Source organism: Callospermophilus lateralis, chromosome 16 (assembly GCF_048772815.1).
Source record: "Callospermophilus lateralis isolate mCalLat2 chromosome 16, mCalLat2.hap1, whole genome shotgun sequence".
NCBI classification, from domain to species: domain Eukaryota; kingdom Metazoa; phylum Chordata; class Mammalia; order Rodentia; family Sciuridae; genus Callospermophilus; species Callospermophilus lateralis.
In genome coordinates this window covers 52007006-52079094 of record NC_135320.1, presented here as the reverse complement: position 1 = coordinate 52079094, position 72089 = coordinate 52007006, and the positions used below count along the sequence as shown (strand labels likewise).

The 72089-nt window shown below is 40.4% G+C and overlaps 1 protein-coding gene and 1 non-coding gene across 3 annotated transcripts; both read left to right on the top strand.

The window, feature by feature from the left end:
• The first annotated feature begins 19832 nt into the window (after positions 1–19832).
• Trnas-aga (transfer RNA serine (anticodon AGA)) lies at positions 19833–19914 on the top strand. Its single transcript has one exon. It is a non-coding gene; the product is annotated as a tRNA-Ser (tRNA).
• Positions 19915–20371: 457 nt separating this feature from the next.
• Positions 20372–42016, top strand: Cfap418 (cilia and flagella associated protein 418). Of its 2 annotated transcripts, none has more exons than XM_076835847.1 (6): positions 20372–20547; positions 24502–24589; positions 27489–27553; positions 28097–28162; positions 35778–35873; positions 40624–42016. In XM_076835847.1, the coding sequence occupies exons 1-6, from the start codon at positions 20396–20398 to the stop codon at positions 40775–40777; spliced, it is 621 nt and encodes a 206-aa protein (XP_076691962.1). In that variant the 5' UTR covers positions 20372–20395; the 3' UTR covers positions 40778–42016. The 2 variants fall into 2 exon arrangements, with proteins under 2 accessions (XP_076691962.1, XP_076691963.1); XM_076835848.1 differs by lacking the exon at positions 40624–42016 and adding an exon at positions 36471–36579 and having other exon boundaries at positions 20390–20547.
• The last annotated feature ends 30073 nt before the right edge of the window (positions 42017–72089 follow it).

Sequence of the window (72089 nt, the reverse complement as noted above, 5' to 3'; positions counted from 1 at the left end):
TTAGAATGAAAAAATATATGGAAAAAAGACTCTAGGAATATGGCTGAATAGGAAACACTAGGAATCTCTCTCCCCGCCTAGACTATAATTGCACTGGCAGACTCTGCCTAATATAACCACATGGAAATTGGCATCTATTGAAGTATGGCAACTTCCAGCCGAAGGAAGGCTTGTAACATTGTAAGTGGGGTTCATTTTGGTCAAGTTCAGCTATTAACACAGGAATAGCAACTCCTATCCCAGACCCCCAATCTCATGGAAGGCAGCTGTGCACCTGTTCCTGGAGCAACCTGTACACAGCTTCCTGGAGTCAGTGTAAAAAAAGGACTGTTTTGCAACTATTGGGAATCTGTGCTCTGGTTGCTCATTACTGTCTTTGGCCACAGAAGTACAAAGAATCAGGTGGCTATTGTTGTTGCACCCTCCCTGCATTGTTACAAGTCCCACTTTCTTTAGCAGAAGTGAATTCCAGGGAATTTTTACAAGAGTGCCCTTTTTCCTTTCTTCTTCTTATTTTTTTTCTTTTTCCCCTTTGGTAGCTGGACATTAAAGACCAGGACATTCAAAAACAACTGCATATACAGAGAAAATTAGATAGCAACCACACATGCCCAGGGAAATGTGCAGGCTCAGAAAAAATAAGAAAATACATTAAGTTTACAACTTAGGATAATTCTTGGCACAGAGATGATCTATGAATAAAAGTAATAAATAAAAACTTTTTTTAAACACAGCAAACTCTGGGGAAGGGAGAGACTTTGAGTTCCTGTGTTACCACATTAGACTCAAATATCCAGTTTTCAACAACAAAAAATAAATTATGAGGTGTATAAAGAAATAGGAAATAATAGCACTTTCAAAAAAAATAAATCATCAAAAACTGTCCTGAAAAAATTCTGATGGAAAATCTACTAGATAAAATCTTTTAAAAAATTATTTTAAAGATGCTCAAAGAATTAAAGAAACATAAGAAAGCTTTTTTAAAAATGATGCATGAGCAAAATTGAAATATTAATAAAGAGAAAGAAAACCTAAAAATAAAAAAAGAAATTCTAGAGCTGAATATATAATAACAGGAATAAAAATATGACTAGAGGAATTCAAAGGCATGTTAGAGCAGGCAGAAAGAAATCAGCAAACTTGAATATAGGATAATGAAAATTATCAAGTCTGAGGAAGAGAAGAAAAAAGATTAAAGAAAAATCAATAAAGTCAAAGGGACATGTGGTATATGGTCAAGTGAATGATCATATGTGTTATAGAAGTCCAGATAGAAGAGAGAGAGTGGGGGGAAGAAAGAATATTTGAATAAATAATGACCAAAAATGTCCCAAATTTGATAAAAGACCTGAATATAAACATCCAAAAGGTTCAATTAACTCCAGTAAGATGAATTCAAAGGTACCACACCAAGACACATATAATCCAACTTTCAAAAGACAAAGAACCTTGAAAGCATCAAACAATGAGTAACACGTCATATGCAAGGAATCCTCAATAAAATTATCAGATTTTTCACAAGAAATTGACAGCCAGAAAGCAACCCAATCAAAAAACGGGCAAAGAATTTGAATAGATGTTTCTAAAGTATTCATACAAATGGCCAATGAACATATGAAAAGATGCTCAGCAGCACTAATCATTAGGGAAATACAAACCAAAACTATTTCCCGCCTCACCTACCATACAACCCCACAACTATTAGGATGTGTACATCAAAAAATAAAATAACAAGCCAGGCATGGTGGTGCACACCTGTAATTCCAACAGCTAGGGAGGCTGAGGAAGAAGGAATGGGAGTTCAAAGACAGCCTCAGCAAAAGTGAGGCACTAAGCAATTTAGTGAGACCCTGTCTCTAAATAAAATACAAAACAGGGCTGAGGATGTGGCTCAGTGGTCGAATACCCCTGAGTTCAATCGCAGTACCCAAAAAAACTAAAATAAAATAAAATAACACATGTTGATGAGGGTGTGGAAAAATTATATTCTGTTGGCAGTAGTATAAAATGATATGGTTGCTTTAGAAACAGCATAGCAACTCCAAAAATACTTAAAAATAGAATGAACATAATAACCCAACAATTCCACTTCTGGATATATATCCAACAATTAGTGCCCTTCTAATCTTTGGGTATATACCCAGAAGTGCCTTTTAGAAAGGCACTAATACTATTCCTGAGGATGGAGCCCTCATGACTTCATCACTTCCCAAAGCCCCCCACCTCTTACTACTATCACACTGGCTCTTAGTTTCCAAAATATGAATTTGGAGGACACCAACATTCTGACCATGACAATCATCTAACCTATTGTTTTTGCTAGGAATTGGGGAGAATGCCCAGTGATAGAATATACTTGAAATGAACCTGTTCTCCATCATCATAGATCTCATATTCTTGTAAGGGACATTAGAAATAACTATAAATGGCAATAATGATAAGTGCAAAAATGTGGTTATAGGGCTATAGATACTAAATGGAGGAATGAAAGCATCTCATTGATCAATAAAGTGAGACTTCAAGGTAGTGGTACATTTTAGCTGAGTCCCCAAAAGGCAGTAAGGTCAAGGAATAATGGAATGAACAAATACACAGATGCAGGAAGGCACCAAATGCTTCTAGAGAAGAGCCAATAGTGGAGTAGGTAAGGAACTGGAGCATGTATGGAGTAGAACCTCACTTCTGATGGCTGTCATGTAAGTAAGTACTAAGTGCACACTCATCTGACCCCATAAAACTGCCCAGTGAGGTGAGCACCATTATTCCCTTTTCCAAGTGAAGATACAGGGATATAAAAAAAAATTAAGTTAACTTTCCCAAGTCCACAGTCCTGGGAAGTGCCAAAGACCAGTTCAGTTCTGGCCCATATTATTGCAAAACTTCAGCTACAATCTTCTGTCTCCTGCCAGTGGTAATAGGAATGAATCTGAAGGGCCACCATGAGCTTTCCAGGCAAGGAATTTGGACTTTAGATGAAAAGCAATGTGAGGCCATGTGTATTTGGTACAAGACTAAAGATATAATTAGAACAATGCCTTAGGAAGAGAATACTTCAAACTGTGGGCCACTTCTGACTAGTGGATCATGGATTCTGTTTAACGACCAGCACTTTTCCTCCAAATAAAAGGATAGAACTGAATATAAAATATTGGAATAAGAACAGAATAAAACAGAAAATATTGAAATACTTTTCACATAGATCAAAATACACATTCATTCGTTGCCCCCACTTTAGATAAACAACACATCACTAGGTAGGTAGATGACTGAGTATTGATGTTTTAGTCAGCTATTTCACTACTGTGACCGAAAGACCCAACCAGAACAATCTTAAGGGAGGAAAAGTTTATTTGAGGGTTCACAGTTTCAGGGGTCTTAGTTTAGGCTGGCTCCATTCCTCAGGACTCAAACTGAGGCTGAACATCATGGAGGAAGAATATGGCAGAGGAAAGCAACTCACATGGTGATCGGACACCAGAGAGAGAGGTCTCCACTTTCCAGATTCAAATATATATCCCATAACCTTGTTCCCAATGAACCACTTCCTCCAGCCACACCTCACGTGCTTCCAGTTACCACTCAGTTAATCCCATCAGGGATTAATTTGCTGATTAGGGTAAGGCTATGTATGACCCGATCATTTCTCCTCCAAACCTCCTTGCATTGTCTCATATGTGAGCTTTTGAGGGATGTCACATCTAAACCATAACAAATAATAAATAGATGATAGATGAGATCAGAAGATAGGAAAATAGATGAGAAGGAAGGATACTAAATAGATGATTTTAGATGATGGATGGAGAGAGAGAGAGATAAACAGATAAATATATATGTATGTATACCATGCTGGGATATAAAATGTATTTCATTCTGTGGTATGTAGTTGAAAATTGTCAAAGTCTCTGTTCTAAGGTCATTGTTAGCAGTACATCCATAAATATCTGATTGAAAAACGAGTATGCAAAGGTAGGGGAACCGTCAAAGGATATTTGCAGATTGTGAGGGTAGGCAAGAGTTTGAACTGGAGTGGAATCCAACAGAAAAAGTTTAGTGAAAGAGGTGTGTTTTTTCTGACATAATCTACAATGCAGCATCAGTCACCTGTTCTCTCTGCTCCCAGCAAGGATAACCAAAGCCTCTTCTGAGTTCCCTACCTTCTTCCTACACCCCTCTCCTGAGTTTCAGCGAGTCTTTGATGTGTCATTTTATTTTAAAATAATGAAACTAACCCCTATCTGTCTGCTATAGAGTCCTGACACTAAGAGAATACATTAGGCAAGTTCAGGGTGTTATGCAATGGAGGCCAGTCTTTTCCTCTTTGGCTCATTCTAGAGGACTTCCCGGCTCTGAGTAGCTCCACAGTTCTGTTGCCTCCTCCCTGGGCTCTCCCATTCAGTCCCCACAACTTCCCTGTCAGATAAGCACTGAATTGCTATCATTGTTTTTTATCAGATAAAGAAACTGACAGAGAATATAAATGATACCTTCAAATCCCCACCACTACACCACCAGCTAGTAAATGTGGGAAATGAGATTGAAATCCAGTCCCATGTGGTTTCTAAAGCCACATGTTCACTACCAGCCTTCTATTAAGTTATTTTTCCTTTAGATTAAGAAAACTGTAGCTAGAGGTGAAGCTCAGTGGAAGAGCACTTACACTCTTAAAAATAAAAAAGGAAAAATTAGTTTTCTTCGTGTGTGTGTGTGTGCGCGCACGTATTCCTAAGGTTCAAATCCAGAGGCTAGACAAGACTCTACTACTGAGCTACTTCTCCAGCCCCAAGAAAGTTATCTTTTTAAAATCTCTTTTTGTATATTATATCATAGAAAGCCAAGGTATGGTAAGGATATTAAACATTTACTAGCCACAATTTATGGATAAGAAGACTGAAAAACAAAGAGACTTCTAATATTATCTAACATTATGATATATTAAGAGGTCTAGAATTAAAACTAATAGAAAAGTAAAGTGGCTTAAATAGTTTGGGTGCTAAGAATTCTAGTCTCACAGTACCGAAGGCTTGAAATATTGGGTTGGATTTCAATAGGCCAGTGTGTAAGTTCAGTGCATGACTCTTTCCTTGGAATTCAGACTTTTGAACTTTTCCTGGCTGATTGAAATGTTGGCATTTTTCTTCACACTCATGTCTCATCTTTTCTGTGTACCAGAATGGTTATTAGAGAGTGTCAAGAGAGTATACATTCCAACTGGGGCAAGTGTATTATACGTTTATATATACTTATGTACCTACTTGAAAGATCCACCACTGAAGAATTTAAGAATTAAGTTGTCTGGTTGAGTAAATTTACCCCGATGCAAGTCCTGATAAGTAATTATCAAATAAAACTAATTCCTACCCTTACCTCAGTTTTGTTTTGTGCTTTTTCTTTTTAATAAAAGGAAGAGATAATAACAGGATACCTAATTTTAAAACTACATAAAATTATAATGCAGCATGGTAAGGTCACCTGAAATTTTGTGATAGACCCAATTCCAAAACCCAAGGTATATGATCTTATGCAAATAACTTTACGTCTATGTCTCAATTGCTTCAGTTATGATTAAGATGAGTCCCATAGAGAGCTTAGAATATGGTAGGTGGGCAATAATAATGGACTTAAGAATACTATACCCAACACAATGTGTTGCTATGAAGCATGTAAAGAACTCAATGCTAGGCAAGAGAATAGAGTCCATTCCAGTATGGCTCAGGTTAAGAGAGTTGACCTGACTTGGAGAAATAAGTTCATTAGGCTGAGTGACAGTATCTAAAGGCAAGCTTGGGTCTAGCCAATCTATCATTTATATCAAAGGGGCTGGAAATGGAGTCCTAGAAAGGCAATAAAAACGTGATAGTACTCAGGTAAGTGGATAACAATTTGATTCCAGACAGACTCACTCATGTTGAAACAGCCTTAGCCATTAGCCAGGATCAGGAGAGACAAGGAATCAATGTCCCAGGAAGCAAGATTCACACCACATCAGGAGTTGGTCAGAGTCCTCATGGAAAATGTATCCCCTCCCCCCCAAAACAATATCTACCTCAAATCTTTGGAACTTAATATGATTTTATTTAGAAAAAGAGTATTTGCAGATGTGATTAAGTTAAGGGACTTTTAAAAAAGGATACTGCAGTGAATAACCTGGGTAGGCCCTAAATGCAATCATTTGTATCCTTATAAAACAGACACAAAAAAAATAAGGTATAGGGAAGACAGAGGCAGAGCTCAGAATGATGGCTACAAGCCAAAGAATTCTAATGGCCACCAGAGGATACAAGGAACTGATTCTTCCTCAGAACCTTCTGAAGGAATGTGGTCCTGGCTACACCTTGATTTCAAGCCTCTGATCTCCAGGCCTGAGAAAATAAATTTCTGTTTTCAATGTGATTTGTTATGGTAGCCCTGGGAAACTGCTACAGCCCTTGACAAGGGTTTGGCATTCAAAGTTTCAGCCCATAAATAGAAGTGGAATTCCATCCAAAGATAGGTTAGGGGGCTGGGGTTGTGGCTCTGTGGTAGAGCACTCGCCTAGCACGCGCGAGGTCCTGGGTTCAATGCTCAGCACCACATAAAAATAAACAAATAAAATAAAGATATTGTGTTCAACTACAACTAAAAATAATAATAATCGTCTTTAAAAAAATAAAAGACAGGATAGAAACCATCATACAAGAGTTCACGGGAAAGGCAGCAGTGTGGCATTTTGCTCTCTGGATACTAGACGTAGGACATCCAATTCCAGATCTAATAACCATGATGAGGAAGAGCAAGTCCTGGGTTGGCTCAGGAGCTACTGGGTTCATTCTGCACTTGGAATATTTTAGTAACCCACAGCCAAGAAGGGCAAATAGGAACTGATAGAGCAGACTGTGACTTCTTGGCAATAAATATCTTCTAGAACCAGACCACATGTAGTCATAGATGTCACTTTCAGAACAAAAGAATAAAATATTCAGAAAATATGCTGCTTCTACTGTAGAAGAGATCTTTCCCATGGTCCTGGAGTGCTAGCTCCCTTTGGTCACAAGTCGGGCACAGGCCAGCACAGGGGTGGCCTTGACTTCCTGGAGCTCACCAACTGCCCCGCCCCTTCTCTATGATCCTCATCTCCCCATCTGGAGCTAAGACCTTCCTGTGTGCTCAGGAAAACTCTTCTTCAATCAAGAGCTTCCGTGACTTGAAAAGACCATATGTCCTCATGTTAGTAAGAAAAGAGAACTGAGATAAGGAGGAATTTATTATCACTGTAGGATTCTGATTTACAAGTCAAAGAATCAGCCTGGTTATCAACATAAAACAAGGATTACCTACTCCCCCCCAAAAAACAAAAACAGTATCTTAATTTCTTAAAAGCCATGCTTCTTCCTCCCTTCCTAGTCACTACTCTAGGAGAAATAAACAAGCATCAGTTATCATCATTGTCCTTCAGAAGCTTGAGTCCTCAATTATACTATGAGGTCGAGACATAGTCATTAATCTACAGAGTTGTAGATGCTCTGTAGTAATACAGGCCAATGGAATTAAAGTTGAGACAATGAGATTTCCTTTTATTAATGTTAATCCAGGCATAAAAGGATTATAAAATATGGCAATCTGATATTAAATTTATATAAGCCATATTATGTTATATGATAATATAAAAGATAATACAAGATATGATGCAGTGAAAATCTCCAAAGAATCAAAGAATTACTAAAGTATTTCACCTCTCTGACCTTGATTGCTTCATTGTTTAAATGAAATATATATATATATATATATATATATATACATAATCACTGAAGTCTTTCCAGGCCCCCAAATATTCCTTGGATGGTTCATTGTAAGGTAGATACCAACAGGTACCTTCATTAAGACTAGAAAGATTGGCTGACATGTAGAAGCCCAACTGAGGAATATAGCAAGCTGGTCTGCTTAAAATCCCAGGTTCTTCCTGAGAGACAATTGAAGGAAGTGGAAAAGTGATAGGCACCAAACCTAAGCCCAGGCCTATGAGACATTCCCAATCACCTCTGCCAATTTGTTTCTCTGCTTTCATTATAACACCTGGCTGAAATTCCTACTCCCCTCCCATATTTCCCCAACTGATCTCTTTTTCATTTTCTTCAATCAAGTTTAACTTTCTAAAGGTTAAAAATCATAAAGCAAAAAAATGATATGAAATTCAGACAGCGGGAGATGGAGTGATACAAAACTAGAATTTAAAGAAATATTTTAATACAAACTCCTCAGAAAGAGGTTAGACTACTGACTCCTCAGAGGATTGATGGTTTGAGACACATACATTAGCACTTGCCTCCTCAAGCTGATCTGTTTGTTGGTTGCTATGTGAATGTTGATAAAATATCCATTTAGGTGCGGTCAAAAACTATATCACACTCTTAGAGCACATCTGTGAATCCTGGCCTTTTGAACAAATGACCATAGTTCACGAGGCCTTCATGCTGTCAGAAGCTGCTTCCCAAATACCAGCTTTGAACCTAACTCTACCATATGGATGTACTGGATCAATGAAAAATGGTGTCTAAGGGGCCCCAAAGCATGAGAAGTTCTGGCAAAAAGTGACAGATTTTATCCCGGCCGCTGAAGAGAAATGTACTGAGACCAGAAAGACTAAGGAGGTGCACGCCTTCAGAACGTGTCTGTGGATGGAAATACACCCTCACAGATTCTTGAGAGAGCCCCTTGTGGCCGTGTTAACCTTGGCATTGTTATCATTATGAGAGTAGGCTCATTTCTGGCACCTAACATTGGACACATTGACAGCAACGGGGTTGATAGAAGAGGAAAGAATCTGTTTTGCAGTTGAAAAAAAAAAAAAAAACAGTTCTCAGATTTCTTGAGCCATTTGAAATCATGCCAGAGAAATACTTGATTTCAACATTCTTAAACTCTCTGCGATGATGCCGCAAGTGGTGTCCCCCACATGTGATGATGTATTTCAGAGCCAGAGTTTTCTCAAGATGTTCCAAGCCTGCAGGCTCCTGATCCTTTTTCAAATTACCAAGATGATAGTATCCCAGTGAGAGTTGTGATTAGTCTAAACTCTCCACAGCTGTGAGAGACGAATGTACAAATTCCAATAAAGATTCTGCCTGTTCTGGACTGAATTTACCTACATGACAGCGAGGCCTAACTCAGGGACTGCTTAAAAGAACTGGAGCTGCCATAATGCTATTCCATATCTTCCACAGCATCAGCCCCTTGGAGGGTTGGACTGTTCCAGGAGGATGCCTCCCGCACAATAGTGTCACTGCCCAGCAGTGGGTATTTATTAAGCAATCCTGTGATGTGTGGGGAGAAAACCAGGGTCGGGAAAATTAAATCTAAGTACATAGGAATTCAAAGAGGCCTTGCAATTCATTATATGAATAGCCAGGAGGATTATAAAACACCTTGTAACTGAAGGGGTTGGTCCAAGCTACAGGGGACAACTGAACCAGCTGTATCACCACCTCTAACTCATTTATAAGAACACACAGACTCAGAGTATTCTTCAGTTACTTGGAAAAGCCCACAGGGCTTTGTTCCCTTCATTTGGACACCTTTTCCCTAAAATACTTCCCAGGAATATTAAGTGCATACACTAAACAGGTGCGCACTTTTACCTGTTGAATCATTGTATCATCTGAAGACATTTCTATTTTCCTTTATGAAACATTTATAACATGCTTTCCAAGACTGGCAACAAAGATTCAAAATCTTCTGAACACACTACCAATTGCAGAGATAAGAATGAAGATTGCTTACTTTGGAAAACAAATCCAAAAACCCAAAGAAATAAATATATATTTAAAATGTATTTTCTAATATGATTTGCACAAATGTAGAATCTTCTAAAGCCATATCAACATTCATTGTGTACATTCCTGCCGCAGTCTCTGGCTGGGCACAAATCACGAGTCTCCACACAGCTTGTAGATTCAAACAGCAATTCTTCATTCCCGAACTCACACCGGCCGTCTACAAACACGTTCTGGGGGAATCCACGGTCTCTTCCCAAATCTCCACTCTGCCCTAATCCACTCTCTCCCAAAATCCACCCTGCCTAAATCCACCGCATGGGCTTCTGTCTCTCAAAATATACTGTTTGACCCTAAGCACTCAAGAGGAACTCAGCAGCAGGATACGCCCTATTCCAAAAGAGGAACACCCTAATCTCCTATTATACTAAACTGCCCTATTCTAAAGGGGAAACACCCTACTCTCCTATTATGCTAAACTGCCCTATTCTAAAGGGGGAACACCCTAAACACGGATCCTGCCCTGGTCCTTGAGCAAGGTCACCTTTCAGAAGTCCTTCCACTAGACAGCATGGGAGTAAGCTGGCAAGGAATTTGTCATACCTACTTGGCTGATGGCTCCCAGCATCTCCCCCCTTCTGATTAATTAAACAACAAGTAATGTGGCTTAAGGACCGTGCCTGGTAGGTTGTCCAGTTCAACATATGGCTCTTACCCGTCATTGGAAAACTGACCTTTAGGTAACTGACCTTTAGGCGTCAGCCTCCTGTCTTAGGTTGATACCATTGCAACTGGATCATACCCGTCACTGACTACCGGTCCAGCATACAGCCATACTTGTGGATAGGTCTATGCACCAGTGGGGGGGTGAGGTTCTTTGCCTCACCTCTGTTGGCCCCCAAATTTGGCCTTGGTGCCAGTGGGGGAGTGAGGTTAATGTGGCTTAAGGACCGCGCCTGGTAGGTTGTCCAATTCAACATATGGCTCTTACCCGTCATCGGAAAACTGACCTTTAGGTAACTGACCTTTAGGCGTCAGCCTCCTGTCTTAGGTTGATACCATTGCAATTGGATCATACCCGTCACTGACTGCCGGTCCAGCATATAGCCATTGGCCCCCAAATTTAGACCATCACTAGCAGAAGGGAGGAGGATACAGAAATGCCACGACACCAAGCCAATTGACAGTTCCTTTGGAAAAATTGCATCATTGGTGACACCATCAGCAAAGATCACTGGTGACACCATCAGCAAAGATATGCCAGCATTACCACAATTTGCTGCACTAAACGTAGTTACATAGTCCAGGCAAGTTCTGTAAGCAGTTCAAAGGGGAGGAATCTATCAATCTGTCCGTCTCTTCCCAAAGTCCGTTTCCTCCCAAAGTAAGTTGACTCCTTGATTGAGCATACTTGTTGAGTTATATTCATTGGGATGAAGATAGGAATTCTGGCAATGATGCTAAAAAGACATTAACCTGAAAAGAATTATTAAATATAATGAAAAGGAAAGGTGAAAGTAAACAAACAGATCTGTTAACCTACTTAAAAAACAATCCTTAACAGCTGTTTACCTGATTTAAATTAGTAAACAAGCAGATCTGTTAACCACCTTTAAAAACAATCCTTAACAGCTGTTTACCTAATTTAAATTAAACCATTTAAATCACGTGAATAAAAAAAAATAATAATTTGGATCCATTTTCTCATGAGCGCTCCTCATATATGAAATATGGACATACGCACACACAGACATATAACACAAAACACAAATGTGCAAACAAACGTACAACACATAAGATAATAATAAAGGCCTTGTAGCTTTACCTAGGTGAAATCTCCATTGCAATGTTTAAAAACTCCACAGTCAAAAAATAAAACTGATCAGAAAAACATTAACCTAGGTTTGTATGAGCTCAAAAAATAAAAATAGAACCTTATGATGTGGGAAAAATGCAATAATAAAATAGATATTGAAAAAAGCATCCTGGTTAATCACAGTCGCAGATGTAAGAATGGCCAAGCTGGAGTTCTGGATATCAGCTGTTATGGATTTGAGTCAAATTATCTTCTTTTTGATCTGTAGAAATCGTTTTGGTTAGTCTTTCTGGAATCCAAATCGGCTGCTGTTCTCCCTGTGGAAACACACAAACAGAGCCCCGACTCCAGACAATCACTGGGTCTGGACCTTTCCATTGTCCTGTTAGAATATCTTTCCAAAGAACTTTAGGCTTATGCACATTTTTTGGATACATATGCCTTTCCGCAGCACTAAGTCCTGATGAATCCAAATTTAAAAAGTTTAGAGTAAAAAGGGTTATTTTAAGTTTATCTTTGGGGGATATATACCCCTTTCCAATTCCCTCTTTTTGTTTTAGTAAGTACGCTTTAATAGTTTGATGAGCTCTTTCAACTATGCCTTGTCCCTGTGGATTGTATGGAATTCCTGTTATATGAGTAATACCAAATGATGAGCAAAATTGTTTAAAAGAGGTAGAGGTATAGCCAGGACCGTTATCAGTTTTTAACTGTTTAGGAACGCCCACAGTGGCAAAATTTTGTAAGCAATGAGCTATAACATCTTTAGTTTTTTCTCCGGCATGAAGGGAGCCCATCAAAAATCCGGAAGAAGTATCAACTGTAACATGTAAATATTTTAATTTTCCAAATTCTGGCAAGTGTGTGACGTCCATCTGCCAAATATGGTTAGGTATCAGTCCTCTAGGATTGACTCCAAGATTAACTTGTGGTAAAAAGGTCACACAATTTTGACATTGTTTTATTATATGTCTGGCTTGTTCCTTAGTTATTTTAAAACGCTTTTGTAAAGTATTAGCATTAACATGGAATTTTTTATGAAAATTCATAGCTTCTTCTAGTGTAGAGAAAATATGTATGTCATGTGTAGTTTTATCTGCTAAATCGTTGCCCAAACTAAGGGCTCCAGGCAATCCTGTATGTGCTCTAATATGTCCTATAAAGAATGGATCTTTTCTGTCCCAGATTAGACTTTGTATAGTGGAAAACAAAGAGAAAACAGTAGAAGAAGGGGAAATCCTACCAGCATCTTCAAGAGATACTATAGCATTAACTACATACTGACTATCAGAAAATAAATTAAATACAGAATCTTTAAACATTAAAAAGGCTTGTAATACTGCATTAAGCTCTACCTTTTGAGCTGATTGTTTGGGTACTAAAAATGTAAAAGTTTGATCAGGGGTAACTACTGCTGCTGTACCATTATTTGATCCATCAGTGAATATATTTGGAGCATTCATGATAGGGGTTTTTCTTGTCATTTTTGGAAAAACTACAGGATGCTTAGACCAAAAAGACAACAAAGGATTAGATGGTAAGTGATTATCAAATGAAACATTAGATTTACACATGATTATTGCCCAAGTATTTAACTCATTAGCTAACTCATCAATTTGATCCATAGTATATGGAGTAATAATTTTATTGGGAGAAATTCCAAACACTCCCTTCGCTGCTTTTATTCCTTTGAGTATTAATTGTCCTACAGCCTCAGGATACCTAGTAAGAATAGTGTTAGGAGAATAAGATAAATGTATCCACAATAATGGACCTTCTTGCCAAAATACTCCTGTAGGAATATTTTTTGTTGGTAGTACAATAAATAATAAAGGCAAACTTATATCAATTCTATCCAAATGTATATTTTCCATATATGTTTCAATAATTTTCAATGCCTTTCTTGCTTCAGGAGTTAACATGCGAGGTGAGTTTGGATCTGATGGACCTTTTAGAATATCAAATAAAGGTCCCAACTCTCCTGTTGGTATGCCTAGATAAGGCCTTATCCAATTTATGTCTCCCAATAACTTTTGAAAGTCGTTAAGTGACTTGAGTTGATCTACTCGTATTTGAATTTTTGGTGGACGGACCATGGTTGAGGATAATAGAACTCCTAAATAATTAATTGGAAAATTTAATTGTACTTTATCTATTGCTATCTCTAGATTATAATTTTTTAATAAGTTTGTAAGTGTGGCATAACATTCCAGCAATATGTTTTTATCTTTATGTGCCAATAATACATCATCCATATAGTGAAATATTTGTAGTTCAGGATTTTGATTTCTAAGTGGCTGGATTGCTTTATTAACATATATTTGACACATAGTTGGACTGTTAGCCATCCCTTGAGGGAGTACTTTCCATTCATATCTCTGATCAGGACCTTCATGATTTAATGCAGGGATAGTAAATGCAAAACGTGGACTATCCTCGGGATGAATTGGAATTGAAAAAAAACAATCTTTAATATCTATGGCTAAAACATGCCAGGTTTTTGGCAAAGCAGACAATTGAGGAATCCCTGATTGAGCAGGTCCCATAATAACCATTTCATTATTAATGGCTCTTAAATCTTGCAATAATCTCCATTTACCAGATTTCTTTTTAATGACAAAAATGGGAGTATTATGGGGAGATATGGAAGGTTGTATATGTCCTTCCGCTAATTGTTGTTTGACCAGATCATGGGCTACTTGTATCTTTTCTTTAGTCAGGGGCCACTGAGGAACCCACACTGGTCTTTCTGATTTCCAAGTAATTTTGATTGTCTCAGTGGCCCTTTCTGAAAATCCAACCCATGTCTGTCTGTTCCTTGATCTATTTGAATTGGTGCTGCTATACCTTGTCCTTGTTTTCCTAATCTTTTTTCTTTCCTAAAACCTTGTCTAGCCCTAGTAGTGGGCGCATTAGGATTGATGTTATTTGTTAATGTCAAACCTAATTGATCTAGGACATCTCGTCCCCATAAATTTATAGGAAGATGATCCAATACATAGGGCTGTATAGTTCCCTCACAACCTTCAGGATCCTTCCAATCTAATATCATTGCACTTCTATGGGGATTAGTAGCCACTCCTAGGCCTCGAAGCGTTTGAGTGGCTTGTTGTAATGGCCAATGTTTTGGCCATTCCTTACTAGATATGATGCTAAGGTCTGCACCTGTGTCCAGTAGCCCATTAAAGTCGTGTCCTTGAATATTTAGTTTTAACATTGGGCGAGAATCTAAATTTAAAGACAACATAGCCCAATCTACACCTGTGGAGCCTAATCCCCTGGAACCTCTTTCTACACTATGACTAGGAAATTTATTATGTAGGCTGGGTATTATTAACAACTGTGCTATTCTGTCTCCAGGTGAAATTACTGATATACCTCTTGGAGAACTAGCTATAATTTTTATTTCACCTACATAATCGGGATCAATTACCCCGGGACTTATCATAAGTCCTTTTAATGTAGATGAACTACGTCCCAATAATAAGCCTACTGTCCCTTGGGGAAGAGGTCCTTTTATTCCTGTGGGAATGATTTGAATTCCCATCTCTGGAGTTAGTACTGCTCTGGCAGAGGCGCAGATGTCCAACCCTGCGCTCCCTCGGGTTTGTCTGATGAGGGATTTAATGGACAATGTGTCCTGGGCACTACTCTGATGGTGTTGCTGGGTTCCTCCACTGCCCCGTATATTTGTGGTTGTGGGCCCCGGAGCATTGGGCCCGGCTGTCCGTTTTTTGGCAACGGAGCCTGATGCCTTTCTCCACGGTATCGTGGGTAAATACCTGGTCCTTTTCCGTTTTTTGGTAAGGGAGTACCCTCTATGGTAGTTTGAGAACGGCATTCATTAGCCCAATGTCTCCCTCTACGGCATCGTGGGCAAATACCCGGTATTCTATTTCTTTGATACCTAGTTTTGTTAAATCCTCCTCCTATGGGGCAACTCCTTTTAAAATGTCCTGTTTGTTCACAATCATAGCATGTTTTTGGCCTGGTATCTAAAGCCTGTTGTACTGCAGCTGCCAAGACTTGCCCTTGTTCATTAATATCTCTACATAATTTAATATATGTGTTTAAATCTTCATGTCTCCATGGTCTAATAACCTCTCTGCAGCAACGATTTGCTTGGTCATAAGCCAGTTGTTTTATTAATGGCATTGCTTGTTCCGTATCCCCAAAAATTTTTGCAGCCGTTTGAATTAGCCTATCTACAAAGTCAGCGTAAGGTTCATTAGCTCTCTGTATTACCTTAGATAGCTGACCTTGTAAATCTCCATGTCCTTGTAAAGTCTTCCATGCCCTAACTGCGTCTGCAGCAATTTGTGCATATATAGCAGGATCATATTCAATTTGTTGCCGCTGACCCTCATAAGGTCCTTTTCCTAGCAACATTTCTAAATTTCTTTGAGGGTAACCGGCTGCTGCATTTCTCCTAGCTGTCTCTGCACAAAATTCCTCATTGGCAACCTTCCATAACAAATATTGTCCTCCATTTAGCACAGATTTACACATGCTAGCCCAATCTGCTGGCGTCATGTCCAAGTTAGTAATGGACTCGACCATGCTCACCGTGAAGGGAGCTTGGGGACCATAGGTTGTTACAGCCTCCTTTAACTGCTTCACTGTTTTAAAATCTAAAGCACGGTGAATTCGCTGCCCTCCTGCCTGCTCAAGTACAGGGCATGCTAATCTTCGAGGTCCTGTCTCAGGATTCCATTTATCAACTACGGGGTTTGAGGGCCACTCAGCTGTCTCTATCGGTGGGGCTGTTGGTTGAATTACGCCCTCTTGTGATAAAACGGAGTTAGTAACAGCCTCCTGTTGTGGCCTTTTTCCTAACAACCCCTTTTCCTTTAAATTTTCTTCCTCTGTCTGACTAGCTGGAGAGACCTTCTCTTTTGCTTGATCTAAAACGTCTTTCACCATGTTCTGAACCTCTAACAATTTACTTAACATCTTTTCAGTTTGTTTTAATCTACTATAAAGATAACGCAACCCAATAAGATAACACAAAACAAAACCGAAACTGAATGAAGCAAAAACAGAATAAAAAATCGTTGTATCAATTTTCTCTTCCTCAGGGCCGACAAACTTCAAACCTTTAGTCAACCATTTTTTCCAGTTTGCCTGAGAAATTTCTAGGGATAGGCAGCTTGAAAGAAAAACAAAATAAATCAAAAGGAGAACACATTGTTTTTTGAAATGGTCACCCATTCTCTCGCCTTCCCTCAGGGGCGAGCAATTTCACTTACCCCCAAGTTTCAGACGTTCCGCGTACGAGCCACCAAATGCCGCAGTCTCTGGCTGGGCACAAATCACGAGTCTCCACACAGCTTGTAGATTCAAACAGCAATTCTTCATTCCCGAACTCACACCGGCCGTCTACAAACACGTTCTGGGGGAATCCACGGTCTCTTCCCAAATCTCCACTCTGCCCTAATCCACTCTCTCCCAAAATCCACCCTGCCTAAATCCACCGCATGGGCTTCTGTCTCTCAAAATATACTGTTTGACCCTAAGCACTCAAGAGGAACTCAGCAGCAGGATACGCCCTATTCCAAAAGAGGAACACCCTAATCTCCTATTATACTAAACTGCCCTATTCTAAAGGGGAAACACCCTACTCTCCTATTATGCTAAACTGCCCTATTCTAAAGGGGGAACACCCTAAACACGGATCCTGCCCTGGTCCTTGAGCAAGGTCACCTTTCAGAAGTCCTTCCACTAGACAGCATGGGAGTAAGCTGGCAAGGAATTTGTCATACCTACTTGGCTGATGGCTCCCAGCACATTCCTACATTGTTTGAAGTCCAATGAAACATGTCCTGTTGTTATGGTTTTTATGAGACAATGCAAGAAGGTTTAGAGGAGAAATGATTGGGTTATAGCCTTAACCTAATTAGTGAATTAATCCTTCATAGGGTTAACTGAAGTGGTAGGGTGTGGCTGGAGGAGATGAGAATTAGAAAGTGACATTGAGGTCTAATATTTGTATCTGGCAAGTGGAGTCAGTCTCTCTCTCTCTCTCTCTCTCTCTCTCTCTCTCTCTCTCTCTCCATGATGTGAACATCTTGGTGTAGACACTCCACCAAGATGTTCAGCCTCACTTCAAGCCCTGAGGAATGGAGCAGACTTCTATGGACTAAGACCTCTGAAACTGTGAGCCTTTGAATAAACTTTTCCTCCTCTACAATTATGCTGGTTGGTTCTTTAAGTCATAATAGTGAGAATGCTGACTAAAACACCTGGTATCACTTCTGACACCTGGAGATTTTAATAGCATACCTCATTTTACAGTTTACCTATGACAGAGCCATATCACACATTTATGTGATACGTGGCATTTTTTTCTTATAGACACTGAACTTTACTTTTCTCTCTCAAAAGCAAATCAGAAAGAACATGACTGAAGTCAAGAGGTCCACTGGAGAGCTGAAAGAGGTATACACAAAATTCTCAAAATAATGAACTCTGAATGATCTGATCTACACATGATTTTTTATTAAAGTGGGGAAAGGATAGAACAAAATCTGATTTTTTTCTAGTGTCCATAGAGACAAAACACACAAACCCAGAAACATTTCTTCTTTTATCTTTCCATGGTCTCTCATTGCATATCTTCTTCCTAAGATATTCTTTTAACTACTGGTCTATATCACCTCAGATTTTATCTTTTCTAGAGAAAAATCATTAATTTAAGTCTACCAAACTGGACAGCCACTTAGCATTTCTTTCTCAGGTACCAAGTTGCAAGGGAAGCATTTTCAAGTGGAGTTTTTCCTGTCTTTCTGCTGAAGACCAGTTCCAGTTACACTCACATAGCAAAGTAACTGGGATAGGGTATTGGACTTTAGAAAATAGATGAGTGGGAAATCCTACAATGAGCCAAGATCCTAATAGTTAAACTACAGGGGAATAACCAGAGCTGCCCTGCAGAAAAGAAGACTGTTGATTTCCTGGGAATATTCAAAATTGGTCCAATAGTAACAGCAGTGGTGTGCTAGTAAATGTTTAACAACCAGCTCTTGGGAGGGGGGGGGGAAAGCCATGTGTTATGGCATTTTCAATTCCCTGGTGAAAATACACCCACATGATTGATATCAAGTTTCCAAGGGCTATCACTGAATGGGAACATAAGAAGAAATGCACAAGAGTTCATAACCCACTTGAATCAAATGTGTGAAATATGATATGTCAAGAACTATGTAACGTTTTGAACAACCAACAATAAAAAATTTTAAAAAAAAGAAGTCCCTACACCTATGGACTCTGTAATCTTCACTTATTTATTTCTGTACATGAGGCCAATTTTAAATAATATTATTACATAAAAATAGTTAAACCATTAAAAAAAAACCCTCAGATACAATAGATAAAAACAAACTCTACAGCATAAATAATAGTAAAATGGAGTGAAATAATTAGAATGTGGGGTTGAGTTTTACCCTGTTTAAAATACAATTTAATTGTAAATTTTCATAATGTAAATTTTAATAATGATTGCTTCCAAATTCATTATATTTTAAAGATGGGCTCTAGTGAGCAGGTACCATTCTTAGGTGCATCATGGCATGTTGCTCTTCAGTGACAATAAAGATATTTTGAACAACAAATGAAACTAACAAATCATCGGATAGAGAACTGTTTCCGGAGGTTCCAAGTGTGCAAACCTCTGTGCTGATCCACTTTAGAAACACTACACAAAGCACAGGTTAGACATGGAGAGGATAAGAATACCATTAAAGACAACATTGTAGCTTATTTTCGTATTATGCTTTACACTTTGTCGAAGTAGTGTTTTATGGTACTGTGGGACATTTAAATAGCTAGGTAATCGCATTTTGATTCAGAGTGGATGAAGAGAGTGCTGGGAGCTGCTTGTCAAAGAGATGGGAGGAAGGGTGGAACCCGGAGTGGTGCACGGAAATCAGGAGCGGGGTCGGCGGTTCACGGTTTCCGCTCCCCTACCAGAAATGGTTCCATCGCTCTGCGAGCAGGTAGACGGATATGCAGCAGTCCTGGGCTTTCCTTCTCTCCCTCTAACTTTGGAGAATTGGCTAGGTCGCTGTATTTTCGATGGATTAGAAAGAACTGGATGGGATACGCTCTAAGAGTCCTCTAAACAGCTAAATATAAGAGCCATAACATTCGAATATGCTCTTAAAACAACAGCTTAGCAGTGTTTTTCTACAGATCCAAACATACCTGTTACTGCAGCATAGGCTCATGCTCAGAGTCTACATAGAATCTCCCTGCTAAAATTAACATCAGCAGTAGTCGTGGCCGAGTGGTTAAGGCGATGGACTAGAAATCCATTGGGGTCTCCCCGCGCAGGTTCGAATCCTGCCGACTACGGGAAGGTAGAATTTTACGACAGAGTCTATTGTTTTACTTAGGAACTGTCATCCTGATCTTACGCAGATAATAAAACGGTTAATTTTAAGTAATTCGTGAACAATCGGAACACACCAAGAACCCAAACGGAGGAGTCCACAATGGTGGGAGCAAGAGTGTGCTTGTTACGGCTTGGGCCCCGGGAAGGGAATGGAACGAGACTCGCCAGGCTAGAAGGAAGAAAAGCAAAGCAAGGCAGGGTCACACACGAAATGACAGCTCTAACTTCCAGCTCTGCAGGAAGCCGGTCCTAGACGACCCACCGCAAACTCCCGAGCGAACCCTTCTGCTCAGCTCGCTCCCTCCCGGCTGTCTCTGACAGCAGCACGGCTCGCGCATGCGCGGGTGTGAGCCAAGAACAGTGTGCGCGTGACGTGTCCTCCCGTTGCCCCTGGAAACCACGCGGCGCTAGGGCCAAGGCAGCAAAGGATGACGATTCAAGATGGCGAAGGACCTGGATGAGCTCTTGGATGAAGTCGAATCCAAGTTTTGCAGACCCGACCCACTGAGACTGGGCGTGGGCGAGCCGTCCAAAGGCTACGGCGTCACCCACAGAGGCGACCGAAACCGAGCCGAGGCGAAAGAGAAGCTCAGGTTAACGGACGGGAGGGGTGGGCTGTTCTGGTAAAAACCCCAAAACCGCCCCGCCGCCGCTGCTCCCAAACAGCAGTGCCCGTTCCCTCCAGCCCCCTTCGGGTTAGGGCTTAGATCCTTTGTTTCCCACCCTCAATTCAGCGCTAGCTCAACCCGCTGCCCACAAGGATTTGGGCATCCCTCCGCTCAGCGCAGTCTCCGCCCCCGGGCAGGGCCGGGGAAGCAGGGCCCCCCGACGCCCCGCCCCGGAGAGCCTGTGGCCCGGACACTGTCCTTTCCCAGCACCGTGGCGTGCCAGCCCGCGGAGTCCTAAAGCCCCCCAGGTGCCCATCTGGCGCGCCTTTCCTTAGCCTCGAGAGGGCAGCGCTGACCTGGGCCCAGTTTGGGCCGTCTGACGCCGAGGTTACCCTACCCTGTGAGGTACCCTAACAGAACGACCTGTTGTTGCGTCTGATGTCTTCACCCCAGCCAGTGCTTGGTCTGTTTGTTAAGGAAGGAGAAAACGGTTCCGTTCTATCCTGCCATTACCCCCATTTTTTTTTTTTTTAACTCAGAGAGTTAGATGAGATTAGATTCATGACAGAAAGATTAATTATTGTGAACAGAATCTGTATTAATTAGCTCACCGAGTTAAGGAACCCAGCAGATGGCAAACATCTCCGTGGAAATTTGGGGACGGTTCTTAAGTTTTCTGGGTTTTTGACCCAAAAAACTACCTTTCAAATTTGCCAACTTTTTACCCTCCATATAGTCATTACATTATAGGTCACCCTCTTTTGCTGCCTCTCCCCCCACCCAACGAACCCAAAAAACACACACCCCCCCAAATATTAGCATCATGTGAGTATTGTCCTTCGAAGTGATGACTTGGAAGGCCCAGCAGTAACTTAGGCTAGAATCTTTTGTAAATTGCCTCTTGCCTAGAATATTTGGGAAAGGCTTGTGAAATTACACAGAAGCAGCTTTGGATCGGTCCAAAAATGTCATTCTTGCTAATTGTTGTTTGGTTTGCATGTGTGATTTCTCAGAAGTGTTACCCCATTCTATTGCTACCCAAACCACACTTACCTACTATGACATTTGTTTATAAAAATTCACTCTCAGAAGATAAAAATATTGAGAAGATTTTAAAGGAATTCAAAAACAAAAGATCTCAAAATAAGTTGAGTACCAAGCAGCATTTTAAAAAAATAAATGTAGAAACAACTAAAATGACTACTTTGAATGGATCCACTCCCATTTGGCTGACTGTATATGAGAATATCACTCTCATTAACTTAAATATTATCTTGTATGCTGGAATTCCTTATGTACCTTTCACAGCATATCTACACCTACTATCCCTTTCCCACCAAAGTGTTACTTTGCAAATTCTTCTGTTTTAATTTGTTCCTTTTGGGAATGGAGAGAATTTATCAAAGAGCTTTCCAGCCCTGTTCATCTTAGGAGAACTAGCATGCAGGCAGATAGGGTGTCTTCAGAGCAGACAGCTCATAATGGAAAGCACATTCCTGTTTGTACTATTGAAATTCATTCATGTCTTATAGTGCCCCATCCCACATTAGTTTTTTTCAGTAAATTTATAAAAGTTACAGTGAATTAGCACTGTTGTCATTTGTGTTAACACTTTTTATCTGCCAAAGTAGTTGGAAATTATGCAAGACAGCAACAAAGACCCTAAACCTAATACCAAATATAGTCCCTACTTGGTATATAATGTCACATATTAAAATTTTTCCTTGAGCCAAAATTAATATTTAAAGGCAAGGGAGCAACTTATGTTGTGCATTTATTAACAGGAGATGGCCTACCAATTGTACAGCAATATAACCTGTATCTTTTTTGTTGTTGTTGTAGCTGGACACAACACTTTATTTATTTTTATGTGGTGCTGAGAATCGAACCCAGGGCCTCACATGTGCTCAGCAAGCACTCTACCACTGAGCTCCAGCTCCAGCTCCACAACTCCAGCCTCAGCTTGTATCTTTTATGAGTTAAAATACTGAAATTACCTCTTGAAAGGGTAGCTCTGCAGATAATACAGTAAATGATCATGCTGCATCTGAATACCAAAAACAACTGCTAATGTAAAAGACTTTTTAAAAATGATAAAAAGAAATATGTGATTAGTTTTCTCTTTTAAAAAGATTGATATGGGTTAAGTAAAACTGCGGTGGAAATAATAGTTCCAGATGATAAGATGAGAACATTTGAAAATAATATCAGGGCTGGATTGGGCTCAGCAGTAAAGCACTTGCCTAGCACAGGCGAGGTCCTAGCACCACATAAAAATAAATTAATTAATTAAATATAAAAGAAAATAATATCATAGCCTCTTAGATAAAAGAGCTGTAATAATAATAGCTAACATTTATTGAGTCCTGTCCATTTGCTAAGTGCTTTTATATGTCATTTAAACTCCACACCCACCGTGTGGTGAATAATATTATCCTCATTTCACTGACCAAACCAAATAGTTACTTTTCCAGATTCATATTCAAATTAACCAGGACATGATATATCTAAATTTAAGTCATATATATTCTTCTCACTTAATTATGATTGTGTTTATGGTTGTTTCTTTTTTTTAATTTTGAATGTACCTTTTCAGAAGAAACTATATCTTAGGATTAGAATGTAAAAAGCAAGGTAAGAGAGGGAAGCAATAAAAGATTATTAGTAACTGATTAATATTATTATAGCAGCAAAAGACAAAGTATATTGTCCTCTAAAATTAAGAGTTTTGAATTTGTATTATTACTGTTATAAAGCATAAACACACAAAATTGTGTGATCTAATAACAAATCTTATGTGAGCTGCCAGTTTGAATAGAGTATGAATTCATCTGACTCTTGAAAATATGGCTCAACAATTAGGTATTAGGCAGCAGTGTCTGGATTTTCTTAAATCAGCTTAAATTATCTTATCCAAGCAGAATCAAAGAAGGGCTATATTCCTTATGTTAAGAAATTTCAGAGTGCTGGGGTTATGGCTTAGTGGTAGAGCACTCACCCAGCAGTGCGAGGCCCTGGGTTCGATCCTCAGCACCACATAAAAATAAATAAATGAAATAAAGGTATTGACAATTACAACTAAAAAATAAATATTAAAAAAAGAAATTTTACAGTAAATACATTTCTAAAATTAGAGAGATTGAACAATAAACTTGTGTTCTAAAACAAATCATTTTATGATTCAATGAATTTGATTTACACTAACATAAACTCTTAATAAAAGTTATTCTGCTAAAGTAATAGGTATATGGACTGTCCTATATTCCAATCCAAGCCTTTCGTCCCTTGATTTGTATGACATTGAGCAAGCTTCTGAATCTCAGTGCCCTTTTTTCACCTAAAAATTGGGATAATAAAGATCTTCTTGTAAAGCCTTAGGACAGTACTTGCCTGGCATTTAGTAAATATTTAGTAAGTGTTCTCTGTTAAAAAGAATCTCTGTGCAGGAACAGTTTGTATTAATAATCGAGTGATGGCTTTGTCTGGAGAAGGTAAAGAGATATTTGAGATATTGTATCTAACACATTGCAATTTGATCATTTGATTTCATGACCTTTGACTCTTTTAGTAAAGAGATACAGTTATTTGATTTACAATGGAACCCTTTGTTTATAATTTCAGGTCCTACTTAAAATTCTACATATTTTATATTCTCTAAATAAATGCTTGATGTAATTTAGAAAAGTGCATCCCTAGTTTTCTCTTGAATATAATATATAGGTTTATTTCAAGTATGTAATGGTAAAGTACATATGTGAATTTGTATTGATAAACTCTCTTTGTCTCAGCAACTTAGGTTATGGCCATATCAAGAAAAATAATTAACATCACATTTATCCTTCTGTTATCAACTGTAATAGTGGACTTTTTATAAAACTTCTGAGACAGACATTATCTTAAGCTCCAGGTGGGGAGTTTTGTTTGTGTTTTTCTTTTCAGATCAACAGAAACATTAAAAAAAGAAGATGATCTTGACAGTCTTATTAATGAAATATTTGAAGAGCCCAATTTCAACCAAAAAAACTTTGTAAGTCAAGTGTTTTAAATGTGCATTAATTCTTTCATTATTTCAAGACATTTAAAATAGCATGAAAACCTAAAGAAGGCACAGTAGCTATCTATAGTCCTTTTGAATTCTGAGAAATGTAATTACTTAAAGAAACCATTCCACTTAAAGAGATATATAGAACCTGGTGTGGTGGTGCAGCCTGAAGATACTCACAAGGCTGAGGCAGGAGGAGCACTTGAGACATGGGAAACATCAGCGAGACCCTATCTCTTAAAAAAAAAAAAAAAAAGCTGCAACAAAAGAGTTGAAGAGGAAATAAAATATTTATAATATTTGAAACTCTCACTGTTTCCCTCTTCATTTCTTAACAAGAATAAGAAATTAGAAAAGCTGTTAGTGTACAAGGTGTATGGACTGTTTCTCACCCCAACCTCTGCTCTCCTTTGCATTTCTAAACCGCTTCTCATCTTTGATCTGAACTCACAGACCAGAATATTTGTAATCTCTTAGAACACCTTCAAATGCTAAGCATGTTCCTTTCCCTATAGGAACATGCTTAGCATTTTAGATGTAGTGCCATTGCTATTACTACATGTTAATATTTTATTAAATGCTTATATATCTTTTTTTAAAAGTCTATAAAATAACATGACAGCCGCCTACCTACTGAATTAACAGCTGCCCAATTATGGATATGTCTTAATGTTTTTCTGTATTTGCCTCCCCAGATTTTTTTTTTAGAAATGAAAATTAGAGATACAGTTTAAGACCCCTCCAAATCCTACTCTACTGTCTCCCTTCCCAGTGGTGACCACTATCCTTTTCATTCATACTTTTAGATACTTTTATAACTTATACATTAATTATAAAAAAATTTATCTGCACACAATTGTCCACTGTGTAACTCTGCCAAGTTTATTTATTCATTGGTGATAAACATTTAGATTATTCCCAGTTGTTTGTTATTACAGACAGTGCTTCATCAGATATCTTTACATGTCTTCTTTACGCTTGTACAAGAGTGTCTCCAGCCTATATAAAATAAGAAAAGGAATTCCTAGGTCATAAGGTATATTCATCTTCACCGTTTTGGTACAATGTGTGAAAAACATTTGTTTAAATTAGTAAACCAAACATATGTCTAATTTACAAAGACTACAAAGAAAAGGTATCTAAAACAAATATTATTCTGTGGTGTTTTTTTTTAAAGGTAGGGAAGATTAAAATAAGACAGGGAACTGAAAATCACCAGGTTACAGTGGTATTAAGGATATAAATAGGGGCTACTTGTATTTTTGTCAGCCAGACTAAAAATTAAATGACTAGTAATAGCTTTTTAAGGCCTGAATTTTTCTAAATTGAACATTTTCAATTTACCTGAGTAAATTGCCTAGTTGAGCATGTCAACACAATAGCAATATTAAAATATTCTGCAGACTATATCCTAAATGCAGAATAGGTGCATTGTAAGTGCCGAATAGTAATGCTAACTAGTAGTGCTAATTAATAGAAAAAAAAGGTTCATGGTTTTGGTATTATTCATTAATCATCTGAGCAATTCATTATTTATTGACTACCACAGGGTACATATCTGTATATGAGATATTTAGTTCAAGGTGTTTCTGAAAGAGAAAATGCATACTTTTTTGGTTTGGGATATACTAATTTGGGAGTGCTGATGGAATTCTCAGTGGTAGAACACTTGCCTTGCATACACAAAGTCCTGGGTTTGATGCCCAGCACACACACTCACACACACACACTATGCACATTTATACTCAATTTTCCAAGCTTCAAGAATGAAAACAGGTCTATGTAAAATATTTATTGGATGTGGAAAAGAAGTATGATAAATGAGTGTTACATGCCCACATTGTCCTAAGGGGCCATATTATACCCTGAAAGTACTGCTTCTCACCCCAATCTCTGCTCTCCTGTTACATTTCTAAACCACTTCTCAGATCCACACCAGAAAGGCAAGGAACCGATAACAAATATCATCGTGTCCCCTCAGTCACAGTCGTGAGCCTGGAATACCATGATGATACATGAAACATGCTCCCCAAGACAAAAAGACACTCGTGCACATTATTTTTCAGACTCACACCAAATTTTATTCTGATTCTGTTTAACATTAAATAAAAGAGTTAAGAGAATATACAATGAAATATTTTTGCCTCCATTAAACTTCCTCACCCACTAGGTAAAATAAAAACATGTCTCTGCATAGTTTAAATTGCCTTTTTTTCCATCTCACTTCCTTCTCCTTGGCGGTGGTCCTAGTATGTGGTTGGTTCATGTTGTTTGGTACCATATACCAGTTAACACGTAATAAATGCTTGCTAATGATATGATGTTATGTGACCATATAGGAACTACTGTATGGTTATGACTAGGTAGCTCTGCATTTCCCTTGAACATCTGTTGGCTGATACCATTCCAGCTGATCAAAATTAATATTGCTGAAGTTACACAGGAGTTTGGTTAGTTTATTTTTAGTTCAGATGAGCACTATTCACAGCCATTAAAAATGAGTCTGAGGGGTTTTTTTCCCTCCTCAATTGAATTTTTCCAGAATGAAGTTTTAAATAGAAAGCATTTTGTATTAAATCATTGAACTCCAATATTAATTGAAGAGTTATAAAGTGACTCTAAATTTTAACTTGCTAATAATGGCAGTATATCAATTTCCTAGACTAAAAGTCGCATAGTAGTTTCCAAATTCCTCAGGGAGTTCTACTTCCCTGTTGCCTTTAAAGGCTTTTGAACCTTGTTTTTATTTCAGTTATTTAACAATGATGCCACCAAAATTTTTCTGTTAAGACGTTAAAAAAATCCTTGTTGTAAAGTAAAGAATATTAGTTTTCATGTTACATTTCTCTAAGTTACTCTTGGCCTTTTATTGTTTTGTTAACAGAAATTAAAATCTAAATCTTCAGGTAACACATCTGTCAGAGCTTCCATTCAAGGCCTCAGTAAAAGGTAAGTTGAGATGCTTTGATGAATTACACTCTGGTGAACAAACACTATAAGCATAGTCTAGTCTATTTTGTTACCATTTAAACAGTGACACTGAAGAACAAAGCACTGGTTTGGGCCTTCAGGAGAAAGACCTATAGCAATATCTTTATTGTTCTTATGCTCTGTGACCCCTTAGGGTAAAGGAAATTAAATGAGAGATTATTGCTATTGTAAATAATTTTCTGCCATGTTAGAAAAAAAAAGTGTGAACAGTTTCTCAAAATTAATGTTCTGTTATATTCTTTAGTATTTACTTTGTCCCTTATATTATTTGGCAAACACATTTTTCTGTGACTCATTTTAACTCCTGAGTGTTCCAGAATGTACAGGTTATGTCCAATAAAGCAGTGATCCTGTAATAAATACCGCTTCTTTGAAATAGTTAGCTTGCTAGGGAAAATATACAATTTGATTACAAGAACATAGAGTCAATGAGGCCAAATTAACTTCTCATATTTCTTTTTGTTGTAATTTCATGTTTCTCCATCTGTTGAACACGTCTAGTTGCAGCCCAGTGTACCTTGGTGGAAGCACTATTCCATTCGGAATTGGAACAAATACTTCACCGAGGTAGAATGTAACAATATACTTTCTTTCTAGGTTTTTACATATTGATGCCCTGTTGTTAAAATGTAATTCTTATCATCTTGTCTTGAATACATTTTATAATGAGAGATTTACTAGCCAGATGTTTTGTTGAAATGTTTGTTATTCTTGAGAGAAAGCTGTTAAAAACTGGATGCTGGATACAGATTGTTTATTGTGTTGATGCCCTTTTTCTTTTTATTTTGTTTTTTGTTTTGTTGTCATTGTTTGTTTTGGTTTTGGTTTGGGTTTTGTGGTGCTGAGAATTGAACCCAGCATCTTAGGCAAGTGCTGTACTATTGAATTACATCCCCAGCCCTGTTAATGCCCTTTTTTAAGCCCTACTTGAAATGCCTGCATCACTCCAATACTAGCTTGATTGATTTTTTTTTTTCCAGTGTTAGGGATTAAACCCAGGGCTTCATTCATGCCAGGCAATCACTCAAACACCATGCCACATCCCCAGCCCCCTAGCATAATTTTCACAGGGTACCAAGAGAAGGAGCTTCTTCCCAATGTTGGAAACCAGTGGGTAAAGTCTGTGAAGCAACACAGCTACACAGCTTCAAAGAATGCATTAGTCACAATGACTTGGCCATCCAATTAGCCTGAGAAGCTACAAGTCTGCATTACTCAAAAAGTTCTCTAGACTGAGTCGTATGATTGCATATGGACCACATTTTTGGAGGGCTGTTATACTAAGGGAAGTAGAATCTAAAAAGACATTGTTGGAGAGTTGGTAGTATTAGCTTACTTCCTAGAAAGAAAAACTATAGGACAAAAGTGAAATTGGAGTCTGGGGAGGCCCCAGACAAACACCAGGCAGCAAATAGGGTAAGTCCACTGGGGAGGTGCCTGCTTTAAGTGCTTCTCATAAGAATTGACAGCAGTTGAACTATCATTTGTTGAGGACTAGCTAAACAAAGAATTAGGGATACAAACTTGCTTAGAGCAGAATATGGCCTTGTTGCCATCAATCCTGAATTACCTGTGTCAGCTCAACTGGACTCATCTTAGTCATTTCCAGAGCCATGCCACCTCTAATCCAGGCAGGCTTCTGTCAAGTCACTAGGAATTACAGCAGCTTCCCAGTTACCATCCACTTTCAAATTCTCAAATTTCATGCACATAAAGCATTCAAGATAACATCCCCAAAGTATTACTTTGAGCACTTCTCCTGTTCACAAGGCATATGAGTTGCCATTTGTCTCACATTAACTCTAAACTTCCTCTTTTCTCTTTAGTTCCTTCACCTGCCATCAAAGCCTGAGTCAGTATTCCACTTCCACTAGAACACTTGTCATCCTCTACTTGCCACTTACATTTTTCTCCCTCTTGAGTATTTTTACATGGTTCCCTTTCTAATTGCATAGACCCTACTTTAACTCACATACTACCAATTTTTGTTTTCTCATTCTATCTGAACTTCATTTTTCTTTTCTTTTTTCCAAGTGCACACTAAGCCTTGTACTAGTTTACAAAAAAAAAAAAAAAAAAAAAGTAAAACACTGGTCAGTAAAGGAACAGATAAATAAGCAAATGATACCTGGGTATAGCTCCAGTGCCAGAGCGCTAGGCTGGCATGTGCACAGCCCTGAATGTACTCCCCAACACCACAAAAAAATAAAAAATAAAAAAAACAGAAGCAGCACATGATTACACTGGGGCGTGAAGAGGAAGTGCTCCAATGACAGAACACTTTCATCACTCTGCCACTCAAAAGTTGCCAAGCCTTGAGAAGGGACTCTATTCTAAAAATCTCAGTTTGCTTGTCCCTAAAAACTAATCATACTTTATGGAGATATTGTGAAGATGAAATGAAAGAATATAATAAATAATAGCAGTGCCTTCAATGTAAAAGACAGGTAACTACTACAAGTATGCTGGTTTGTAACTGTTATGTCTTATCCAGCGGTCCTGCTTTCTTGCTGTGTTCTCTCTCTGGGGCAAGAAGCCTATATTCTCCTACTACTTTTCCACTTTATCTCAGGAAATACATATCAGTGTTTACTTATAGATGCCTTCTGATTTTAAATAGGAACTTTTAAAATGGTATATTTTACTTTATTTCCAAAGATTAATATTGCATTAAGACTTTATATGTGTAGTCCATTTGTGTGTGTGTGTGTGTGTGTGTGTGTGCATGTGTGCATGTACCCACTTTGATAAAGTTCTGCCATATAGGTGTCTTGTTTTAGATGAAATTTCAGTAAACAAAAAAACAGCCTATTTTTGTAGCTTACAGATCCTATCTTATAGTGTTGATGAGTGAGGATGCCAAAATGTATCAAATCCTATTCCTACAATAGGAGATACTGTGTGCTTACATATGCACAGATAAATGTGTATATTCATAGATATTTTCTTCCTCACCCATCACAAAGATAAAAATGATCAGCTGCTCCTTTCATGACATAGAATCTACACATATAAAAAAATACATTTATTCATGTGCATATAAAACATTCTATGTGTGAAATCCTTTCTACTTTCCAAAGAACTTTTTATGTATGCATGTTGGTTCACCTGCTCCACAGGAAAAAAAAAAAAAAAAGATTAACTAGAGCAAAAATTTTTAATTCCATTTATAAATGAGATTGAAATTTTGGTGTTAGGTTCATTAAGCACGTGTTAGCCACCAGCTAGGTCCTAGGAATTCAATGAATAAATTATGGTGAATAAATAAATAGATATTTCCCTACCCTCAATAAGCTTCCAGTCTAAGTGAGGAGATAAACTTTAGTTATTTTCACAAATGTACTTAATTTCCATCTAATGTGTGTATAAAGGGAAAGGATGGGATGCTATAAGCATAGATAATGGGCACCCTAACTAATATGAAGGACTAGGGAATGCTTCCCTAACAGATAACATTTAATCAAACCACAATATGAAAAATGAGAAGTTAAGCAGAGAGGGAACTATTAGAGCCAGAGGATATACCATGTTATAAGATCCTTGAGATGGGAAGGAGCTGGGCATGTTGAAGGAGGAGAGAGCTGCCAGGTGGACTAAAGCATGGTAAGTGGGGGAAGTAATGGCTCCTAATAGAGCTGGAGAGTCCAGAGGCATTTGGTTTGGGGTCCTAGAGTCCTTTGAAGAATTTTAGAGAAAGTATGTTCTATATGCAGTTGAAGCCACTGGGGGCTTTGGGGGGTGTTTTGTTTTTGTTTTGTTTTGTTTTTGGCAAAATAGGGTGACATAATCTGATTTCTGTTTTGAAAAAAAAAAAGTCATTTGGGTTGTTGTATGCAGCATGGCTTGGAATTTGGATGGTTAAAGATAGAAAAGGACACAGGGAGACTAGTCAGCAGGCAGTAGGTGCAGTGGTCTAGGAAAGAAAATGGCAGCTGTGACGTAGTGGTGGCCGTGGCTATATGGGAAAAATATAAAATGTGAGATATTTAGAATATAGAATTGGCAGAATTCTGTGGCTTAATGGCAATAGTAGATAAGGAGGAAAGTTATTAAAAATGTCTCCTGGGTAGTATAGTGTGCTTTGCCCAGGGTCACATCCATTTTTACAAAGCAAGGACTCAGATAGTAACTTGATTCCTAACCCATTATACTTTCTAGTATACCAGTTTGCAGCATGTAGTATATGTAAGAGAAAAGAATCTTAACTGCTTTTGCTATTACAGCTGCTCTTTTTTTCAAACTGTTCAACTATCAAGACTCCCTAGTCCCAATGTGTCAATCTGATAGGATTTACCTGAGAACTAGTATCCTGGCAGAAGATGATATTAAGCTGTATTCTGGGCATTCCCACCACAAGCATCTTTAAAGCCAGTTCTACTTAGTAGGGCAAAAGGACAAAGCTGTTGGTTTGTCCTTTATTGTGTATTCCCTCCGCATTTTAGAGGGGAAGTCTGGCAATTTATCTTTCACTGGAATCATGAATTTATATTAGATAAGTTTTTATTTACAGATAGTCCTGATTTACAGTGGTTTAACTTAAGATTTTTCAACTTTACAATAGTGCAAAAATGATATATATTCAGTAATCATACTTAAGTTTCTAAATTTTTCATCTTTTCCCAAGCTGGCAGTAAGTGGTGTGACTGTCTTTTAGTGGTGGCAGCGACCAATCCACAGCTCCTGTCCAGTCATTAGACAAGAAGCTGAACAGTCAATACTCTGCAGTATACTGTGGTGCTGAGCTGTGATGTTTGGTGGGCTATGTGTGTTAAATGCATTTTTAACTTAGCATGGGCTTATCAGGATGTAACATCTTTGTAAATTGAACAGCATCTGTATATACTTATGAAAGAGAAATATATTTAAGCCCTGAAAATAAGCACTGATATGAATGCCCATTGTATAAATTGAGTCTATTTGTCCTATTTATTTGAGTTCTGGATAAAACTCTGGTTTAGGGATAATGCTAAATACTTTAGAGTAGAAAATGTTTAATCTTTTGCAGAGTTTGTAGAAAAGAGAAATACACTTGAAAGTGTGGTGATATTAATAGTATGGATAAAAACCAAGGCAATATTTTCAAGCCAATCAAATTTTACTCTATTAATTATTTCTAAACTACTTATAAGACTAAATTATTCCATAGACTAGTACTCATTATGATCTAATAGAGTGAATCGTAGCAGTGGAATGATTTCTTAGCTGCAAGTTAGTTTTATTTTTCTCACAGGATAGTGTTTGTGGGAAAATATGGTAGTGTGAATAGATTTGAATAAACTACTAAATTTTAAATTAAAAAGCTGTATTTAACATTATGGTTGAGATTTTACACATACAAAATGTCAGGTAAGTCTAAATAATAGTTCCCACAACAGCAATAATTCATCCAAATTGCACATATGTATTAAGGCATTAAAGTTAACACTCTGTGCAGTCATGTAATAAACTATATATGCATAAGAAAGCGAGTTATGGTAGCTTTGGGAACCATCATTTTGCATTTCCTGACTTGTACATTTAAAATCTGAGTTCAAATGGGTACCAATGTAATTGTGTTAAATTTCCATGCATACAAATACAGCTGCATAAATTGCTAACAGATTAAAAGAAATAGAGAACTGCTTGTGAAACTTGTATAGGTTTTTAATGTTTGATTATTAATAATATTTTTAGAAATATGAAGCATTTTCAAACTTTCAGGCCAAAAACTATTTGCAGTTTTGAAATTAACATATTTAGGCTTCAGATAAATAAGTGGGAAAAATATAATGATGGGTTTTGTTTCATTTTGTTTCAGAAACATTATATGCTTATTGAAAAATTAAATTTTAAAATATATAAGAACATAATAATCTCCGTCCTTCCTTTTCATTCCCACCACTCATGAGCCAGCCAGTATTGGCTTTGTAGTATATAGCTTTCTACCATGTTCTTACTATTTTTTGCCATGTTCTTACTAACTTCTACCTCTACAGGAACTTACCACCTCTACAATAAATTTTCTTCTTTGTTGTCTTTTCCCAAAATAGGGTCATGCTGTATCATATGTTAGTTACTATGCACCTTGCTTTGGGTATCCCTCCAAGTCAATAGATAAATCTAAGTAATTCTCTTTGTCAGCTACCTAATGTACCTTATATAAATATACTGCCTGTTATTCAGACTTTTCCTTTTTATGTATAAGGAAGGAAGATTGTGGGGATTGAACACAGGACCTTGCACATGCTAGGGAGGTGCTCTAGCAGTAAGCTATGTCCCAGCCCAGTCTTTCCCTTTTGGATATATACTCAATTAGTAAAACTTCAACAGTAATAATGTAAACATTATTAAGATATGTACTTATGTATTAGTGCTTTTATTTATATGTAATAAGTTTCCCAAAACAGGATTAGTATTACAACGATTAGATATAATTCTAATTTAAAACATAATGCCAATTTTTTTCCCAGAGTGTCATATCAATGTTACATACCCACCAGAAATATATGAAAGTGCTGATTTTAACTTAATTGGTTAAAAAGCTGTATTTCATGGTTGCTTTACATTTTAATCCTTTATATATATTATCTTAATTTTTTAACAAATACTTTGTGCCAGACTTTACCAAAATTAACTCATTATGTCCTCATAATAGTTCTATGAAGTATGTAAATATTTCCATTTTACAGATAATAGAAACCAATTCACAAAGAAGTTCAGTTACTTACCTACAGTTGCACCCTAGTAAATAGTGGAAGTGGCATTTGAATCCAGTTGCTCTACATCTGGAATCTATGCTCTTTACCCTTCTTTGCTGCCTATACTAATGTGATGATGATTTTTATAGATTTTTTTCTTTGTTGTCATTTATAAACATTTTTTGTATAGGACAGTGTTGTGTTGAAAGTGTTTTCAACTCATTACTGATTTTTTCACATTTTTATATCTTAAAATTTCTTATTTTCTTTTAATGTTTATGAACAAATTTGTTCTAGCTTTTAAACACTTCAAAGAATTGAGGTTTCTTTAAACTACAGAATTACTATACAAATGAAACTGTTTACAACAGCAACTCATAATTCTTTTATACTTGCTTATATTGTCATTTTACTCCTAAAGTTACTGTATAGTATATACATAATTATGTTTTAAAATTGCTTATCACTTCAATTTCTCAGATATTCATTGAGTACCTATTATGTACTAAGTATCATTCTAGCAGTTCTGCCCTCTCTCCTCAACACCATCAGAATTTCACTCTACATTGCATCTTTGCCATCAATACAAACATGCTCTTTCCCTCCCTTCTTAAAAATAATTTTCTTTAAATGAGAAGTTTTTAAAGAAACTACTCTGATATACCTTCTCAGTGAGGTCTATACAGACCATCTTATGTAAAATTGCAACCCATCCCTTACCGGTATGCCTAGTTTTCTTTACCCTAATCTATTTATTATTTCATTGAATTTTCACCTTTTAACATACTGTATAATTTAGTTTTATCATGTACTAGAATCTAAGCTCCATGAAGACAGAATCTCACTAGCACATAGTAGGTTCTTAGTAACTAGTTTTAAGTGGGTAAATGAATGTACACATGCCAAGTAGTGGGGAATCAGAAACAAATAAGACACTGTCCCAGCACTGAAGGAGTTTGTGGGAGAGATTAATTGCAACGTAGTGTCATCACACATTCTTTGATCAGAAGAATTCCTAGAAATTTCAGTAGGAAGAAAACCATTTAATAAGTTAGCTTAAGTGAAAAGCTTCCTTAGACACAATTTTAAAACCATTGAATTGAATTAAAACCACTTTATGTCTGTACAATATGTATGTATGCATGTATCTGTCTTCAAGATGTCAGTAAAATAGGTAGGTGTGTACAAAAAAACTGAAAGTTTAGAGATGTAAACAATTATTAACATCAGATTAATCTGTATTTTTCTGTAGTTTATTCAATAATCTCTAATATGTGGTATGTCCCAAGAATAAAACCCATATTTTCATATTTAAACATACCAATAATCTTTAATACACACACACACACATATATAATTTTTAGTTGTAGATGGACAAAATGACTTTATTTAATTTATTTCTTTGTGGTGCTGAGGAGCAAACCCATGCCTCAAGCATGCTAGGCAAGCGCTCTGCCACTGAACTGCAACCCCAGTGCTAATACACATTTCTTTTCTCCAAACAGAGCATGTGACCATCTGCGTTGTATAGCCTGTGATTTCTGGATAGTGAACTACAATGACTATATGTGGGACGAATCATGTGATTATCTGTTTTTTAGGTATGTTCCCAAAGTACTTCACTCTATGAAAAACAGTACTAAGGACTTTATATTTTTCATTTTGCTGTATTGTCCTTTTTAAACTTGGCCAGATCATGTGACCTGCACCTTTTCAGTCCATCTCTTCCTTTCTATCTGTCTGCTGTCAGCCTAAACAAAGATGTGTTACTTCTTGATGTGAATACATAGCCTCCTCACTGATTTTCATGCCTACAGTCTCTTATTTCAAACCATCCTTTCCTTGCTCAGAATTAAAGCATGACTCTGAATATGCCATTATTCTGTCCAACACCCTTCTGCTCAGAGAATAATGTTCAAATTCCTTAGCAGGTAATTAAGACCCTTGTTATCCAGCCTTTGTCCAGCTTTGTCTTTCCACAATATACTTTTTACCTTTGCAAGATTTTACCTCCATCACAGTACTCAGTGTCCCCATTCCCTCTGACTGTGCAAGCTCCTCACCTCCTGGGACAGCTGACCACCATTTTACCTACCCAAACTCTTCCTGTCCCTTAGGGACAATTTATCATGCATCTTCCTGATTCCCTCACCTCTCTCAACTTGGAAGTAAACTATTCCTTTCCTTTGTGTCCTCAGCTCTTACTGTCACATGAAATTGAAGATCTTAGATTGATATATGGTTACCTTCCTCCATATGGTCAGAACAATGGCTTCTTCATTTTTATAATTTGTACATTTTTATATACTTCCAAAATACTTAATATCATTAAGGTGTTACAAGTTATAAAAGTGTGTTTGAACTAACTATAAATTCATATCTGCAAATAAAATTGAGTTAAAATTAATAAGTATGTGTATCATGCATTTTGGGCCTCCCCGCAGACCTGTGTGTAAACAAAGACTGTTTTCAGATACAAGTAATCAATATATATTATATTACCTTTCAGTTGCATAAAGTAAAAGATGAGAGGGCTGGGGGTATAGTTCAGTAGTAGAGCATGTGCTTAGCATGCACACAACACCCTGGGTTCAATCTCCAGCACCATCAAAAAAGAGGGAAAAAAAGAGGATGAAGGCTTCCTACTCCACCTCTTCTGGCAGCCATCGTCCTCAATAAGTTCATTAGCATCTCTCCTAATTTATCAGTTTTTAAACTTTTTTACTTCAAAGACCACTCACTTCAAAGAACAACTCTGAATCCTCCTCACTCACACATGCACTCACACATACATACACACAAATTCACATATACAAACATATGGGAAAATTATAATTTGGGAGGTTACACAGTTCCCACCCTAGCCCAGTCCCAAAATCCCAGGTTCAGAACCCCTACTCTTAGGTTTAGCCCATTTTTTATTGCCAAAATCAGAAAAGTTAGCTTTATCAAGTTTTGGTTCACTTTTCTGACTTCTCTGATATTTACTGTCTTCCGGCTAATCTAATAAGTGATTAATAATCCCTGTATGTTACCAAGATGGACTGTAAATTTTTACAAAACCATTATAGGATAATAAGATGCATGTAACATCAAAACAGTGTCAAGCACAGGCATAAAGTAAGCAAACAGGTGACTTCATTGGTACTTGAGGAATTTACAGTGTCTCAATCTGAGTAAAAACACCACTTGGCTTAATCTAGATTTTTAGCAGCATGGCTTAAAAAAAAACTTGTGTGTTTACATAAAAAATAAATACGAGAAGATTTATTATTCTATTAAAATTAAGTAATTATTCTTCAAATCAGTGAAAAATATGATCTCAGCCCTCATGCTTAGGAATATTTGGGAGATAAGAGAACAGAACAAGTAAACAGTAAGGCCATCTCAAGCAGACGTAGATCATTGATGCGGTATTTATTTTGCACAGATTATTAGCAGTTCTTTTTCCAAAAACATTATTCAGCACCTAGTTGTGGCACTCTTGGGAACAAGGCTCATAAAGTGAAGAGGACCCAGTTTCTGCTCTTTTTTAATAATTCTCACTTCTGAGAGGGATATATCACAAATAACATCAGAATTTTTCAGAGATAACTGACTACTCTATGGAAACCAAGCTAGTTGACACTCATGGGGATTAATGGAGGGATATTGTGGTAATCAGTGAAAAAGAAATAAGGATCTGGATTATGATAATGAGGTGGGTAAAGAGGAGTAAATGTGATGTATTTGAGAAAGATTCTAGAGGATGTCCTGGCTATGGAATATGAGACACAAGTTTCATTTAGATGAGTCCTACGCTCTGCCTTGGTTTAAATAGAAGGACTATGATAATGTCCATTGAAATTTAAGAACAAATTTAAAGAAAGACGCTATATGTTTGTTTATGGGAGCTGTTAAAAACTCTCTGGAGCTCAGGGAGGAAATGTCATCTGTAGAGTGGTAGTTGAAGCCATGAGATGGACAGTATTACCCACGAGGGCCAACTTGGAAGACTGTGAGTGAACACAGAGGTAAGAGGTAAGGATCATTTTGTTAAGGAGGAAACACTGTGAGGTTTATTTGAGAAGGAAAGGGCAGACATGGGTGGGGACAGGTATTTGCGTAGAGGGGTTCCAAGTGTGTTGGAAAAAGGAGCCTTTTGAAATGCTGTACCTATACTTAATCTAAATTTGAGTGGACTATGCTTTAGTGTATTTATAAATGGTGGATTCAGTTTCTGAAATTAAACTTTTTTGGGGGGGGGAGGGTACTGGGGATTGGACTCAGGGGCACTCTACCACTGAAGCACATCCTCAGCCCTATTTTGTATTTTATTTAGAGACAGGGTCTCACTGAATTGCTTAACGTCTCTCTTTTGCTGAGGCTGGCTTTGAACTTGTGATCCTCCTGCCTCAGCCTCCCAAACCACTGGGATTACAGGCATGCACCACCTTGCCCAGCTGAAATTAAACTTTTTATTTGCAATTTCAAAAAAAAAATGATGATGGTGATGATGATGATAATGAAGAAAAAGGCTTGAATAGGAAAAGGAGGACCACTTCCTCTACCTTGGAGGGAGGGTGGTAAGAAATGGATGTATTCAGGGAGAGCTCACTAGGAAATGGAAGGCTTTTCATATCCCCTGGCCTGATTTTGAGAATGAGAATGAGAATATGATCTGCTGAGGTAAAGTTGTGGAGGGCAAATGAAACTGGAGGAGGGATGGGACTAGTCACTAGGGAAACCAGAAATGGGCAAAAGACCATTTCTCGGTGACCAGAGACAAGTTAAAAGATTAGCAAAGTGCTACTAAAATGCCCATGGAACATAGGGAGCCATCTGTTTCCAGTAGTGTCAGTCTGCACATTTGTCACAGCATGAAATGCTATGCAGTTGTTTTATTGCCCTATTTTCACAGATGAAGGAAATAAGTGTATCCTAGTTTTGACAAGTTCTAGAACTTTATAAAGAAACATAAGCTATACTTATTGACACCCTGCCATTATAGCTAAATAAATGTTTTTATTTTTCTATTAAATCATGTATTTTAAGGGGAAAACAATGGAATCATTTTTAAACTTTTAGGATATGTTTTTCTTTAAAGTACTTAAGTGGCCTAGCATGTGTTAGGCCTGGGTTCAATGCCCAACACTGGAAGAAAAGAAAGAAAGAAAACCACTTAAATGTATTAATTAGTTATCTCCTTGGATATTCATGATTTTTATTCCTAAAACCTCTAATTAAGGATTTAATTAAGTACCAAATGTTAAATTTGTCCAAAAATTTAATATTTAATATTTGTTTAAATATTTAACATTTTAGTTTTGTTTTGGTTTTTTTGTCGCCCTTCCAATAAAACTTATTAGTTATTCTCCTGGTTCACCATAACTTTATCTAGGGCACTTAGCTGGTCAGAATCTGAGTTTATTAAAATCAGACAAGTGGTATAGAAAAATCAGGTTTTCTTAAGTTCCACCTTCTACCCTTCCTAAATTGTGCCAGAATTTTGTACAATACAGTACTGAATGTTTTCCCCTTTGACCACCAGAGGGCACTTTGGAGCCTGCCATCTATTGCGGTGGTAGCAATAGTAATAGTATTTATACTGGATTTTATTTCACTTTGTATTTTTCAGCATTTCATTTTAATTTGTCCATTTATCTTTGCCATACAATGTTCACATAAATTCAGCACATGAATTTACATTAAAGTCATAATTTATTTTAATAAACTTCTGTATCCTTTTGTATAATAGCAACAAGTCTGTTTATCATTTTTATGATAGTCTTGCTCATTGATTTAGTTATTTTAACATCTTTAATATTTATTTAAGGATAGCATTCACTTTGTTGCTGATAGTATAATAAGAAAATCATTGAAATGAAAGATGCTGTCTGAGACCAATATACAGAAATAACAGGCAATTTTTCCCTTGATTAATGAAAATTTCCTATAGTTAATTCATCAGAAGCCTGTTGCCTTCAGGCTTATTATGCTCTCTGCACTTGCCATAGTGTAGACTTTTGTAGCAGAGGTGTCTGAGGCAGAAGGTACACCACCCTTCTTCCCATTGTGTTCTCACTCATATTGTGTCTGATAGGACAAATCAGAAATTCATCCCTTGCTGTTTTTGTGTTCTACTACAGCATTAATAACCAGGCCTAGGGACTCACCTTTTTAAAGAACTGAATATGAAAGAAATTCTTCAGAAAGTGAACACTGAAGTCTATCTTCTACTAGTGTGAAGGGATCGAGGTTGTTTAGTGTTCAAATATTGTAAAAATAGTAAAATAAAACAAGTATAACCTTTTTCTATAATTAAGCACTAAATAAAACTACTGTGCTAAAACCTTCCTGTTTTACTAATAGGAATAACATGCCAGAATTCCATAAATTAAAAACAAAGTTGGTAAAGAAGAAAGGACCACGGGCATATGCGTGCCAGTGTAGCTGGAGAACTGTTGAAGAACTGACCAACCTGCAGACAGATCATCAGCTTCGCTGGGTTTGCGGTAAACATTGAGACTGCAGCCTTTGACATTCTGACAAATGCCTCTATGAGGGCAGCCTCCAGCCATCATCATGTTTACGTAAAGGCACATATCGTATTATGCCATTTGGAAAAAGACAGTGAATTTCATTTAACTATGTAAATTTTTGAAGATCAAATGGACTAGGGAAGAGAATATAACACTTTAAGAATTAATCCTTTTTGATGATAGATGTTTCACTAAGTAAGATAACAGATATCCAAATTCTTTGCTCATCTATCTCCTGTTTAATGATAGCATTTCATACTAACATATAGCCTTTTATTAGCAACCACTGCATTGACAGCTCAGACACTTGGTATAAACATTCCTTACTTAGAGCATTTAAGGGGATGGAGTTTACCAGGGCACAGAGTCACAGTAGGATTGGTTATGGCACTTCGTCCAGTCACTTCTGTTGTTGTCAAAAGATTATAACTTAGACATCTCAAAAACTAGATGATAAGCAGCTAACAGAAGGGCAGTCAGGAGTTACAGGTATGTTATAAAACACTGCCTTATACCTCAGCAGCTCAAAGCAGTGTATGCACAATAATGACAAGTATGTGTCACCAGTTTTAACTAATTTCTCCTCCTTTTGTTCATTTAGAATTTAAAAGTTACTTAGCAAATATCCATTTATATATATAAAGAATTTTTTTCAATGTACATAAAATCACAAAAATCCTGATATAGGTAGGTCATTGTTGGATTTTCAAGTACTCTAGCCTTTAATGCCTATGATTCTGTCAATTGAGCAAGTAAGATGATTTTTTTTTCAGGCGAGTACATGAAAAGGGAAATAAATCAGGTATCATGTTGGGCTCCCCCTTGATATCACTGAGCAACATGTTTAGAAAATCATGTACCTCAAAGTTTCCAGTTCCCAGCACCCTTGAGAGATTCCAAGGGCCCTGCAATCTGCCAAAAACTCTATACCACAAGTGTATACAATTTGGTTCAAATGTGTAACACAGAACACACTGAAAGGGAGTAATATTTAGCAAAGTTATGATTTCTTGGTCTTATGCTGACTCCATTCCAGCCACTCTTCAAAAGCAAAGAATATCTATCTAGTCATTAAAAGCCTTTTGCTAGCCATGACACATTTGTGTATTTATAAAACTTATATAAGTCTAGCATTGAAATAAAACAAATCTCCTCGTGACCAATGCTCATATTTTTGTATCAAGGACATGTTTATAGATTTTATCTTTCAATAAAATTTTTTACGCCCCAAAACTATTTGTCTTTGTAATTGTGTCAGAAACATAATAGGATTTAGATTGAATTCATCTATTCCAAAAAATTGCAAAACAACAAGATTCATATTCAAAATCTCATGGGATTTGTCATATTAGTCATAAGGGTGATGACTTCTATTGATTCCAATAGGCAAATTTACTAAATCATCAATTTAAAAAATATTTTAACTTATTTTCATTTAGATGGATGAAAATGTCCCTTTCACTTTTTCTTTTTCATTGTAACTATCCTGAAACTTGAACACATTACCTGTGTTTGGCATCCCATAACATAATAATCATAATAGAATTCTGTAATGTCAGAAATGTTTCTATGGGTTTCCATTTTTATTGGGAGTTTATAAGCCTTTTAGTACTATACTATTTTAATCTAAAATGTAGAAAGAATATTACATTTATATATAATTACCTATTGACATTTAAGCTAAAATGCATCTACTTTAGTATCAATATATAAGAAAAGCATAGTTTCTAGATAACTATAATCTTAAAATGCAAACTATAATCTTAAAATGTAAACTCTATAAAAGTTTTAAGATATTCCTATTTTCCCACCTTTAGCAAGTATCTGTTGTAAAGCCAGGTAACTACTTTCTTTGAACTGTAGTATAGTCTCAGACCTCATGCTGCCTAAAAGTGAGTAAATAAATAGCTTTATTCTGTATTTGTTACTTTCTATTTTTTAATATTCACATGGGTATTATTTGGAAAAACTTTGGTATTTTTTAATGTCAACAAGAAAGTTTCCAGCTATCCAGTTGAACAATTTATTTACATTAGGTAGGGAGTAGCATGCTGCAATTTTTTTTATTAAAACAAATAACTAATATTGAGATGTAATAGATATACTACATAAAGTGTTTTACAATTTGTTGGTTTTAGTATATTCACTAAAATAATTGCAGCCATAATCACTATTTAATTTTTGAACCTATTTTGGGACTCTGCTTTTGTCCAGAAGCTCTAGAACAATGCCAAGTCTCTTATTTTTTTTAATTTATTTATTTGTTCTAATTGCTTATACCTGACAGCAGAATGCTCTTTGATTAATTGTACACAAATGGACCAGTTTTTTACTTCTCTGGTTGTACTCAAAGTAGGGTCACACCATTTGTGCAATCATACACGTATCTAGGGTGATGATGTCTATCTCATTCCACCATCTTTCTTACCCCCCTGCCCCATGCCCCTTCCTTTGCGCCCTTTGCCCCATCTAAAGTTCCTCCACTCATCCCATGCCCCACTCTGCAGTTATTTTTAACAAGGATAAGGAATAAACACGTGAATTTTCAGACTGTTGATCCATTCATTACATTGGCATTTCCTAGTAAATTTGAATCTATCCCTACTCAACAATACAACAGTTTTTTTCCCAATGTGTACAAAATTTATGAAGTGATAAAAACCTGGTGGAAAAAACTGAGAATGATGCCAACAACATCAAAAAATAAACCTCGAACAACTCAAGTCCCATGAACAGTGGAATGGGTGAGAAAACTGGGTGACATACACCCTCACAGCAGCAAATGTGCATGCTGCAAATTTAAGAAAGAGTGGGTGTGTACTTGTACATGTGTGTACATGCGTTCATAAAAAAGCATGGTTAGTAAAAGGTACAGGTCCTAAGTTCAAGAACAGAGTAGATTGATGTGATACATATCCAGATGTCAAGAAACTTAGAATCCTTCTTTTCTTGGCCCAAAGGTGGTAGCAACCTCTGTGAATCAGTATCACTTTCCCTACTTTTCTTATTGACCTAATATTTTTCAATATGAAAAAAAGAAAAGTCTTTGTTTCCAAAGTACTATGATGAAGTTCAGCAATAAATTTCAAATATTGATTTTTTTTTTCTCAGCTGTTAAGGTTTTGTTTTGTTTGTTTGGTACTGGGGATTGAAACCAGGGCCTTGCACATAGTAGTAGGCAAGAAGTCTAACACAAGCTAAATCCCCAGCCACCTTTTTTTTTTTTTTTTTTTTTTTTTGGAAGAAAGGATCTTCTCACTAAGTAGCCCAGACGTGAACATTCTACCCTCCTGCCTCAGCCTCCTAAGTAGTTGGAATTACAGGCTTGCACTATCATGCCCAGCAGGTTTTAGGTTTTAACAAAATCTTTTATCAGATGACATTCTATTCCCAGTAATAAGCTCTGTCTGTTTAAAATAGTTCTGAAGCAATGAAAAAGTTCAAAATACACAATATCTTTAAAGGGTTTACTTCATATTATTTTGGGTTTGTGAAACAATTTTGTGCCCTGTTTTAATAATTAAATTTGTCTTTCTTCAAATGACTTGAAATAATGGATGACAAAATGAAGTTAAGCTCATTGGCAGAAATGCAAAACAAATACCACTCTTCCCACTATATTTGTGTTGGAAAATATAATTATTTTTCTAAAAATTTGATGTTTATATATATTTCTAATGTAATAAATATTACAGAATCACACACACACACAAACAAACAAAAAACCTCTTTGGGATTCATAATAATTCTTAAGAACCTAAAAAGATGTTGAAACTAAAAAGGTTGAGAACTATCAATCATGATTGTCCTCCTACTCACACCACACCCCTGCTTAAAAAGGTGTGATTTCTCCCCCTTCCTTCTGCCTTCACACTTTCTATTTCTCATATAATATCTTTCCTTGTGGTTATTTGTGTGCTTCTGTATTGTCTTAGACATTAGACCTCAAACTCTTTAAATACTCTCTGTGCCACGGAGAAACTGAGACAATCATGCCACTAGCTTCCTGGGGCACTGTAAGCCACTGTGTCTTTGGGTTCATCTGCAAAACAAGAATTGGATTTAATGACATACAAATTGTTATATCATATAGTCATTTGGTAATATTTTTGCTGATTATATAGATCTTTCAAATACTGTCACATTTCATTATAAAAAGTATAAAAAAAAATCACTTGTTACTATCACCACTAGTCTCATCAGGAAAGAATTTACCTATTGGGGAAGCTGTCATGCTCACTGTGGTAGATAGAAGTTTTCCAAAATTCTTATTTTGGCTTACAATACTGTCATTTATTTATTGGGAAGTGAATCACTTTATTAAAATGATATGAATACTGTTCCTCTAAAAAAAACACTTTGGTGGGCTGAGGATGTAGTTCAATGGTAGAGCACTTGCCTAGCATGCGCAAGGCTCTGGGTTCTATCCCCAGCACCTTCAAAGAAAAATTTAAATTTTAAAAATACCTCCATGAGCCCAGCAATGTGTGAGCCACATCTTGGAAGATGTGGTATGTGTTGTAGGGAAGAGACTAGAATCAGAGATTAGAGAGACAGGGGTTTCTAAATGACATCAGTTGTGTGCTCTCAGTGCTTTCAGTGAGGGGAGAAAAGCAGGATAGCACTTGCTCTTGAGATGAGCAGGGAGTTCTCGCAGTCACAAGTCAGTGCCTCCTTACAGGGGACAGGCATGTAAGTCAGGTAGAGAGAAGTCATTTCTTCCTCCTTGTAGATGATTCTTAAGTTATCCTCATGAAGGCTAGAGAGTTAGTAAGGAACCAGGAGCATTTTTTAAAAAGTAGAAGAGCTGGGTGGTGCATACCTGAATCCCAGCAATTGTGGAGGCTGAGGCACATTTAAGGCTAGCCTGAGCAACTTAATGAGAGCCAGTCTCAAAAAATAAAAAGGAAAGGGGATGTGGTAGCTCAGTGGTAGAGAGCCCCTGGGTTCAATCCCTGGCTAGTACAAAACTAAAAATAAAATAATAATAATAATAATAATAAACAGCATGTACTGAGGCATCAGACTGCTTGATGTGTTTTAGGAAATTCGGTCTTGATTTTCACATTGAATGTGGGAAATAAATGGTAAGAGCTAAACCTACACTAGTGAGATAAGTAGCATTGAATTAAGAACTAAATCTGTCCCATTAGTCCCACAGATACAAACTGGACTAATTAGAAGAAGCAGTTGAGAGAACAAGATGACACATTTTTCACGTGACACATATTCCATGTGTGGCACTCTTATTTAGGAAGACTGTTGAACTCAGGAATGACATCCCACTCCGAGAATGAAAGGGAGTTATTCCTAAGAAGCTCTGTTCAGTCAAGACAGGGTCAGGGCATGAGGAGTTCACTTACCATGAGATGGACCTTCCAGAAGGCGTAGAAAGCAGAGTTGTTCAGAAGGCGGCAGTTGGGGAAGGTGGGAGAAGCAGGAGATGGGAAGAACAGAGCAGTATTGAGAGGAAAGCCTGGATGGAACTTATATTTCAACCAAAAAGATGACAGGGATCAAAGCCATGGGGGCACTGACCTGCTCAAAGATTTAACTAAAACTGGTCTCTACTAGAAAGAAGAGGGTTTTGTGGGTATGACATAGGCTCAGACTCAGACTACTAGAATATAGTTTGTTGAGGCCGGTGGGAGGGGTAGGGGTGGAGGTTGCTTTTTGTGTTGTTTTTCCTGGTGGATTGGTTTTATTTTGCATCTAGGCCAATAGACTACATCCTTTGCTCTCAATTGTGAATTGAATTGATTTCAATAGGATCTAAATTGTTAAGAGACTGTATATAGTTCATCTCTGGCTACAGAAGTACACAGCATCCAAGAGAAAAAAAAAATGGCCTGAATATAGTCACTGTCTAAGACAGGAAATGGGTACATGATCGTGGGGCCTAAGGACTCTTTCTTATGAAGGATTTATTCATCGGAACAAATTAGTATCGAGGGACTGAGAGGATTGCAAGTCAGACAAAGAGGGATGGAAATACTGAGGGCCCAAATATCAGTTTTTCTGGAAATCAAAATCAGAGGAGAGGCAAGAAAGAGGGACCCATGCAATAGTTTCGTATTATTCTTACTTACACATAAAGAAACGAAGGCACAAGGAACTCGCCCAAAGTCATGCAAGTTGTAAATAGCAGAACAGCATTCAAACCTAGATCCATCCAGTTCCGCATCTGTGTATAAAAGGAAGAAGTTGCTCTCTGTGAGATGAGCTGGAGCAGAACCTCAGTCAAGGACCATGTGGCTTTTTCCCAGATATGGCCCTGCACAGCCCTGGTGGGCTAATAGTGCATACCCTGGACCTCAATTATATACAATCCAAGTTTGCTATAAAAATATTCTCAGATATTCTGTGTGGTTTTGTTTAGAGGAACCAAGATATAGTGCTCATGAACTCAGCTTCAAATGGGCTCCCAGTGCTCGGGAACAGGAGGAGAAGCAGCCCAAGTGCTGTGCAGCAGAGTTCTGAACCACTGGTCAAGTCTGCCATGGGCTCAGGAAGGGGAATGAGAGGTTGCTCTGAATGTGACAACTGTGGAACAGGCTTGCAGTCTATGTTCTTGTCCAACTCAGTTCTCAGCCCTATCTTAGATGGGAACAGCAGAAGAGCCTTTAAAAGTATCAGTATCCAGGCTCCATTCTCAGAAAAGTCTGATCAACTTGTCTGCAGTGAGGCCTGACATCAATACCATTTAAAACTCTCCCATTCTAGTGTGTACCCGAGGGAGAAACCCACTAACAGCAATAGGACCTTGGGTGTGTCACTTTCCTCTTTGGGCTGTAGTATCCTCACCTATAAACAAAACATATATTTTTCCCCTTATAACCAGTTATCAAACCATGAGCTAATACTAGATGGTTTTATTTATTTTTTTTTTCAATACAAATTCACCTGCAGTCTTTATTTACCAGCATAAATACATGCACAGGGCAGAGCCTCAATCAAGATATACAGACCATCTTGGATTGTGTTGTTTTCACTTAGTGGTGATTTTAATATCCTAAGATTAAGCTTTCATGAATCTCTTGTCATTATGTAATCTATCTAATTAATGATTCCATTTAGGGTTCAATGTGTATTTTCTTCAGCGTTTTCCTAGAAAGAATGGTGTTAATGTGAAGTTTTGAATCCCATAATAAATAGAGATGGAGAAGAACGGAGCAGTATTCACCTTACATGGAAAAGAATAGAACTCCAAACGTGGACAATGCAAACCTCTCTCCAATAGAAGCATCATTTCAGAGCGAGTGGCCCTGAGACAGTGAGTAGTTGATACCAATCTTCCATGGTAAACAGCAGCTTTTAATAACAATATTATGTAGAAAGATGAACTCTGCAAAGTAAATGGAAAACGATTTTAAGTCAATAGAGAACATTTACATAACTTAGAAGCCAATGTAAATTCTTATATTCAAGATTTTCTTTTTGGGCTGGGGATGTGGCTCAAGCGGTAGCGCGCTCGCCTGGCATGCGTGCGGCCCGGGTTCAATCCTCAGCACCACATACAAGCAAAGATGTTGTGTCCGCCAAAAACTAAAAAATAAATATTAAAAATTCTGTTTCTCTCTCTCTCTCTCTCTCTCTCTCTCTCTCTCTCTCTCTCTCTCTCTCTTTAAAAAAAAAAAAAAAAAGGATTTTCTTTTTAATTTAACATCCACAAAGTGTGTTGGGAAAATTGAAAGATTGGTTTGCAAAGAACGTAATGCTTTATTTTTTACATTTTTCTTGAAGACTGGGGGATTAAACAAGATTTTTCCCAGTGTGTTGAGGCACAGCCTATCATAAATGCCTTCAGCCTTAGCTGGAAGCATTAGAAATGACTCAGTCAGCCCTGGAAAGACCCAGAAAATGTCTTTCAAGCCTCTTCCCTCTGGCCTTGGTTTCCCTGTGCATCTGTGTGCTGAAGACCACTTGGAGCTGTTTCCACAAGATTTTATGGAGGAGATTTAGGTATTAGCACAATTTTTTTTCTGAACTATCCCAGATCCAGTGATAACCCAAGGGGATGAGCAGGAACGGATTTATCTGACACATAAACACCCCTGTAAAGGCACAGATGATGTGAATCCTCATGAGGCACAGTGTTGTGTCCACAAAAGAGCTCCATGCTACTTCTTGCCTTTGCCCCATGAGTCAGCTGTCTCTCACCCTCCAGAAGCTACTACATTAAATGAGGTGAGAAGCACCAGCTTGGATTTGAATCCTGGCTCTTCAATTTACTGGGCAGGTGATATTCTACAGAATACAGATATTCTCCTAAGCCTCTCCCACCTGCCTGAGCAACAGAATGCTCATCTCACAGCAAGAAACTCTGGGAGGAAGTGAGTAGAGTAAGCCATGTAAAGCATTTATCACATAGTAATTGCTTAGTGTGAATTATTTGCTAAGAGTTCTGATTAGCATAAAATGCACACCTTAAAGACAATGTTCTGCCATGATTCTAAATCTAAATAGTCTTCCTGTTTTGTCTTAAACATCTTATAGTCCCACCAAGCTTCATCTTACAGGAGACCCAATGTGACCCTTTTAAAGTGGGCCTTCAAAGCACAGGTGCATTTCACTTCAAGGTTCACCTGTGTTGTGACAGGTGTGTGGCAATAGGGCCCAGAGGTGCTACTGATTAAACAGTAGTGGGGGTTGGTAATACATGGATCATTTCCTAAGAAATTATTATAATTGGTCTTTTGTGTCAGGTGACTGATTCTGGTCAATACCAGAATTAAAGGATGCAGGAAGACTTAGTACATTTTTGCTATTTCACAACCAAGAGAAACTCAGCACTGAACATCTCCCTGTTTTGCTCATTATTGATTATATCATGACTGAATGGAAACTGCCGAGCTATGTACCAACACTTGTGCCAGAAACTCACTGCTCCCAGACAGGAAAAAGGAAAGCACATCTCTTTTGCTTCCCCTTTTATAGTCAAATTCTTACTGAGATATTGGGGTTGCTCTTGAGTCATTGAGTCACATTCTAGGCTGTCCCTGACACAGGAGAGGAGACAGCAGAGGAGGGAGGTCCTGATCTTAACCAGAGGAGAGGTAGTCACAGTGAAGAAGAAAGGGACAAGTGTGGCTCCAGGAGCTGGGGAGGTTAAAAGGCCATACCATTCTGAGCCCTACCGACAGTCTAAAAAATTGAGAATCTAGCCCATAGGGGGCAGACCTACACCAAGGACCACATCTCATTTCTCCATTGGTTTTGGTCTCTGGGGAAGGCACCCAGAACCCTTTTCTAAAACATCAGATTCATTCTGCATGGAACCTGCCTGTGTTGTTAACAACAGCCTACAGTAGTAGAGTTATGCTTTTCTCTGAATGAAAATAGAAATCCTCCCTAGTCTAGTCTAACTGTCTGTTTTAAGGAGAAAAGAAGAGGCATCAAATAGTTGAATATTCCCAGGAAAGCTTAGACCCTTTCTATCCAGAAGCACTTGTGTGGTGTTTTTGGTCCCCATCTTTGGAAGAAATAGAACATTTTAACTGGTTCACCTAACAAATCAGCTCCTTAATCACTTCAAGGACTCTAAGTGGATCTGAGTTTAAAAGTGCACTAAAAGGATTCCTCACCTTTAACAAATGATTGAAAATAAGGTGATGACCTGGGCAGGGCCAAGCAAGGAAATTGCAAGGGCAAGGGGGTTTGTGCTGACTGGCTTCTTGAAACCGGGAAATCATATCTCCGTGAACTTTGAACATGATTGTTCAGCACAAATATCCCTAGAATACAGTGATTTGGTTTTTAAGTTTTTTTTTAATGTAAAAAAAAATAAAAATAAAAATAAATCATTTCCTATTCTACTTTGCATACAGAAATAGATATTAAAAAATATAGTAATCTTCTACTATTCCAAAAGATAAACACTGCCCATTTGATGTCCATCCTCCTGGGTCTTTGGATGGATGCACACACATGATAGAAGTTCTGCAGCCTTGAAAGGCCTCTTTACCCCTGCTCTGTTCTCTCTTCCATGGACAGCTACTGCTGTTCTTGCCCTGCCCCTACCACAGGGGCTGGAGACTGACAATTGTGAATGGTATAATGAATATATTTCATTCCTTTCACTGTGTCCCTGGCCTATATTCATGGTCTCATTTGTGTAATATCAAAATCTAAACTTTAGATCTTGGCGAATGTTCTGACTGTGCCTCTTGCCTTCCCGCCCCTTGACAACCCCTGTGCCTGGGTCCCCGCCCATCCTCCAGCCCCACAGACCGGCAGGCTGCTCCACTATCCCCCCACACCAGGTTTCTTCAAATGTTGCTCATCCCCTTTTGCTGCCCCTTGACCGCTGGCTGCCACCACCGTGTCTCTAAGGTGGGGCCTTCCTGCCCTGTGAGGATCTCAGGCAAGGGGCAGAAGCCTTTCTAGGATCACAGTCACCAGCACAGGTTTTCAACTCTGCTGAAGTCGCCAAGACGATTGTGGGAGCAGCTATGTGAGGAAGGCACTGAGCAGGGGAGCCCCAGAGGTGCCAGTGAGGGAACAGGCAGGAAGCTTGTCAGCAGCGCACTGGGCTAACATCACCTGCTCTTCTGCCAAACCTCAGTGAACACTATCTAAACACAGGAAGGAACTGTGAATGCCCTTGAGAGATGTTTTGAGCTCCCGTCAGTGTTTCAGCTTGGTGTGTCCTGAAGATACACGTTGTAGACCCTGACCATATCTTGTATCTTCTGAACAGAGCTGGGACCTTAGAGCAGGGGAAGGGGGAGAAGACAGCATCTTCAAATAAGAGCACCAGAGCTGAAAGGAATGTTAGCCCAGATCACGAGTCCACCCTTTTCTATTTAACAGGCTCCCAGGGACATGCCTCCAGACCTGCCCAGAGTTGGGCTGAGGACCTGTTTTGAGATAAGAGGAGTCTTAGAAATTATCAAGACCAGCCAGGGGCAGACGGGCCCCTGTAAAAGAGTAGCTCTGACGCCATTCCCCTCATTCTCCAGGTCAGGTGTGGTGACCTGCCAGGCCAGAACCTCTCCAGATGGTCCCCTAGGGTTTCCCTCTTTCCACCACTCTTCGCTCAACCAAAACAAACTACTCCTGCCGGTCCATCTGAGGGACTCCCCCACTGAAATCAGATACCCCTGTGGAAAACCCAGCTGATAAATAAATGTCCTCCCCACAGCTGTGAAGAGCTGATAATGACTCCTGGTGGTTTTACACTCTCAAAGATAGTCTTTTTTTTTTTGAAAAGTCAATACATTCAGATGGCTCAAAATTCTAACAATATAAAAATTTTCATTCCTATGCCTGCCTAGCCTCCCTTAGGACACTTCTCATTCCAACTCTCTGCAGATAACTAATTTTGTTAGTTTCATGTGTATCTTTTCAGAGTTTTTTTTTTTATACTCTGTAAGCAAATAGAGATAATACAGAAGAGTTTTCAGAACCATAGGCCTAAAGAATCTTGCTAACCGCTGGCTGCCACCACCGTGTCTCTAAGGTGGGGCCTCCCTGCCCTGTGAGGATCTCAGGCAAGGGGCAGCAGCCTTTCTAGGATCACAGTCACCAGCACAGGTTTTCAACTCTGCTGAAGTCCCCAAGACGATTGAGGGAGCAGCTGTGTACTCTGAAGATTTCATGGAGCAGCAAGTCTTTCCTAGGGCCCCTACATAACTTCTAAGTATCTGCCTTCTTAAAATTGAAGTTCCTCACACTAAAGAAAATTGGTTCCTGTAGGACTTTAGCCAGATCATCCCCCTCCCCCGCCAAAAAAAAAAAAAAACAGCCCTGCTGCCTCGTGTCCAGGTCTGAAGTAGAGCTGGAAAAGCTCTGAGACCCCTTTCCTCCTTCGTGTTCATTTGTTGAATCAGGCACTGAGCCAGGTCCTGGGAACACAAATACAGTCCCTGCACTCATGGCAAAAGGAAGACAACATGGCCAAGGTTGTCACAGAGATTATTCAATTGCAACTGAAAACAAGTACAACCCAAACAGGTCTATGTTTAAGAAGGGAATTGCCTGGCCCCTATAGCTGAAATGTGCCAAGAATTGGTTTGGCCTTAGGTACAGCTTAATTCAAAGAGTACATGATGTCACTAGGAGCCATCTGTTGGCTCTGCACCCTCTGGGCTGGTTTGGTTCTTAGCTATTCATGATGGCCCGAGTGGCTTCAGGCTCACATCATCACCACCTTAGACCGTTGGAGGTGAGTCAGTGATGGCAAGAACCAAACAAAAATCCAGGGATCAAGTGCCCTTAATGCTGATTGGCTTATGTAAATCACCTGTCCATTTCTGAGCCAATCTCTGGAGCCAGGGTGGATGGATTGTACTGATTGGCCTAGCCTCAGTCACATGCTCCACTCTAGCACCTAGGGGTTGAGTCAACTTTACCCAAAGCACATAGATTGAGAATGGAGGAGGGTGGTACTGGAAAACAAAACTAGAGTACTGTAACCACACACAAAGTAAATAGGCTCCTAGCCCACAAAATTAGGGACTGTCCACCCCACTCATGTAATTAAAAGTGAGGTGAATGATTAAAAGGAGAACTGCAAAGTGCCATGTAGGGCCTGGCCCAGAATGAGACGTCACACTTATCCCCCAAGGAAGGAACAGCCAGATGAAGTTCACTGGTTTTTGTCTATGGAGAGGAAACTGTCATGGGAAGGCCCAGAGGCAGGAGAGAAGGAAACCCTTTAAAGTCCTAAGGAACTTAAAAACCTAAGTGCAACTAGAGCCCTAAAAGCAGGCACAGCAGCAGGATGACCATCAGGGAGAGTGACATGGATGAGGTGGGCAGGCCAGGCAGGCAGGGAGCCCATGGAATGGTTCTGCCATAGTTAATCCAAGCCAGGTTCCTCTGCCAGACTCCACAAATAACAGATTCCTGGTGAGCTGAGTGTTCGGGCCTGCTCCCCACCCTGCAGTTGGGGCCCAGTGCCGGGTGAATACAAGGATCAAATCTGACGGAGTCACCTCCCTGCTTAAAACGCTCAAGAGCCGAATCCCACATTCCCAACACCTTCAGGGCCTTGCCCACCCTCCAGCCTCCTGACTCTCCCCACCCTTGTCTTCTCCCTATTCCATTGGTCCCACTGTTACTAAGAAGGCCCCAGGGAAAGAAAGAGTAGCTACAGAAGAGGTGGACTCGAGCCACAGGCATGTTTCCTCATCTGTTTTTGTTTTGTTTTTTGTAGTTGTAGATGGACAGAATGCCTTTATTTTATTTGTTTATTTTTATGTGGTGCTAAGGATCCAACCCAGTGCCTCACACATGCTAGGCAAGCGCTCTGCCACTGAGCCCCAGCCCCAGCCCAGTGTTTCCTCATCTTAGCAGAGGAGCTGGAAGAAGGCTAGCCAGAGACAGAGGCCTGGTATGGACCTCAGCCTGTGCCGGTCCCCAGGACCTAGGATCAGGCACAGCATCCAGCCTGTCAACCTATATTACCATATTCCCAGAGATATACCTTCCTCCTGGCCAGGACAGGACTTCTCACAGGGCCTGAGGTAAGAACAAGCATGGGAAGGGAGCATCAACTTTCCTTGGCCAGAAGAGAACAGCAGGGCAGGGGAGCATAGGACCAGGGTTGTCTCAGCTCAGAAAGCTACTGAAGGCTTCATCTGTGGCCTCCTAGGAGAATGTTCCATAACTTCTTTCGGGGAGCCATGGGACATGCACTTCACCAGCCTCATGAGGCAGGTAGAAGCAGCAAAATGAGAGACGGTCAGAACCAAGTTTACTGTCTCATATCTCTCACCTTATGTTTTGGGCAGAGTTCTTTCCCCACTTCCTCTCTATCATTTCTGATCTTTCTGACTTGTATTTAAGCTACCCAATTTACATATGTGTTTGGGGGTTTTGAGTTTTATTTTATTTTATTTTTTTTAACAGTGCTAGGAATCAAACCCAGTGCCTCACACAGTGTGAGTTTAGGGCAGAGGCTTAGTAAATTGCCCAGGCTGGCCTTGAACTTGCAATCCTACCTCTAACTTCTGAGTAGCTGGGATTATAGTCATGTGCCACCACACCTAGCTACATATGTGTTTTTAATTAAAAGTTGTGTCTATTCTTTTCTGGAAGAAGATCAGATTACAAAAAGAAGATGTAAAAGTGTGTTCTAATTCCACAGAGCCACCAAAGATGTAAACTAATTTGTTATAGATCAACTCCAGTCCTCAACTGTCCTATAAAGCCTTTCCTTTATTTTCTGCCTCTCCTGTCAAAATGCAATCACAGCCACCATGGGTGGACGGTCAGCTTCCTGTTTAATCATTTGCTCACTAATGCACCATGTACAATTTCCTCCTGACAGCTCAACAAGTGCAGTACAGCTGCAAGCACACATCTGTGTTTAGCTAGCAAACCAGCCAAGCTCACGCCAATCATATCTTTTATGCAAGAAGACTGAAAAAAGGGATGTAGCCTCACAGAGACCCCGGTGTCCTCCTGAATGTGATTTATGTGCAGCAACTCCCATCTGCATTTTTTCATTTGTCAGCTAGAAAATTATGCTCCTCCAGATCTACTCAGAATCCACCCTAAGAGATCAACAGCCCCTGGCAGAACCTTCAGCTACAACTCAGAACTCTTGGTGCACAGACATTCTGCCATTTTTGCACAATTGAGTAAATCTCACTTTTCTATTCTTAACATTCAAACTCTGTGAAGGCAGCACCGTGCTTCTTGCCCCAGGAACTATGGCTAGCAGAAAACAGCAGGGAGGCCACCCAGCTGAAGGCAACCATGCAGGATCTGGGCCCCAGCATTGCTGGAACCACTCAACAGGGACTAAGACCCTATTTCTGAGCCTCCATCTGCTCCTTTTCCTCTTTTCTCCAAAATATTTTCTGGGCACATGTGAAGATGGCTGTGAGCTTTTAAAAAGAGGGACTTATCTGGCCAAGCAGCCATGTGACAATTGTTTCTGAAAGGCTAAGGGACTAAACTAGCCCTTCTTCCTCCCCACCCTACTCACACACACCCCCACCACACACACAGTGGAGCTGAGCAGGGTTGAATAGGACAGAAGAGGGTGGTTCTGGGCCCTTCATCTCGGCCTCCTCCCCTAAGCAGGTGTTTCTCACTGACAATCAATGGATGGGCTTGGGATCCCAGGCACCTGCTAAGCTCTTTATCAACAGAAGAACTGAGTCACAGCAAAGAGCCTAACAGCCACCAATCATCACATGGAGGTCATGTCTGCTACAGCCACCTTTCTTATTAAGCATAAGCAGCAGCCCTGGGTGACTCACTTCTCACACCCCAAGCAGCCTCTGAGGTGTTTTTGGAGATAAAAGGCGGGTCCCTCCAGGGAGCCTTCTCATTCCTCTCCCCCTGCAGAAGCAGCAGCTCCTGCCTGTGGCTCCCACCAGCCATGTTCCCCTGCACCACAGGAAGAGTGGGGGTGGGGGTGGCCAGGTAGGAGGGTACTGCAGGGTGGACTGGGGCAGAGGGGAGGGAACCATCTAGAGCCTTGCTCACTGTAGGCTCACTGTATGCTCTAGGCAGCAGGCCTGGGCAGCACCTGGGTTCCTGTTAGAAATGTAGATTCTCAGGTCCCGCCCAAGCCAATGCATTTTACATTCCCTGGGTGATTCTAGCATGAAAGCTTGAGAAACACTGAATCTACAGGACTCCGTGATAAATGAGAATAGAGGCCAGAGCCTCAGATCATTCCTTCAATCCTCCCACACAAGTGTGAAAACCTTCGCTGTGCAAAGTGAGTTCTGGTAAGAGCCTTGGGATGCAAGCCTTACTACACCCGTTTTACAGGTGAGGGAACTAGACTTAAAGAAGCTAAACATCTTACCCAGCATTGTGCTGGGATTGCATCCTGGGGCTGCTTGACCACTCGCCTTCCACCCCCACCTGGAAGCAAGAATTAAAAATTTAAAAATATAGCTTCTTTGCTTTGGGACCTGCAAGGGGTAAAACACTGCTCCCAACACGACACATCCCCATTCTAACCTGGAACTGGAACTCACTTTAGGAACATGGGTTGAGGTTCCTTGGGGCCTCCCAGCAGGGATGGGAGGAAGAGGTGGGGCAAGCAGAACTCCAAGCTGCTCCCATGAAACAGAGCTGGACACAAAATCACAAAATCCTGGTAGCAGTGGCCTTGTCCAGGCTTGTTCTGCAGCCAAAAGCTCCACTGGTCAAGCAGAGTCCTGTGGGCCCCGAGATGATTCAGCAGACACATCACTGCAGATATTATAGCAGGACACTCCTCCGGAGGCAGCTTCTCCAAGTTACAGGCCCCGGCTCCAGCCCAAGCCTGTCTCCAAGACCTCTCTCCAGAAATACAATTTCCAACAATTTTCTCTGAATCCAGTGCCGATGTCCCTCCTCAGTGAAGTCTTCCCAACTACCTCCTAGCAAACAAAGTCTCTAGGCTCCGTGGTGCCACAAAACAGAACACATTAAACCCCACAAACTTCTATTGGGCATATAGAACAGGTCTAGTAAGCGTTTATATACCTTATCTCACTTAATCCTTAACACATGAGAAAGATGCCATTATTCCCACCTGACTGCTATGAAAATAGAGGCTAGAGGCTTGTGGAGCTGAGGTCCCAACTCCAGAGCCAGTGCTATTTTTTTTTTTTTCTTTTGGTACTGGGAATTGAACCCAGGAGTGCTTAACCACTGAGCCACATCCCAGCCCTTCTTTGTATTTTAGTTAGAAACAGGGCCTCCCTGAGTTAGTAGGACCTCACTAAGTTGCTGAGGCTCACTTTGAACTTGAGGTCCTCCTGCCTCAGCCTCCTGAGCCACTGGGATTACAGGCATGTGCACTGTGCCCAGCCAGAGCCAGTACTTCTTAACCCCACAAGAGCAGCATCCTTCATAAATGTCACATAGGACTTATCACATTACTTGATAATTATTTGGTTGCAAGTGTGCCTTTTCCACTGGTCTGTACACCTCCAGCAGTTCCCTTCATCTTATCCTCTCTTGTCTCCCAATGCACAATGCCTAGAACATAATATACCCTGAATAGACAATGTCAAACTGAATTATTCAACATGTACCAAAATCTATGTGCCAGATGTCACACAAGGCATGAGAACTGCAAAGATGAAAAGGTGTCCCCACAAAAACCACCCCTGCATTAGACTTGCAGACATTGCAGTAGATTTAGCACCTGTAACATGGGAAGGATGCACAGAGTGTGGTGAAAACCTGGGGAAGGGGGATTGGAGGCTGGGGCAGGGGGAGGGAACAGTGGCCAGGGAGGGGACCAGGCAGATGGAGAGTCTGGGGGAAACAGGACAGTACAGAACTGTGCCAAGTGGACAAGAAGGACAGGACGCTTCGGGGAGAGAAGAGCAGGGGGTAGGACACAGAAGTTTCAGAGAGCCTGGATTTGCTAGGGCTGCAGGGGAAAATAAATAGCACCCTCGAGGATGTGGTTTTCCTAATGGGGGCTCAAACTGCAGGCCTACCGCTTTCCAAGACAGAGCCCAACACCATCCATGACCACTGGGAAAGCTGACCTGACTGCGTATTTCTGCAGAGCAAGAAGGGAAGATGACCAGGTGGGTATGCCCAGGGGATTCTCCCAAGGCTCCAAAGAGCCCAATCATATTCTCCCAAGAGAATGGAGAGAAGCTACTAGAAGTTCTTGATGGTTTTTCAAGACCATTCCCACTGGAGTCTCTGAAATTCCCTCCAGTCAATAGAAACGAAAGATGTTGGGAGTAAGTGTCACCCATCCCCAGCAGGGTGCAGGAACTATTAGTAGTTTGGAACCACTAACACTTAGAGGGCTTCAGGGAGAGGCTGCAGGCTGGATAGGTGGCCTGGGCCACACTGATATGGGCCTTGTCTTCTGTGCATCATTTCCCAAAGGTGATGAGAGCCACTAAAGAATGGTAAGCAGGAGGTGACAGCTCCACAAAAGTCACTCTGGGTTGTATTGGGGGTGAGGAGGAAAGAATTGCAGCAAAAGGCCTGTAAGGAGGTTCAAGTGCAGGGAGTCACCCTAGAACTCAAGGTGGGGCTGCACAGATGCAAAACAGGAGAGGCCAAGAGATGGTTAAGAGGTGACACCTAGAGCCTGTGACCGACAAAAAGAAAGAGGGAGTCCAGTTTGACCCAAAGCTCAAGCCTGGGCAGCTGGCTGGCGGCACTCTGGAGACGGAGAACAGACAGGAGAAGAGGTTTGCGAAGAAGAAGTAACTTTTGGGACATGTTGGATTTGAGGTCTGAACTATCTAAATCAAGACGCCCAAGAGGTGTGGCTGTCAGGAGGGAAAACTGGCCTGGAGGGAGAGACTGGGAGTCAGCTGACTATAAGAAGGCACATTTCCCAGACAACAGAAGCCTGGAGTAAAAAATAGCATGACAATGAGTCACCCAAGATGGTCTTTCTCTGCCTCTACCTTCTCCCACTCAGGGAAATCCAGCCCTTCTCAAACACATCCCAGGGAATTCTGGGGAACATTGGTGTATGTGTGCGGAAGCCTCCATGAGGAACTTGATTTTTTTTAATGTTTTTACTAGTTGTTGATGGACCTTTATTTTATTTACTTATTTATATGTTGTGCTGAGAATTGAACCCAGTGCCTCACGCATGCTAGGCAAGCACTCTACCACTGAGCCACAACCCCAGCCCATGAACTTACTTCTTGAAGTAGACCCCTCCTGCTACATGGTATCCATGGTTTCCCCCTCCCCAGCTCCTGCTCGCTGCAGTGGTGTTTTGGATCACGCCAGACTCAGAAGTGGGCCTGGACCTGATCCTCAATGCCATCACTGTTGCTGTGACCCACTGGGGCCAGGACCCACCATCAGCAGCATTGCTGTCTGCACTGAAAAGGAATAAATGCACAAAAAGCAGGTGGAGTGTAACCATGGGTGGCTTCTCTGAAAACCAGTAGGACTCAACCCTACCCTAGTCCTTTCACAGTCAAGCCCTATCTGGATCCTGGTCTGCTCCAAGTCAAAGCTAACTCAGCCTCCACCTGCTTCGCTTATACCACCACTACCACTGCTAAGGTTTGAAATTCATGTGGAAGTTTAATTGTCATTATGACAGTATTAAGAGGTGGGAATCTTTAAGAGGTGATTAAGTCATGAAGACAGGTCCCTCATTAATAGCCACTATCATGGGAGTAGGTCAGCTATCACAATAGTGGGCTCCTGATAAAGGTTATGTCCAGCCTCTTCTTCTGTCTAGCTTTCGCATTTTCCTGCCTATCCACCTTCTACAATGAGATGATGAAGCATGAAAGCCTTCGCCAGATGCCAATGCCATGCTCTCAGACTTCCCAGCCTCTAGAATCATAAGCTAAATAAATCTCTGTTCTCTGTTTCTGTTATAGCATCAGGAAATGGAGTAAGACGATCACCATCACCGCCAACATCATCCCAGGAGTGTCCTCAGGATCTCCATTCCTGGAGATCCAGGCCCCACTGACACCCTGGCTCCAGTCCAAGCCTGCCTCCCTCCCTCTTAACATTAAGAACATCCATTTGTATCTGAGAAAACAAATACCTAACGTCACCCACATCACACAATCTAAAGGCATAGCCCACGTAGACAGTAACTCCCCAAGTCTAGACTATTTAGTCTTAAATAGCATCACCTGTGGGTGGGCTATTAGCAAATTCTGTTGGCACTACTGTTAAAAGACCGGTAGCAGATACTAACATGGTCTCACCACCTCCATTATTCCAAGCCCAGACCCAGCCACTATTATCTTTTACCTGGGTTATTTAAATAGATCTAAATGCATTCTGCTGTCATATACAATTTTTTTTAAAATGTACATTAAAAAATAAATAAATAAATAGATCTTCTGTCCTTCCGCCTATTCTTAACACAGGGAGGCTTTTAAGACATCAGTCATACTATGTCACTTTTCTGCCCCAAACCCTTCCCAGTCTATCTCAGAGTTAAACTCCTGTCCTTACAAAGCTTTGACAAACCCCCACCAAAACACACACATCTCTGTCGCTCTGATCTGATCTTTGAGCCGTTCCTGATTCACTCTGCTTCTTTCTGTCCTCATGCAAAAGATCTTGGATGTCCTCTCGGGAACTGTTAAAAAACAAAATTTCAACAAATGTAGTTTAAAGATCAAATCAGCTCTTGTTTGTGATTCATGTAATTGGGCAACTTCCTATCTCAAGGTTTGGGAAAGGTGCTCCAGTGAACGGAGCAGGGGAGCTGGGTTTTTGGTAGAAAAGGGCTGAAACATGCAACAAAAAGTGGGTCATTTCAAAGCCACTTTCTTTATAGGGTTAAACAGAAGGGATGTTGTCGTGCCTTCCGAGGTACAGCGGGCCCCTTCTGTTTGGTTGCTGTGAATCTCCTGGTTTTTCTTTTTTGAAGGGAAATTCAGTCTGATTCTGTGACACCTGGCACGAGTGACTCCATACTGGTCTGGTCTGTTGGGCCTATTGAAGGAGCCCAGTCCAAAGCGTTGGCCTCCCTTAAATGTCATTTAATAGTCCTTGGCACTTTGTCCCTCCACCTGGAATACTTTCCCTGCATATGGCCACAACCTGCCTCTTCAGTCTTTGCTCAAGATGTCCCATCTTGGTGATTGTCTTTTCTCAAATGCCATCATCCACACACATTTCCTCTTTCCCTACTTTATTTCTGTCCATCGTGCATCTTACTCGTCTACCTTGTTTATGTCTGTCTTCAGAAGCCCAGGATGGCATCTGTTCTGCCCCCTGCCATACTCCCAGTATCCAGGAGAATGCTCGCTGGTGTGTGTTGAATTAAATCTGATTTATTGACTGTGATGGAGGGGATGAATCCACAGCCTGCCTCTTTCCTAGGAGATTCCTTTTTCCCTGACAAATATTTTTAGGTGATTTTGTCCACCAGGCCCCCAGACACAACCAAACATACCTGAGGACTGGGAGAACAACGTGGCTTCAGTCAAACCAGAAAGCCTTGCTGGGATGGAGGTGGGGGTTGAAATCCCGAGTGTGAAAGGTCACCGTGGGCATCTGAGCAACAGGGGTGGAGCAGAAGTAAACTGAGAACAGGCTCTTCTACTTGGTAAGTAAAGAGGAGGTAAGGAACTCAAGAGCCTCATGGGAGCCTAGAATAAATTTCGTGAGAGGGAGAAGAGAACGGGAAGCATAAAGAGGCTGTGGACACACACTTCAGAGGTGGGATGAGGCTCCCTGTGTGCCCTTGAGGATGGAGGATAAGATGGCTGGAAGTGAGAGGTCACTGATGCGATCCTGAGGTCTCCCAAGATGATGGTAAATCGTTATCAGCGGCAAACAAGCACCAAAGTCCTCAGAGCTGTGAGGCAAGCTGTGAGAAGCACCGGGACACTGAGTTGCCTTCTGGTATCCAATGGCCCCTTCTTTCTTAGTAAAGTGTTTGATTTTTAGCCAGAACCATTGCCACCCAGAATTTTTTCTTTCTTCTGGTGCTGGGGATCAAACACCAGGGCTTCACTCACGCTAAGCAAGCACTCTACCATAAGCTATGTCCCCATCCCTTCAAAATGTTCAAATTGCATTGCTAGCCTAGCTGGCTGCTTGGAGTGGCCATAGTGCTTCTGGAAGCTTTTCTTCTGAGGCCAAGCTGGAGCTCTGATGTGGTGACCAAAGCATAAGCCAAACCAAAGTGTAGGCCACATGTTGGGCTATGAGAACTAGGGTCCCATCTTAAATGAGTGGGAAGAAGTTTGGGTCCCTGAGAACTCCATGGAGGAGACTTACCTGCTCTGAGTCTCTGACACACTGTTTTATAGGCTCTCTGTCAGCAGAGGAACTAATCCCAAACATTACAGATGGTGGAGGGGTTGATCTCAAAGGAGGAAACTTTTCCGAAGGAGGGCGAGTGCAGGTGCCTATAAATAGCATTAAGAAGCAGCAAGAAGGCCACCGATGGCTTCCAAGACTCAGGTGAGTTGGTGGGTGGAGACAGAGCAGCTTCACTTAGAGCTGCTAAGTGTCATGGTATCAGCTCAGGCACGTGATGGAAGAGAGAAGCTCTGCAAACCCAGGGGTTGACCCCCACCAATTTGTGATCCTCCTGCCTCGGTCTCACTAAGTGAAATATAGGGATGATAAGAGAGCAGGGCTCAGGTGGGGGCCCAGCCCGGAAGAGCTGGACAGATGTTTAGTTCCCTTAACTTGGTTGACCGAGCAGACCAAGACAAAGTCCACAGCACTGGGTTGGGTTGATTAACAACCAGCAATTCTCCCTGTTGACCCACTCCTGAGCCCTAGCCAGGGTGAGCGCTGGTGTTTCAGTCAGCTTTTTCACTGCTGTGTCTAAAAGACCTGGCCAGAACAATTGTAGAAGAGGAAAAGTTTATTTGAGGGCTCACAGTTTCAGAGGTCTAGTCCATAGATGGCTGGGTCCATTCCTCAGGGCTTGAGATGAGGCTGAACGTCATAGCCAAAGAGTATGGTGTAGGGAAGTGGCTCACATGATCATCAGGAAGCAGAGAGAGACTCCACTCATCAGACACAAAATATATACCCCAAAGGCATGTTCCCAATGACCCACCTGCTCTGCCTTTAGTTACCACAATTAATCCCATCAGGACATTAACTCATTGATTGGGTTAAGGCTCTCATAACCCAATCATTTCTCCTCTAAACCTTCTTGCATTGTCTCCCACATGAGCTTTTGGGGGACACCTCACCTCCAAACCATAATAATGGCCAGGGGGATTGGGGTGCAATGAGGCTGTCCTTGGGGGTGAGACCCTAGTTTCCATCTGTGGGAAGGGAAGCTAGCAGAGCCCAAGCATCAGACAGGGCCTGACAAATTGTGCCAAGTCTACAGCCACAGCCCCCAAACTGCCTTTCTTTCTTCTATGAACCCCAAATGAAGGAATTTAGCCATACTGCCAGTGGTGCACAGGCCAGGCACGGGTGTGGCAGCAGGCAAAGGGTAAACAGCCTCATTAACGGAGAAGGAACGTGATCCCCACAGGGTCCACTGATTAAAGTCACCTGGTACACTATATGCAAAACCAAAAGAGCATGATGCTCAGATCACACCCCAGTCAATAAAATCACAATCTCCAGAGATGGGAAAGAGGCCCCAGTGGTTGTTAAAGCTCTCCAGATGTTTCCATGTGCTGCCAAGATTAGAACCTGATCTTGAACTCTGACCTGGCCATTCACCAGCTGTGTGGCTTCAGGCAATTCATTCCAAGTGGGCTTGTTTCCTCCAGGGTGAAGTGCACATACGCCCAAGTACTACCATGTGGGGTTCTTGTGAAGGCTGAAGGCACTTTAGGCAAGGTCTGGCCCAAAAGAACTCGTCTGTAAGTGCTAGCTACCATTCTTCATGGTTCATGGCTATTATTACTCAGGATTCAGTTTGCCAATCCAAACCTAAACACGGAGGGTTCCCCTCTATGACTCCTGGAATTTGTCAAACCTCATACCCTCAGTCAAGTGATTTGTTGAGCTGGGGATCACTCAGGTTCTGTGATATTGGTGGATGATCCCAGACAGGGTTTCTGAACAAGACAGGGCAGGAGGGAAAACAGAATCCCACACAGGTTGATGATCGATTATAAATCACCTACTTTTCAGCATTAATTTTTTTTGTTTTGTTTGTGTTGTTGTTGTTTTGTTGGTGGTTGGTAACAGCTTTTTGGGGACATATTCACATACCATACAACACTCATTTAAAGTGCAGCTGAAGGTCTGGGGATGTAGCTATGGGATAGAGTGCTTATCTAATGTGTACACAGCCCTAGGTTCAATCCCCAATGCCACAAAAAAATAAAAATAAAATGAGATTTAATGGTTTTCAGTACATTCAGTGATGCTTTGTTGTTGTTGTTTTGGTTTCATAAATCACCGCCAAGGTCTTGTTGCATTCCAGTTCTATTTGTTGTTCCTGGTCTGATCCTGGAAGAATGCTGTTAATCCCACACTGATCCACTCCCAACCCCAGCGTGGCTGGTGCAGATGGTTCTTTGAAATCTGACTGTGTGAGCATGACACTGCTTGAAGTGTGACTGTGAAGTCTCTGTTACAGAGGACATGTTTAAAAAGGAAGGCACAGGGCTGGCAGGAGAGGCGCAGAGTCCTTAGCAATGGAAAGGGCTGGGGAAGGGCCTCAGTCTCTCCCTGCTCCTGTCTCGGCAAGCAGGGTTGGCTAAGTGGCTGCTTAGGACAGGCCCCAGCACACATAAGGCAGGGTCAGTCCTCCCAGGATTCCCAGAGAGCAGCAGCCGTGACATGGTGCTGCACCCCTTGAGAAGGTGATAGCGGTAGCCGAAGCTGTTTCCAGTTGTTGCTCTCCACATCGTCCATGGGGAATCCCTTCATCCTTTTAGTTTCAGCTTGGTATTAGAGATAAATTTCCCCCAAGTGCTGTCTTGGCCCCCAACTTCTCTGATTGTGGCCAATTCTCCTTTCCTGCCATCACCTTAGGTAGTTTTCCAAAGACTGTGCATGTGTGTGCACCCTTACATAAAACACATGCACATACTAAGACTTTATAAACTTGGTAATCTCCAAACACAAGCCTCAGGTCTTTACACCGTGAGCAATATTCCCCATCCGGCACCAAAATGCTACCATAGAAGGTTAAACTTGCTTTAAGTCAGTGCTTTCCTAACTTCTGAAAAGATAAGAAGCACCTGCTTTAAAATACCAATTCCAAGATCCCATCCCCTGAAGCAAAATTTGCTGGAGAATCCATAAAACATGTCTCCAAGTGCCCCCAAGTGATCCTGAATTTTATTTTATTTTATTTTTATTTTTGTGGTGCTGAGGATTGAACCCAGGGCCTTGTGTATGCAAGGCAAGCACTCTACCAACTGAGCTATGTCCCCAGCTGTTTATTTTCTTAAATAAACTTGTTGGTTTTTTTTTTCTTTATAAAAAATGCAGATGTCTCTCTACCAGAGATTCCTTTGGTTAAACAGGTCTAAAGGAAGAATGGGGAGGGTGCGGACTGGGGGAGGGGCACTTAGACAGATGTTTTCCAATATTCCCCAGGAGGGTTTAATGTGCGGAGCGCTTCCACTGAGCTTTGTAATGATAATTTCAACTAAGTTTTCTCTCTTCTGCATTAATTAAAATAATTAAAAGTAATTTTTTAAAAAGCTCTGCTTCACTGAACGTCATGCATGCACCAGATGAGGCATTTTATGTCCGCACCTTTGCTCAATAACCTCTCAATAACCCTGTTCTGTGGGTATTCTCACTTTCCAGAAGAGAACTCTGAGAGGTTAAATAGCTCTGTTAAGATCACTCATCTCTTAATAATAAACAGCAATGCCATTCTCACTGAATCCCAGGCTAGACTTGTGAGGACTACACCTGGGCTTAGTCTTGTGCCCAAACTGCCTGAAAGGGCCCATGGGAACAGTGTTGTTCTGGAAGTCATGGAGCGTCCATATCCCATCACAAGGACAAAATGGAACGGAAGTGTTCACACTGCTTTGTACCAGTCCAGCAATGGCAGGCCCTGCAGGAAGTACCTTCAGGTCACTGGTTGACTTAAAGTTTGGGGTGTTTCAGAATCATTTGGGCTGTGTATTTAAAATGGGCATACCTAGACCCTGTCCTCAGAGACGATGCAGTAGGTATGTCTGGGAGGCAGCCAAGGTGGCCTCCTGTGGGGGTGAAAAAGGCTGCATCCTTAAGGATTTCTTGATCCTTTCTTCTTATCTGGATAATTTCTACTCCTCCTTCAAGACCCAGCCCCATGTCGCACCTCTGTGCTGTTTTTCTCCTTGGCATCAGAAAGAAGGCCCCCTCAGGACTGTCACAGCCCCTTAAATCCCATCACTGGTGCATTTTCTTGACCCGCTGGCTCACACAGTGGTTTTCATTGTCTGAGTCTCTGCGGATGACTTATTCCTGGGGGATGAGACCACAATTCCCAGGCTGCTGTCTGCTGTGTCGCAGCTGGACAGCCAGGGAGCTGGAGGAGTCCCAGCTGCTGTGCAGCGTCTGGTAGCCTGAGCAGATGTTTGAAGCGCGAAAGGTGCTGTTAATGCTACAGAGGTGAGACACTCACACCCCAGCATCAGGCCAAGACCCAGCCCCTTGACAACAGTGGCCTGCCAGTGCCCAGGCCAGGGTCAAGGAGGAGGCTCAGAGGTTTCATGGAGCATGCCCACCTAGCTATAAGGCAGCAGCTGCAAGAAGCCCGTGGGCAGGGTGGGGTGGTGGGAAGGAATGCTCAGAGTGATTACTGAGGTCAGCCTTGGGCGGAGGAGGTGCTGCTACTTGTTTGCCAGCTGTATTCTTTCCCTGTGGCTGTTCTGCCACAAGAAATTACCACAAAGTGGGTGGCTTACAACAACAGAAATTCTGTCACAGTTTTAGAGGCCAGAAGTTGGAAATTAATATCACTGGGCCAAAATTGCAGAGGGCGGGGCATCATCTATCCAAAGCCTCCAAGAGAGGCCTCTTCCTTGCCTCTCTCCACCTCTGGTGGCCCTGGACATTCCAGATAGTGGCTCCATCATCCCCATCTCTCCCTGCTCTTCACATGGCCATCTTCCCTAGGCACCAGAGCTTCCTCTCCTCTCTTTCAAGAACACTGAAAAACCAGCCTCTACCTCAGAGCAAAGCCCATCCAAGGAAGGGACATGACCTTTGTCCTTGGAAAGACCCACAGAGCACTCCTAGGCACATTCCCATCCTGCTAAGTGGTTTATCTACAAATAACAGGAGAGATATGCTGGCCAGGTGTCCCTGACTCAGTCAGGCTAGGTGGGGATCCATGGCAACCCCCTAGCAGCCACCAATCAGCGTGAGACAGGGAAATACCTGGGATGCCAGATGACTCTCCCAGTAGTTTATGGTGTTGGGAAACCAAGTAGTTCAGCAAGAATACCCCTCTTGGCTTAAACCAATCAGTTCAAATGAATCCCCCTCTTGTAGTAACCAATCACACCTACCCAACTTGTTCCCGCCAGTGAATGTGCTAATCATGTTTTAGAGTCATTATTTGATTTTCCCACGGTGTGTGATGATTTGCTAAGAGATGCTATGACGTATGTGGGGGTCCCTGTCTTCTCCAAAGAATATATAAAATTGCTGCAAACCCTGGGCTCGGGGCCTCTCAGCGTCACCAGTTGCTATGTGTGCACGGAGGACCGAGCTAGCTCGCAATAAACACCTCTTTGCTGTTTACATTGATCTTGGTCTCTGGTGGTCTTTTGGGGGTCCCGAATTCGAGCATAACACCACCAGATTTAGGGGCCACTAAATCATCCTAGATGATTTCACATGGAGAGACTTGTTGTTTGGTTATTTTGGTTTTCGCAGCACTGGGGATGGAACTAAGGGCCTCCTGCACGCTAGACAAGTGCTCTGCCACTGAGTTACCTGAGGGTGAGGGATCCAGGTCCACCATGGGCATTCTGTGAACATTTTTAAAAATTGTCTAAAAGCATCTGATAGCACAGCAACTCCTTTATCTTTATCTTCCCCCTGCACATCTGGCCACTGGCCCCCATCTCAAACATCCACGGTTAAACCTCTCGTCACCTGCTCCTCCTGTGGTCTTTATCAGCGTAACACCACCAGTCTAAACATCCCGCAGTTGCTGCCAAATTCTCCCTCCTTCATCCCCTAATCAGTGGCTGATTCTTTCCCCTGAATATTCCTCCAATCACTTTCCACCTCTTCTTGCCCACTTTGTCTTCACGCATTCAAAGCCACATCATTTCTCACCTGAAATATTGCAATTGCTTCCCCTGGTCCTTGCCCTCTCTAACTTATGTTGACAAGACTGACATTTCTAAGGCATGGATCTGATCTCCTGCCAAGATTGCATAGAGCCTTTGGGTAAAAGCCCAAACCCCTTAGCATGACTCCAAGGCCCATTGTGACGCACAGTAGGGCATATCTCCAGCAGTATCTCCCATCTTCCCCCTAAGCTAGAGCCATATGGAGCTGCCTACAGATCCTGAGCCACCTCCACCCTCTCTCTCTCTCTCTCTCATTGCTACACCACTTTGCTAAGGGATTTCTTTCACCTGGAACATTCTTTTGTTCATTCCTTACATTATTAACCTTCCTTCGACCTCTAAGACTCGACTACCAGAAGATCTGTCTCAGCCTTAACTCTCTCTGGGCTCCTGTGGGATCCTGTTCTACCTCTCAAGATACTTCACACATATGTCATCAATGCCTACTATCTATCCACCTGCCACACACCTGCCGCAGACAGTGAGCTCTTTAAAGTTTGGAGCTGTATCTCTTCTCTGTTTCCAGCACCTGGTCCTGTTAATACCTGTCAATAGTCAGGGCCCTAATAAATGTTTGTTGAGATGTCGAAAGCCAAGACAGAGCAACATGATATTTTGATACACAGCTGGTTGATTCTTATAAAAGAAAAAGACCATGTTATACAATGAATGAAATTGTGGGCAACATCCTTAATAATGTTTTATTAGAACATACCAAAGTCCAAGGGCTTAACATGAAACCCAGCACGGTGAAAGTCTTTTGCTAGGAGACTGGGCTAATGGAGTCCTGTATAAACTTTCTTCCTGCCGTCATCATAAACACAAGAGTCACTGTTCAGAAGAGAAGCCAAGCAGCACACGCTTGAGAAGCCAAGATTTTGATAGGATCTTGACTGCTATCAGTTCAAGGTTAAATTTCCTGAGTGGGGCTGATGGTGCACACATCCTGTGTGGTTGATTAAAGAAGATTTGAAGTTTTGGATAGCAAATGCTCAGGTGGCAACGGTCACAGTCTATTGGAAGGCTGAGTCTCTTATTAAAGAGTGAGGCCTCCCCTTTTCCATCCACAGGTATGTCACAGGTTCCTGCATGCAAACCCCACACTCCAGTTATGCTGGATATTCACTTTCTCCAAGTACCTCTGAACCTTCCCACTTCTACTGTTTTCTGTAACATACCTGGAATACCCTCTCATTCTAATTTCCACCTAATAATATATTCATATGTCAAGGCTCAATTCATTGTGATTGAGTATTGGAGATACTGTATATCCATTAGCCCTTTCTTCCACATTCAACTTCTGGTAGTACACATGGCCACCTGGCTGAGGACTACATTTCCCAGACTCCTTTGTAACCAGGTAGGACCAGAATATCAGGCCCTGGCCAACAGGATATGTGAGCCACCCCTGGATCTGGGCTTCAAAGCACCTGTTTTTTTTCTTCCCTTCTGCCATCACCCTTCCCTTAGGCTGGAATACCAATGTGGCCATAACCAAATTTTAACCACACAGATGAGGAACAATACCCTTCAGGAGAATGGAGCAAAGCTAAAAGAAAGCAGAACTGGGTTCCTGAATGGCCTTGTGGAGCTGAGCTGTACCATCTAGATCATCGCATACATCTGCACTGTCACAGGAGAAACAAAATTGCATCTTAAGATTGACCCTGCAAAGGAACTGAACAGGTGTTTCACAGAAGAAGAAATAGGATCCATCAACAAATATATTAAAAAATATTCAGCATCTCTAGCAATTACAGAAATGCATTAAAACTGCACTGAGGTTTCATCTCAATTCCGTTAGAATGTCAATTATCAAGAATATAGGGGACAAAAAAAAAAAAAGGAATACAGGGGACAATAAATGTTGGTAAGGATACGGGGGAAAAGGTACACTCATACATTGCTGGTGGAACTGCAAATTGGTGCAACCACTATAGAAAGCAGTATGGAGGTTCCTTAGAAAACTTGGAATGGAGTCACCATTTGACCCAGTTATCCCACTCCTCACATATAAACAGAGGAATTAAAATCAGCATACCACAATGACACAGCTACATCAATGATTATAGCAGCTCAATTAATAATAGCTAAGCTGTTAAACCAACCTAGGTGCCCCTCAATAGATGAATGGATAAAGAAAATGCAGTTCATATACACACAGAGTATTGCTCAGCCATGAAATTATGGCATTTACCGGTGAATGGATGGAACTGGAGAATATCGTGCTAAATGAAATAGCCAATCCCCAAAAACCATAGGCTGAATATTCTTTCCAATATGTGGATGCTAACACACAGCAAGCGGGGAAGGAGGGAAGTATACAAGTTCATTAAATTAGACAAGGGGAAGGAAGGGGAGATGGAAATAGGAAAGACAGTGGAATGAATCAGATATAACTTTCCTGTGTTCATATATGAATACACAACCAGTGAAACTCCACATCATGTACAACCACAAGAATGGGAAGTTATATTCCATGTGTGTATAATATGTCAAAATACATTCTACTGCCATGTATATCTAAAAAGAACAAATTAAAAAAAATTCTGGGAGAGAAAAAAGACTGACCCTATATGAGTCACTGTATTTGGGGTCTCTGCCCTCTGACTTATTTTTTTATCTACCTTCTGCTCTGCAAAACTTTCCCAGAGCCATCTGCAGTCCTGAGCGGGGAGCCTTGGAGACAACATTCACACCACACCCATGTGGCACTGTGGTGAGCCCTGTGCAGGTTAGACTCTCCCTAGTGAACCATAAGATTCCTGCAGATGAGGGGAGTGCATGCCTGTGACCCCAATAGCTCTGGAGGCTGAGGCAGGAAGATCGAGAGTTCAAAGCCGGCCTCAGGAAAAGGGAGGCGCTAAGCAACTCATTGAGACCCTGTCTCTCAATAAAATACTGAGAGATGTGGCTCAGTGGTGCCTCTGAGTCCAATCCCTGGTACCAAAAAAAAAAAGATTCCTGTGGAGAGCACACCAACTTCTTCTTGGACGTCCCACAGAGTGGCTAGCACCAGGTCTGGGGCACAGAAGTCACTTTGTTGAAGAAACAAGTGAATCAATAGCACTTCCCACTCAACTTCTCTTTTTAGAAGCCAAACAAAGATAGCAGCCCAAAGTCAACACACAACATATTTATACAGAAACCAGAAAGAATGCAGCTGACAAATAGGAGGCTGGTGCACTGAACCGGGAAAAGCGAGCCTCCAAAAATAACCGCAATGGGAGAGCAACGCCTGGAGAGAGCCCTCTGAGCAGCACAGATGGTTGCTAAAGCCCTGGATCAAAGCCCTGCTTCCTCCCACACCCCTCAGAAGACCCCAAGGGAAATGACCACATGCTTTCCAATCCTGGACAGTCACTTCTGCCCCTGGATCACCTCCGTTGGCACTTTTCATGAAGCCAGGCCTGTAAATGGAGTTTCTCAGAGGAACTTGGGAGAGGGGCAATCGTATCATTCTACCAGGACATCCCAGAAGTTCAGGAAGGAGGGAGTATTTCCCAGGCAATAAGGGAAATGCTCAATCATAAGGAGAACAGGTTTGGGATCAGAATGCATGGTTGAAACCTAGCCCTGCTGCTGACCTTCTGTGCAAATTTGGAGAAGTAACTTAGCCTCTCCTTACCTCGATGTCCTCATCTGTAAAACAGGTGTGATAATAGTA

Excerpts from the sequence above, each read along its gene's own strand:
- Cfap418 (XM_076835847.1), top strand. The coding sequence starts at position 20,396 with ATGGCGAAGGACCTGGATGAGCTCTTGGATGAAGTCGAATCCAAGTTT. Across the intron at positions 27,554-28,096 it reads ATTCAAGGCCTCAGTAAAAG|TTGCAGCCCAGTGTACCTTG; the intron begins GTAAGTTGAGAT and ends GAACACGTCTAG. Across the intron at positions 28,163-35,777 it reads GGAACAAATACTTCACCGAG|AGCATGTGACCATCTGCGTT; the intron begins GTAGAATGTAAC and ends TTCTCCAAACAG.